Source organism: Dipodomys spectabilis, unplaced genomic scaffold, assembly GCF_019054845.1.
Source record: "Dipodomys spectabilis isolate Male_0828 unplaced genomic scaffold, ASM1905484v1 ptg000098l, whole genome shotgun sequence".
NCBI classification, from domain to species: domain Eukaryota; kingdom Metazoa; phylum Chordata; class Mammalia; order Rodentia; family Heteromyidae; genus Dipodomys; species Dipodomys spectabilis.
This window is the reverse complement of record NW_024870775.1, coordinates 12,895,107-12,965,701: the sequence shown is the minus strand read 5'-3', so window position 1 is coordinate 12,965,701 and position 70,595 is coordinate 12,895,107. Positions and strand designations below refer to the sequence as shown.

Below are 70,595 nucleotides of genomic sequence, written 5' to 3'. Positions count from 1 at the left end.
ATCACAGTTGAAAGCCAGCCCGGGCAGGAAAGTCCATGAGACTCTTATTTCCAATAAACCACTCAAAAAACCAGAGGTGTTGCTGTGGCTCAAGTGGTAGAGTGCTAGCCTTGAGCTGAAGAGCTGAGGGACAGCATCCAGGCCCAGAGTTCAAGCCCCACGACTGACAAAAATAAAAATAAATAAAAACATAGCCCTCTCACAAAACAGGACAAGAAGAAAAAATAATATAAAAAAATAAGGCAATTTGACCAAATAGGTAATCAAATTGACTTAATGGTTTATATTCTTAAAAATCAACCCAGTCTTGAGAAGCCATCAGAAAAGACAATTCCAGTAGGGAACACTGCAACCTCAGGAGCTGAGCATCTAAAATATGGAAAAGGTCTTTTCTGAGAGACGAACAGTGCAAATAGAGACTTTCCAGAAGAGGGAGGGAGGAACTAGGAATAAGCAGACAACATGATCAAGATGGTTTTTCAGGAATGTTTATTGTCTACAAATTCTTGGATGAGCCATTAAAAGGACTACCTTTGTGCTTGTCTAAGCTTAGAGATGCACCAAAGTTAAGAGTCTAAGGCACAAAGAAAATCCTTAGTGAAGTTTGGTCAAGGCCCCACAACCACTACCACCACCACCAACAAAAGACACTGAGTAATTAACCAGTGTCATCTGGAATCTCAGCTACTTAGAAGACTGAGTCAAGAGGATTACCAGGAGTTCCAGGCCAGCTAAGACTACTAATGTGGCCTAGCATGAGTGAGGCCCTTAATTAGATCTCCATTACTACAGAAATAGGGCTGGAGGCTAGGCATATAGTTAGTGGTAGAATGTGTGCTTAGCATGCACAAAACCTAGTTTCTATTGTTATTATTTTTTGGTCGGTCGTGGGGCTTGAACTCAGGGCGTGGGCTCTGTCATTGGGCTCTTCAGCTCAAGGCAAGTGCTCTACCGCTTGATCCACAGCACCACTTCCAGTTTTCTAGTGGTTTATTGGAGATAAGAGTCTCAGGGATGTGGGCTGGGAAGGTGGCTCAGTGGTAGAGTGCTTGCCTTGCATGCATGAGGCCCTGGGTTCGATTCCCCAGCACCACATAAGCAAAAAGAAAAAAGCCGGAAGTGGCGCTGTGGCTTAAGTGGTAGAGTGCTAGCCTTGAGCTGAAGAGCTGAGGGACAGTGCCCAGGCCCAGAGTTCAGGCCCCACGACAGGACCCAAAAAAAAAAAGAGTCTCAGGGACTTTCCTGCCCGGGCTGGCTTTGAACCACGATCCTCAGATCTCAGCCTCCTGAGTAGCTAGGATTACAGGTGTGAGCCACCAGCACCCAGCCTAGTTTCAGTTGTTTGCACCAAAGAAGAAAAAGAAAAAGGCTGAAAATAATCTGTGTATCTACCACAATTTTTTATTTTTATTTATTTTTTTGCCAGTTCTGGGGCTTGAACTCATGGCCTGGGCACTGCCCTTGAGCTTTTTTGGTCAAGGCTAGCACTCTACCACTTGAGCCACAGCACCATTTCTAGCTTTTTCTCTTTATGTGGTACTGAGGAGTCAAACCCAGGGCTTCATAAATGCTAGGCAAGCACTCCACCACTAAGCCACGTTCCTAGCCCAACCACAATTTTAATAAAAGCAATTATATTTAACTAAATGGAAATAAAACAATAATATGATAGAAAATTATGAAATGTAGAGCAACAAAGTTAAACATTCTTGTAAGAGTTAGATAACAAAATTTGGGTGATTGTTGATAAAGAAAGAGAAAGAGGGGCTGGAAAGAGAAAAGGACAAATTCTCAATGCCAGAAATGTCAGAGTGTGGGCTGGGAAGGTGGCTCAGTGGTAGAGCGCTTGCCTTGCATGCCTGAGGCCCTGGGTTCAATTCCTCAGCACCACATAAGAAAAAAGCTGGAAGTGGCGCTGCGGCTCAAGTGGTAGAGCGCTAGCCTTGAGCTGAAGAGCTGAGGGACAGCGCCCAGGCCCAGAGTTCAGGCCCCAGGACCGGACCCAAAAAAAAAAAAAAAAAAAGAGAAAGAGAAAAGGACAAATTCTCAATGCCAGAAATGTCAGAGTGTGGGCTGGGAAGGTGGCTCAGTGATAGAGTGCTTGCCTTGCATGCATGAGGCCCTGGGTTCAATTCCTCAGCACCACATAAGCAAAAAGAAAAAAGCCAGAAGTGGTGCTATGGCTCAAGTGGTAGAACGCTAGCCTTGAGCTGAAGAGCTGAGGGACAGCACCCAGGCCCAGAGTTCAGGCCCCACAACTGGACCCCCCTCCCCCCCCCAAAAAAAATGTCAGAGTGCAAGCCGGGCACTGGTGGCTCATGCCTGTAATCCTAGCTACTCAGTAGGCTGAGATCTGAGGATGGTAGTTCAAAGCCAGCCTGGGCAAGAAAGTCCATGAGACTCTTATCTCCAATAATAATAATAAGACACCAGAAAACCGGAAGTGGTACTGTGGCTCAAGAGGTAAAGGGCTTGTCTTAAGCTGAAGAGCAGAGGGACAGCACCCATCCCAGAGTTCCAGCCCCTATGATAGACAAAAAACCCAAAAAACAAAAACCAAAACAAAAAAGAAAATTAAGATTTCAAAATACAAGAATATAACAATGTTTATATATTTGAAATGTGAGTTAAACACTTTCACAGAAAAATGCAATTTATAATAACCAAAACCAAGGAAATTAAGCTGTCTTAAAACTGTTAAGGAGGTGCTGGGAAGGTGGCTCAGTGGTAGAGCACTTGCCTTGCATGCCTGAGGCCCTGGGTTCGATTCCTCAGCACCATATAAGCAAAAAGAAAAAAGCCAGAAGTGGTGCTGTGGCTCAAGTGGTAGAGTGCTAGCCTTGAGCTGAAGAGCTGAGGGACAGCGCCCAGGCCCAGAGTTCAGGCCCCACGACCAGACCAAAAAAAAAAAAAAAAAACTGTTAAGGAAATTGAACATTCGGATAAAATTACTTGCATAATGCATCTTTAGATCCAGATAGCTGCTGAATTAAACCAGGTACTGAGCAGAGCACCAGGATACTTGGGCATAGAAAAAGAAACATACTGAGGTTATTTTGTGATTTCAATTCTGAAATTTAATAAGGATATTATAAAAAATTACATTATGATGGTGAGGAATATAAAAGAATAAAACATCAATACTTGGTAGTGGTCATTTAAAGAAAATCCACTGAGAATTTTATCTTACAATTTTTTTTTTTTTTCTTAAGGAATGAGGTGTGGTTTTGAGTCAGGGACTCACCAAGTAACTCAGGCTGATCCCTCTCAAAGCTTACCTCAAGACTGCCAAACTTGAAATTCTCCACTTCAGCCTCCATTAGCCAAAATGGCCCTTTGCATCTTTGGATTTTCCATCTGCAGATTGACCCAATCCAGATAAAAAATATTTGAGCAGAGCATCAGTGGTGCACACCTGCAATCCTAGATACTCCAGAGACTGAGATCTGAGAATCATGGTTCAAAGCCAGCCTAGGAGCCCAGCGCCTGTGGCTCACACCTGTAATCCTAATTACTCAGGAGGTTGAGGTCTGAGGATCATAGTTCAAAGCCAGCCTGGGCATGAAAGTTCGTGGGACTCTTATCTCCAGTAAACCATCAGAAAACCGGAAGTGGCACTGTGGCTCAAGTGATAGAGAGCTAGCCTTGAGCTGAAGAGCTGAGGGACAGCGTCCAGGCCTAGAGTTCAAGCCCTACGACCAACAACAACAAAAAAGCCAGCCTAGGCAGACAAATCTTAGTAAAAGGCTGGAAGCAGATGTATGGCTCAAGTGGTAGAGCACCAGCCTTGAGTGAAAAAGTGAAGCAGGAGTATGAGGCCCTAAATTCAAGCCTCAGGACTGGCATAATTTTTTGTGTATGCCAGTTCTGGGGCTTGAACCCAGGGCCTGAGTGCTGTCTCTGAGCTCTTTTGCTCATGGGTAGGGCTCTACCATTTGAGCCACTGTTCCACTTCTACCCTCCCCTCCACCCCCCCAAAGGTTAATAATTGGAGATGAGTCTGTCATCCCAAGCAGTGTGTCCAGGTATAAGCTTGACTGAAGGTGGACATTCCCACCCTGGGTTGGGGGGGGGGGTCTCTGTGGAGGGGCTGCCACTGTGGAAGACCTAGTGCTGGTAACTATGATGGGGCTATGGGATTGAGCACCTGATGCCTGGAGCCACAGCACTTCATTCAGAGCCCTTCATTTCTTGAAATGGAAGGAATAAGAAAAATGAAAATGTACAGAAAACCAAGTGTCTGCCTCAGTCCTTCAAGCCCCTCCCAGCAAGTGTGATCAGTGGGGTAGGCCTAAAGTGATCCTTAGTGAGTGAACACTGCACATTGTGGTAGTGATCCTGCTTCATGAAGACTGAGCAGCCTCCAGGTAGGAAGTCATTGATGGATTTTGAAATTGGTTTTCCAGTGCAGCTTGAGCTGGTATCTGTTGGGCTGCAGAGAGGTGTCCAGGTGAGGGAGGTATGATGATGGAAGTCAGTGCTCCACTTTTCTTTTTTTTTTTTTTTTTTGTCGGTCATGGGGCTTGAACTCTGGGCCTGGGCGCTGTCCCTCAGCTCTTCAGCTCAAGGCGAGTGCTCTACCACTTGAGCTACAGCGCCACTTCCGGTTTTCTAGTGGTTTATTGGAGATAGGAGTCTCACGGTCTTTCCTGCCCGGGCTGGCTTTGAACCGCGATTCTCAGATCTCAGCCTCCTGAGTAGCTAGGATTACAGGCGTGAGCCACCGGCGCCCAGCAGTGCTCCACTTTTCAATGACCCTCCTCCCCACCTTGGAGAAGCAGGAAAGCCTTGAGCTCTGGAGCTATGAAATTGTGGAAGCAGTTTTTCTTGAATGATGTCCTGAGCAGTAGTTAGAAGTTGAACTTTGCCCCCATGGAGAGCCTTTAATGCTTTTATTCTCTGGAAGAAGAAACGTGTGGAAACAAGAGCTAACTATCATTCTGAGTGTCCAGAGGAAAGACAAAATGGAAAGGCAAAGCTTATTTTCTTTAGACTTATTTTCCACTAAATGTGACAAAATTCAATTAGTTTGCAATTCATGGATCACAAGATAAAAGACTTAGGAAGCCTTTTATCCTGTGCCTCAACACAAACTGCAAGGAGGACAAGAACCTGATGTGGGTTTTCTCAATATGCAAGAGACACAGCTGTCAATTTCCAAACTCAAGCCAAGAATTTCCATAGGAGGTTGGGAATGTGGCTTAGTGGTAGAGTGATTGCCTAGCATGCATTAAGCCCAGGGTTTGATTCCTCAGTACCACATACACAGAAAAAGCTGCAAGTGGCACGGTGGCTCAAGTGGTAGAGCTCTATCCTTGAGCTAAAGAGCTCAAGGACAGCGCCCAGGCCCAGAGTTCAAGCCCTACAGTCAACAACAACAACAATAAATTTCTACAGGAACCAAGGAGAAGAAAGTAAAGGACTGTGAGTAAATTGTGGACATAACTGCATTATAATTCTGTGATCAGTGTGGAGGTAACAGAAACAGCCTGATGAGATCCGCATTAAGAACCAAGGATGAAACCTGATGGAGAGAGAATCTGAATAACAAGATGCAAGTCCAATGTTTTTTGGGGCACAGATGACACTAAGTCCTCCCTCCTTGATGCCTTATTCTTTAATACAATTAATAAGAATGTGAACAGCTTCAAAGAGGTAAAAATTGATCTCAGCAAAAATTACCATGATAAAAGGGAAAATAATTATTGATGAATTAGTGAAGAAAACAGCATAGTAAATGTGATTAACTTCTTAAAGGATGAGAAGAAATAAAATCATAGAGGAGGGATATATTGGTGTTACTGTTTCTCTGACAGTCTCCAGTACCTCAGTTTGCCTGCCAGGGATCACATGAAGTGAACCACAGCAACATTCCTTCTGACTGAAGAGCAAAGCAGGTAGTTTTCCTAAAGTACCAATGTGAAGACCATAGTGACCCAGGTTCACAGGGCCATTGTGACCCCTTGAAAGCAACTCTCTTTGATGACCTGAATCTAACATTTTATTTGTCTTCTACCAAGCCAGAATACTTTAGTTTTTGGAATTATTTTTTTGGTGATATTCTTAAGGTACCGCTAATGTTGGAAACTTTCAGCTTTTCCTTACAAAGGCAATTATATGACTTCTAAATTTAAACAGTGGTTCTGTTTGCTTACTGTATCAAGTCTGCTCATTTAAATTGTAGTTTTCATATTTCTCCCTCTGTGAAAGGAGAAAAAAGTTGATATCATAATTGAGAAGCATCTTATTTGGAGCCAGTGGAATGAAATGTTGGAATATTCGAGAATATTTTCCACTTGAAAGTGACGAAATGAATTCATATGCAGTTCACATTCCTGGTTTTGGAAGAACTTTGAAGCCCTTCATTCAACACCACATGAAAAGAAACAATATAAAGGCCTGATTTCTGCATACATAACATATTTATCTGCAGGCACAGTACAGGAAAAGCAGAGAAAGCTGTTAGCATAACCATAGAGTCATGTTGATTTTCTTGAGCAATTCACACACTCTTCTCCAGTACTCAAAACAACTCTTACCTGCAGCCCTGAACTCTCTGTTAAAATGATTTTTCTAGACTTTAACACACACAAAAATGGTCTGATGCATCCTCAATAAAAAAACAAAGAACGGGCTGGGAAGGTGGCTCAGTGGTAGAGCGCTTGCCTTGCATGCCTGAGGCCCTGAGTTCGATTCCTTAGCACCACATAAGCAAAAAGAAAAAAGCCGGAAGTGGCGCTGTGGCTCAAGTGGTAGAGTGCTAGGCTTGAGCTGAAGAGCTGAGGGACAGTACCCAGGCCCAGAGTTCAGACCCCATGATCGGACCCCCCAAAAAACAAAAATCCAAACAAACAAAAAAACCAAAGAACAGTCATATTTCAGCAAAGACCATGGATCCAAACAAGGTCCCGCCAACCCAAGGAGCTTGACTCAACTGCTTTTCAGAATAAACTCAAGAAAAAAATGTCTAAAATAAAAAATAATTGGAGATAAGAGTTTCATGGACTTTCACAGTGATCCTGAGATCTCAGCCTCTTGAGTAGCTAGGATTGTAGCCATGAGCTACAAGTTAAAAAAATAATAGAACAACAACAGACAAATAATGTAATATAACAATGATTTCCATAACAATGATATTACATTCACACTTTTAAGTAATGCGCAGATGATTTCAGTTGTGCAAGAGGTTGGGCATCATATATACACACACACACACACATATATATAGATATACACACACATATATAAGCTGTTCATTTTATGTAAGAGATGTGAACAGCTGAGAATTTGGTATCTGTGGGAGACTTAGGAAAATATTCTCCACAGACAAAGAGATGGCTACAAAGGAAAAACTAAGGTGTATCCAAACATGTAAATTTGAAAGAATTCATCAGTACCTAAATGTTCCAAGAAAAATGACAGCAGGTGGAAATCTACATTTACACTAAGAATAAAGAGCATTGGGAATTCTAATTACTTGAGTAAATAATGATTTTTTTTCTTTTTTTTCTTTTTTTTTCCCAGTCCTAGAGCTTGAACTAAGGGCCTGGGCACTGAGCTTCAGTTTTTGTTCAAGGATAGCACTCTTCCACTTGAGCCACAGTGCCACTTCCAGCTTTTGCTGTTTATGTGGTACTGAGGAATGGAACCCAGGTCCTTATGCATGCAAGGCAAGCACTCTACCACTGAACCATCTTCCCAGCCCCTCTTTGATTTTTGAAGAATATTCTTGCTGTGTTGCTCAATTAGTTTGGAAGTCACCATCCTCCAGCCTCAGTCCCCTAAGTGCTGGAATTACAAGAATATACCGGTATGCCTGGCTTTTAGAATCTTCATTCTCAAAACACAAAAAATTGAACTGTACCAACAATTTTAATAAGGAAGTGAATTAACAATTTTAATAAGCAAGGATGGGGCTGGGAAGGTGGGTCAATGGTAGAGCGCTTGCCTTGCATGCATGAGGCCCTGGGTTTGATTCCTCAGCACCACATAAGCAAAAAAGAAAAAAGCTGGAAGTGGCTCTGTAGCTCAAGTGGTAGAACGCTAGCCTTGAGCTGAAGAGCTGAGGAACACCCCAGGCCCAGAGTTCAGGCCCCACAACTGGACCAAAAAAAACCAAAAAAAACCAATTTTAATAAGCAAGGAAAAGAATTAATTGGGAATAGTAATCTCATGGAGCAACCCTTAATTTGGGTCCAAAGAAATTCAAGCCAGAATTTGTATTGTAGACCCTGTGAGTTTCAGTGGGTGACCATTTTCACATGGGTTCCTATTGTGAGCCCAGACACAGGCTCCGTTGGCCTGACAAGAGATAAGGCTCTAGGATGAGCCCTCCCTCCCTGGGAGGACTAGATGTGTTCCTTCTGGCTGCTGTTTGCTCCCCACTGTTTGGTTCTGTGTGTTGGAGTGCTTAGTATGACTTGGCATGGAAGGAAGTGTGAGAGACTTCTGAGCCACAGAGGGGCAGCAGGGAAGGGAAGAGGACTGCGAAGAGTCACCAGCAGTAGATGCTTCGTAGAGAATGGATTCCTGCTGACCAGAAGTGGCCTGCCAGTCAGGAGCCGCTTCCTGTCCAAGTTATATGGGGTAATTTTGGCCTTTTCTTTGTCCAAACAGGAAAACAATCCTTTTGATTGTTTGGTGGCCAGTTTGTCCTCAGTGTGGGTGTCTTGGGACACATGCCACACATTCAACTGTTCTTAAAGCCCAAGCTTGTTTACTTATGTATTTATGAAAACAGCCATTTTATGCATATTTATTTTTCGCCACTTGTATTTATTTAAAATGGAGCAATATTTTCTAGATCCACAGATATTTTGTATTGAACAGCTTCCTCTTCTCCAGGGCCATCAATGCTTGCTCCTCCATCATTATGTTGACTACAATGTCGTATTTCAATTCTGGTCTGTAAATATCCTTTTTGAAAAAAGAAATTTGTATTAAAAAGTCTTGGGTAGTGGTGATTATCTTTGAACCTTAGGTTTTTTTAACTGCCAACAAAAAGGTAGCCTTTGTGTACTGGATAAAACAGAGTCCAAAGTGGCGCTGTAGCTCAAGTGGTAGAGCTCTCGCCTTGAGTTGAAGAGCTGAGGGACCACGCCCAGGCCCAGAGTTCAAGCCCCACGACCAACAAAAAAAAAAAACTATATAGAGCACTCAAAACAGAGTCCAATGCAGAGAGAGGAAGTAGTTCATAGTGTACAAGGTAGACTTACAAATAAGTCTGTTCAACTTCAAAGGGGTTTGACTAAAATATCTATCCTGAAAATAATGCAGCATTTAATCTGAAATTTTCATTCAGATGCTGATAAATGGGGTTGTCTTAATAAAGACATTTCATGTAAAAAAAAAAAATTCAAGCCAGATTTCTGACTTACAGAACTGTATGATAATAATTGCATGTTGACATAATCACCAAGTCTGGTAATTTGTTAAGAAAAATAAAAATATACCTACTTTTTTTTTTTTGGGTCGGGTCGTGGGGCCTGAACTCTGGGGCTGGGCGCTGTCCCTCAGCTCTTCAGGTCAAGGCTAGTGCTCTACCACTTGAGCCACAGCACCACTTCTGGCTTTTTCTTTTTGCTTATGTGGTGCTGAGGAATTGAACCCAGGGCCTCAGGCATGCAAGGCAAGCGCTCTACCACTGAGCCACCTTCCCAGCCCATATACTTACTTTTTGATTTTTTTTTTTGCTTATGTGGTGCTGAGGAATCAAACCCAGGGCCTCATACTTTGCAAGGCAAGTGCTCTAGCTCTACCACTGAGCCACCTTCCCAGCCCCTTACTTTTTGATTTTTAACTTACCCTGAATTTAAGTCTCATGCTCAACCTAATGAAATCTTCCCTGCCCTTACTTTATCCTCATTTTGATCGTGGCCCTGGCTGAACATTCAACTGTCAACCTGGAATCAACTCTGAACAATTACCTGACTGACAATGATCTTAATTCTGACTCTCATCTACTCTAGACCAGAACCTGCCCTTGGTCATGAGTTGGACTTGACCTTTTCCCTCTCACATAGCCTTACTAGGATTCTTTTTTGTTTTGCTGCTTATGTGGTGCTGAGGAATCGAACCCAGGGCCTCATGCATGCAAGGCAAGCGCTCTACCACTGAGCCACCTTCTTAGGTTCCCTCCCCCTCCCTCCCATTACTAGGATGCTTACCCTGAGCACACCACCGTTCATTTTATCTTGCCCTTAACTTGATCTTGAACTGAGCGGTTAGGACAGTGATGGAAAGAGAAATCCTGAGGCCTAGGAGCAGGACCTGACCGTCAGTATAAAGGATGGGTGAGGGTCCTCTGGGAGACAGACGAGCGGAAGGGGTGTGGGGGAGGGCGGAAGTACCCCCACCGAGCGGAAGGGGTGTGTGGGTGAGGCCGGAAGTACCCCCACCGCATTTCAGCTCGGTGGTGGGGGCACCACGCCTCGGGGGCGGGGCGGAAGTGCGGCTGCGGGGGCGGGGCCTGCGGGGGCGGCGTGCACTTGGCGCGCGGGCAGGCGGCGCGGCGGCGGCGGCGGCGGCGGCGCGCGGGCAGGCGGCGCGCGGGCAGGCGGCGCGGCGGCGGCGGCGGCGGCGGCGGCCGCCTCGGACCGTTGGCGGCATGGTTTCCCGGCTGGGCGTGGACGAGCTTCTGCACGTTTTCTCCTTCCTGGAGGCGCCGGACCTGCTGCGCGCCGCGCAGGTGAACAAGGTAAGGGCGGTCTGGGCCGGCGCCGGGGGGGGGGGGCCGCGCGGGCGCCCGGTGGGGCGGGGAGGTCGCTTTGCGCCCGCTGGCCGGGCTTTTGCCCCACCGGGGCCCGGGGCCTGGCACTTGCCGAGCACTTGCTGAGGAGTCAAGCCTGCCACTGGGCGGGAAGGCAGCGGCATCGACCGGAATACACATTAGTGACACGTTAAAAATTGCGCGGCCAGAGCCTCCTGAGCTCCAGTTTTCGACTCCTCTTCCCAGTCGTAAAGTCTTCAAACGTAGCACGGTGTCTGGTTTCTAAGGGCTCATTTGATAAGGGTTCCTTGGATGGAGAGTTTGGCAATACAGCCGAAGGTTCTGGACACTTTGGACACTTAGTAAAGACATCACCTAATTCTTCAGGCATGTAATCAGCTGTCAGACCATGGCGACTATAATCCATGCCACTGGAAACCCGGCCCTGGGGAAGAAATAGGATCTGACTGTTCCCTCCTAATTACCGACATTTATGTTCCTGGCTTTTATTGTGCCTGCGTGTGTGTGTGCACGTGTGTGCACACTCACGTTGATACTAGGGCTTGAACTTAGGGCCTGAGTATTGTCCTTGAAGTTTTTGCTCAAGGCTAGTGCTCTACACATGAGCCACAGCTCATGACTTTTTGTTTTTTGCCAGTCCTGGGGCTTGAACTCTGGGCCTGGGCACTGCCCTTGAGCTTCTTTGCTCAAGGTTAGCACTCTACCACTCGAGCCACAGCGCCACTCCTAGCTTTTTCTGTTTATGTGGTACTGAGGAATCTAACCCAGGACTTTGTGCATGCTAGGCAAGCACTCTACCAACTAAGCCCCAGCTTACTGACTTTTAAAGGTAATGCAATGCAATAAACTTTTTTTTTTTTTTTTTGGTTGTGGGGCCTGAACTCTGGGCTCAAGGCAAGTGCTCTGCCGCTTGAGCCACAGTGCCCACTTCTGGCTTTTTCTGTATATGTGGTGCTGAGGAATCGAACCAGGACCTCATGCATGTTAGGCAAGCGCTCTACCACTGAGCCACCTCCCAGCCCTCAATCAACTTTTTATTTAAGCCATTTTCATGTCTTTACTAGAAACATTTCTTGTCTTTTTTGTGTGTCAAGTTCAGTAAGTTTCAAGAACAAGATATATTTAGAAGTGTGTTTCCAGATATACAGCTTTCCCTCTTATGAAATGAGGGGGCAAAAATAGAGGATTGTGAGTACAGTAAAGATCTAATTGAACTTTGTTTATTCATCAAGAATAATATTTTTCCTTGAAAACTTACTTTAAACAGATGCTAAAGGCATGTATTTAACAAGTAAATATTCCTGTACATGGGTTATAAACAATTTTACATACAAAATTTTCATCTTCATTGAAGTATCTTATATATATTTTGAGCAACGTATTGGTGGTTCGTACCTGTAGTCCTAGCTACTTATGAGGCTAAGATCTGTGGATCACAGCCCAAAGCTAGTCTAGGCAAGAAAGTTGGAGACTCATTCTCTCTCTCTCTCTCTCTCTCTCTCTCTCTCTCTCTCTCTCACCAGGATCATATGCTTCCTGTCATGTACCCCAACACCCTTTCAGGCAGTCCAACCAAAAATGACAAGAGGAGGGCCTGTTCTGGGTGGTATAGCCCTCCAGCTAATGCTGGGAAAGGAACCTGTAGGATTAATTTGATTTCCTTTCTGGAATCAGTCATTACCAGTATCTGTGTTCTGTTTTTTAAGTTCAGTACCAGGCCAATTATAAGCACATGACCCTCTAGCAGAGGAAGAAGGGGCTCTGTCCCTCCCTTGTGCTTCTTCCTTCTCAGTGCTCACAACAGGCCTCAGTATCTAGTAAAATACTGGTTGTCACCTGTTACTAATAAGGAAACTTAATATCACACAGCTATTTGCTTGAGGTGATTCATCAGTTGTCATACACAGGTCTAGAAATGGATCCTTGATTGTTTCCACAGAAATAAGCAAGGTGTATTAGGGACATAGTTTGCAAGAGGGGTGCCTTACATCCTTGGGTAGAACCAACTTTTCTTTTTTTGTCAGTTGTAGGGCTTGAACTCTGGGGCTGAGTGCTCTCCCTGCCCTCTTCAGTTCATGGCTAATGATCTACCACTTGAGCCACAGTGCCAGTTCTGGTCTTCTGATTGTTTATTGGAGATAAGAGTCTCATGGACTTTCCTGCCCCAGCTGGCTTTGAACTGTGATCCTCAGATCTCAGCCTCCTGAGTAGCTAGGATTACAGGCATGAGCCACCAGTGCCCAGCTGCAAAGAAACTTTTAAGTGGAGTTGTGGCTCAAGTGGTAGAGCACAAGCCTTGAGCACAAAAGCTCAGGGACAGCACCCAGGCCCCAAGTTCAAGCCTTAGGACCAGCACACATAATAACAATAAGAATAGAAAAAGAAAATCTCCAGATCTTTGTTTGGCTTAATTTTGCAGATACAAACTTTACATTCATACTAACCAAAGAAACTTTTTTTTTTTGGTCAGTCATGGGGCTTGAACTCTGGGCCTGAGCTCTATCCCTCAGCTCTTCAGCTCTAGGTGAGTGCTCTACGACTTGAGCCACAGTGCCACTTCCTGTTTTTTTGTGGTTTATTGGAGGTAACAGTTTCACAGTCTTTCCTGCCTGGGCTGACTTTGAACCAAGATCCTCAGATCTCAGCCTCCTAAGTAGCTAGGATTACAGGCGTGAGCCACAGGCGACTGTCCCAAAGAAACTTTTTAAGGACCAGGAAATCTTTATCTGGTAGATGACTGAAGGCTGTTGAAGTGGGAGTGTGGGTCCAAAGAGGGTCTTGATTCGTTTTGCTAAGGCTTAGAAAAACTCATTTGTGAGAAATTTATGAGGTCTTTAGAGAAGCTTGATTGCCTAAGGCTCTATCTAGATGGTTATTCATGGAAGCTCTTCAGGCACCTAAATCTAGGGTGTCTAGATGAAGAGGCCAGAAAGATTTAGGATGCAGGCCTGGGCCTGAGGGACATTTCCTTGGTTAAAGCTTAATTTGCTTCATTGCTGCACCTTCATACAAAGTCTCCTCTGATCTCATTTCCAGTCTTCCCTCCCTGTAGCGGCCAAAGCAATCTTCCCAAAGAACACTTTGGCCCTGTTATTCCCTTATTGAGAGTTCTCAAATTTTTATTTTTTTTTCATTAAGGTTTTGGGAAGTTGGTCTAAGCCAACTTCCAGTTCCTTTCCCTATTCCTTTATAACCAGACTTTTATTTTCTAATTCAGGTCAAATACCCATCTTTTTTGGGGGGGGGTCCGGTTGTGGGGCCTGAACTCTGGGCCTGGGCGCTATCCCTCAGCTCTTCAGCTCAAGGCTAGTGCTCTACCACTTGAGCCACAGCACCACTTCCGGCTTTTTTTCTTTTTGCTTATGTGGTGCTGAGGAATCGAACCCAGGGCCTCACACATGCAAGGCAAGTACTCTACCACTGAGCCACCTTCCCAGCCCAAATACCCATCTTTTTTGACATTATATTTGCCCACCTATTTCTCCCTAGAGTGCTCCAGCCAGTCTCTTTAAACTTGATCAGTAATCACTTCTGCCCTGACTACCTACCACCCCCATTTAGTGCTTAGGTATTATTTGATTGTTTTTATGTCCGAATCTGTGTCTTAATTTCCCATGGTGAGGTTTATTGAGTGATTTGGCCTTTAGTCCCTCCACAGGGCTTGGGAAGTGAGCGGCTAACTACATGTTGGCTGACCATACTCTACTTTCCCTTCTTGTTCTAGGTCTGGAATGAAGTTTCAAGGACCAAAGAACTGTGGAGGTGAGTGAGAAGTTAACAGTGGTCCTGCAAAAGGAGATGGCTGCACTGGATAAGACTTGTGATAACTGTCTACATTTCTAGCTTTCTAGAATGCATAGAAAGGATGATTCAGATAGGAATCTCCTGTCTGGAATACAAGTAGAATGGAAGACTTGATAAAAGTAGGATTATAAAACTCAGGGGCAGAAATGTACAATAAATGAATGTAACTGGCTCAGAAGATACAGCAACTGAATTATGATTAAATTACTTTTTTGTTGTTGATACTGTAGTTTGAACTCAGTACATCGCTCTGGGTTGGGTCACTTGCTCAGTTGGTACTCTACCACTTGAGTCATACCTCCAGACATGTGCTTTGGTGATTAATTTGGAGACAGAGTCTAGTGAACTTTCCTGCCTGGACTGGCTTTGAACAGTGATCCTCCAGGTTTCAACCTCATGAGTAGCTAGGATTATCAACACCTTATTTCTTTCTTTCTTTTTTGGGGGGCGGGGGGGCCTGAACTCTGGGCCTGGGCGCTGCCTTCAGCTCAAGGCTAGTAGTGCTCTACCGCTTGAACCACAGCGCCACTTCCGGCTTTTTTCTTTTTGCTTTTGTGGTGCTGAGGAATGGAACCCAGGGCCTCATGCATGAAAGGCAAGCACTCTACCTCTGAGCTACCTTCCCAGCCCCAATTATATAACTTTTACTTTTTTTTTATTTTTTGGTCGTCATGGGGCTTAAACTCTGGGCTTGGGCGCTGTCCCTGTGCTTTTCAGCTCTTGAGCCTCAGCGCCACTTCCAGAGTACATTTCTTTTTTGGACAATATCACCCCTTTCTTTTCTTTCCCCAGTTTTCCCCTCCCATGCCTGGTGCCTGTCCATATAGTATATACTGAATAGTATTATTGTTCACTCTCTCTTCCTCCTTTTTTGCATTTGTTTTATTATTTGTTCATTTTGGTTTTTGTTGATTGTAGGGCTTAAACTCAGGGCCTGGGTTCTGTCCCTGAGCCTCTTTGTGCTCAAGGCATGAAGTGTCGCTACCATTTGAGCCACAGTGCCACCAGTTTTCTGGTGGTTAATTGGAGATAAAAGTCTCATGAACTTTCCTGCCTGGGTTGCCTTTGAACCTTGATCCTCAGATCTTAGCTTCCTGAGTAGCTAGGATTACATGAAAGAATCACTGGCCCCCAACTGGGGAAATCTGATTTTTTTTATTGTTGGCAGCTATGTCTTCATGTGGCCTCTTATAACATGGAACAAACAAAGTAATCTGGGAGTTCTTTCTTCCCACAGACTGTTAGGGTGCTAGATGTGGTAGAAAGCCAGAGAGTCAGCAAGCAGAATAAGCCTTTTTCCCATGTGGGCACTGCAGTCTTCAATGTACAGAAGCTTTCTAGTGCTTGGTACTGAGCCTGACATGTAGGTGCTCAATAATTGTACAAGTCATCACACGTTATGTTGTCCTGTTTAAACCACACTGCTGTGATCCTCTCGTTTTCTATGTGGCCTCATTCCGTTTCTCCTGAGACAGGAGTGCTGGACTAGAGTTAGAGGATGCCACATTATTGCTGTGCAATGTTAGTGCTGGGAGTCCCCATTGATCAGGCCTTCTCAGCTTTGGATAGCCAGGTGACCACTCCAGTTGCCCTTAACCTCTGCAGTACCAAGTTACTTCTTTCTGGAACTTAGACATGTAGCTTGAAGCCACATGGAGAAATCAAACCAACCAATAGGCTCACATTTGTCATACCAGCTGTACAGGAAGTAGAGACTAGAAGGATCATGGTTTGAGGTCAGCCAGGCAAAATTTTTACTAGATCTCATCTGAACACAAAAGGCTAGGCATAGTGGCATGCTCCTGTCCTCCCAGCTGTGGGGGAAACATAAATTGGATTGTGGTTCAGGCTGGCTCACATAAAAAGTGAGACCCACATCTTAAAACAAAGCTGGGCACACAGTACCTCATGCCTGTAATCCTAGCTATTCAGGAAGCTGAGATCTGAGGATCTCTGTTTCGAAGCTGGCCTGCACAGAAAAGTCAATGAGACTGTTATCTCCAAATAACCATAAAAAGCCAGAGCTGTGGCTCAAGTGGTAGAACACTAGCCTTGAACACAAAATCTCTGGGACAATACTTTAGCCCAGAGTTCAAGGTCCAGGACTAGCAAAATAAATAAAGCAAGATGGACATTGGTGACTTATTCCTATAATCTTAGCTTTTGAGGGTCATGGTTCAAAGCCAGCCTAGGTAGAAAACACCATGAAACTTCATCGCTAAAATAACCAGCCAAAAGCCAGGTTAATAGCTTGGCTTAAATGGGAGAGCACTAGCCAAGCAAACAAACTGAGAGAACATAGAATCTGAGTTTAAACCCCAGAACCATCTCTTCCCCAAAAGATATATCATGCAAATAATAACCAAAAGAGAGCTGAATTGTGCTAACATAAGACAAAACAGACATTGAGAGGGAAAAAATGGTACTACACACAAAGAAAGGTGTTTTATAATGATAAATCAATTAGTCTAGCAAGAAGATGATAGTTATAGATGCCTCTGGCCACAAAGCAAGAAAAATACATAAGGGGTTGGCAGAAATGAAGAAAGACATAGTTAATTTTACAATAATAGTGGAGGCATTGAGAATCCCATTTGAATCCCAGTTGATTAACTTCTACATCTCCCAAGTGTAGAATGGAGGTGAGATTTTTACCTCATAGGGTTGTGAAGAAACTCCATTGGATACATAAAACAGCACTTCATGCCTGATGTGTATCAGTGTTCCTTTATCCCCATTTACGGGAGAGATGGCTGAGACCTAGGTAGACAAAAAGCCAGGATTCAAAACTCAATCTATTAGCTCCAAAGTCCATGACTGCTACATCCTGCCTTCAGTTGTGGGTCTGTTTTTCAGGCAGCTGTGTCTGAGACGCTGGTCCTCCTGCAGAGCCTCTCAAATGGTCCCTGGCACACAAACATGGAAACAGTACTATCTCTCCCGGTCTGAACTGGAGTTTCGAGTGGAATCTGGGCGGCCCGAGGATTTTGTTTACAAAACTATTGCTGGGCATACAGGTATGGTGTAGGAAATGTAGTGACTATGTCCACTCCCACTCACCCTCCACTCTCCTCATGGTGAAGTCTTACGGGATTTGGAGTTTCAACCAATGACTTGGAGAGGGTTACTTGATGATTAAGTATTTTTGCTAGTTCTGTAAACATTTGTGTTATGTCATCTGATCCTCATAGTAACCCTATGAGGAAGACATAGTCACATCATTTTTAGAGTAGTCAGAAGCAGAAACCAAGAGGCTAAGGAGTAGTTTAATGTCATGTTGCTGAAGAGAGACAGTCCAGAGAACAGCTTCTTTCAGAGAGCAGCTAGTTCTTTCCTATTTTATTGTGCCCAAGTAACCAAGTGACCATTGTGTATCTAAGACAGAAGTAGAGTGACGGTTTTACTTCAGAACATTTTCCTTAAGTAGAGTGTCCAATCTCTGGCTATGTTTCTGTGTTCTCTCATAGGACAGATAAATCAGCTGGCTTATGTATCGACCAATGAGTACCTGTTTGACGGAACAGAGAAGTCTGTGGTCTGCACTGTGTCTGCGGATTGCACTGTGCGTGCCTGGGATTTGTGTGAGGTGAGCTGGCCCTGGAAGGGAAAGCAATGCCCGAGTGTCCGGAATCCTTACTGTGTCCTGGTCTCATCATGACCCTTTGTGTAATTTTATTTACTTACTTTGGAAAGCTTCTGGGATTAGGAATAGAAGCCCCATTTTGCAGATGAAAAATCTGAGCTCACAAGAGGCTCAGTTACAACACCAGGGCACAGTAGTAACAAGTAGACAGTGGATCTATGTTTGAAATCTGAGTGTGACCATTCTCAGTGACACATTCTTGGCTTTCTGTTTTGTGCCCTTGGGAAGCTGAACGGTACCAGCTGTGCTTGGTGGGGACTGTGTTGGCATTCCAGCTTTCTTTACTATTTCTCACCCCTTCCTTGCAAGCATTTCTGGACTTGAATCTGACATCTCTTAGTCATGTGATTCTCCACATGGTTTTAGCCTACTGGGCCATGTTGCCTAGATTATTAGACATTTTAGTCATCCCCATATGTAAGTCTAGATAACTTGGTTAACATTTTAAACATTGTTAACCCTTGGCAGTTAAAAGGTTTTAGTTTTTTGGTTTTTTTTTTTTGGATCCAGTTGTGGGGCCTGAACTCTGGGCCTGGGCGCTGTCCCTCAGCTCTTTAGCTCAAGGCTAGTGTTGTACCACTTGAGCCACAGCGCCACTTCCGGCTTTTTTTCTTTTTGCTTATGTGGTGCTGAGGAATCAAACCCAGGGCCTCAGGCATGCAAGGCAAGCGCTCTACCACTGAGCCACCTTCCCAGCCCAAGGTTTTAGTTTTTATATCTTGTTTTCTTATTAGCAGCAGTCCAATAAGGTATTTTTTTTTTTTTTGTCCATTGTGGGGCCTGAACTCTGGGCCTGGGTGCTGTCCCTCAGCTCTTCAGCTCAAGGCTAGCACTCTACCACTTGAGCCACAGCGCCACTTCCAGCTTTTTTTTCTTTTTGCTTATGTGGTGCTGACTCTACCACTTGAGCCACAGCGCCACTTTCAGCTTTTTTTTCTTTTTGCTTATGTGGTGCTGAGGAATCGAACCCAGGGCCTCATGCATGCAAGGCAAGCACTCTACCACTGAGCCACCTTCCCGGCCAAGGTATTCATTATTATCCTAACTTTATAGACATAAACTGGGACTAAGGGAGGAAGATGTCTCTGAAACTTGAACTATGGTTGCTTGTAAATCCAGGAGTTCTGCCTAGGGTCACACGCAAATGGAACGCAGCCTCCTGTAATGGATAGTGTCCTAGAATCTGTGGAATACTTTGTATTTTTGAATGCCTTAGACAGAGATATCTATAGTATCTTATTTGATTTTTATTTTTTGTGATGTTGGGGATTAAACCCAAGGCTTTGTAAGTATTACACAAGTGTTCTACCACTGAACTATACTCTCAACCCTAGGTAGGATGTTACTACTTTATATAAATAGTCTTTTGTTAATAACTTGTCTTTTACCATTCATTAGGTTTGCTGGCAGTGGATGTTACCTCTGACAAGAGAAGTTAGTATTGAAAAGCCATAGCAAATTAGAGGTCTCCTGGGGACTAGTCAGTATATCAAGAGACCTAGCTGAGCTCAGGTCCCTGCTTAACCTTCATTCCCTGTGAGGGTTGCTCCTCCTGAAAGAGAGACCTGCCTGTGGATTGTAGACTTGTGACCAAAGGCAGGCTTTTTACTCAGGGGCTCTTGGGAATCAAACTTTGAATTTTTTAAAAAAGAAAATCATCTGTATAGTTGGTGCTTGTTCTTGTGCCCTCCAAGATTCATGCTGAAACTTAATCCCCTATGCACCAGTATTGGGAAGTAATGAGTTATGAAGTTTCTGCCCTCATCTGGGATCTTACGTACTTAAAAGGACTTGATGGTTCATACCTATAATCCTTACTACTCGGGAGGTTGAGGTCTGGATTGAAGTTTGAAGCCAGTCTGAGCAGAAAGTCTGTGAGACTCTCATCTCTGGTTAACTGCTAAAAAGCCAAAAGTGGAGATGTGACACAAAACTGTGACTCAAGGCTAGCTGTGCTAGTCTTGTGCAAAACAAACTCAGGGACAGTGGCCAGGCCCTGAGTTTAAGCCCCAGGACTGGCACAAATGAAAGGGTGTGTGTGTGGCTTGATAGAGGGAGTTACTCTGGTCTCCCTCCTACCTTCCACTATGTATAGACAAGGGCATTTTACTCTCTTGAGGAAGCAAGAAGTCTTGATTAGCTGGGCCCCTGTGGCTCACACTGGTAATCCTGTTTACTCAGGAGGCTTCAATCAGAGATTTGAAGTTCTAAGCTAGGCTAGACAGGAAAGTCTTTGAGACTCTGTCTCCAATTAACTAACAAAAAGGTAGTCTGAAAGTGCAGATTGTACAGATTATGCAGTAAAGTGCCAGCTGTGAGCAAGCAAGTCAAGTGAATGCCAGGCTTTGCTCAGACAACTGAAGCTGTTTGTGCCTTGATTTGAGATTCTTTTTTCTTTTTTTTTTCTTTTTTTTAATTAGCATCAGTTAGTTGCACAAGGGAATTTCATTTTTGCATGTTCATTTGACCATGGTAAAGCCTCTTTCATTTTGGATTTCTTAGCTTCTGTTCTGAATAAATTAACTAATCTGTCCTTTTGTTACTACAGCTAGATGGAGCAAGGCAGTTAATTCCTATTGGAGTTTGTAGTCACTACAGTGATTGGCAATGTATTAGTTTTATGTTGCCGTAATAAATACATGAGATAAACAATTCAAAGCAGGAAAGATTTATTTGTTTCAGTTTCAGAGGTTTTAGCTGTGGTCATTTGGCTATATTGTTTTTGTGGTGAGGCAGAATATCATGGCTAAGCGGTATAATAAAACAGAGCTTCTCATTTCCTGTGGTGTGGTAGCAGAGACAGATTTTTTTTTGGCTGGGGGGAGAAAGGTGGCTAGTTTTGAGACAGTATTTCATAACCCAGGCTGGCCTGGTATACACTATTAGCACATACTTGTGATTCTTCTAGTTGTTTCTCCTGAGTACAGAATTATAGGTATGTGGTACCATACTGCTCTCCAGATTTTTTTTGTTTTCTTTTTCTTTGAGATTTTGTTTTTTTTTCTTTGTTTTCATTTTCTTGTTTTGTAGTCCAGAGTGGCCTCAAACTCACCAGTCTAATCTCAGCCTCTTGAATGCTGGGATTATAGACTTGCACCGCTGTATCTGGCATTACTACAGATTGATTTTTTTCTCTGTTAAAGATTTTTTTGTTAGCATCTATTAATTGTACAAAGTCAGGTTTCATTGTGACATTACCATATATACATACACTGTCTCCCAATCAAACTCACCTCCATCTCTTTTCATCATCCTCTCAGCCCCTACAAGCATGATTTGGTAAACAAAGATTGTAAAACAAATACTATGTTTCTTACATATAACACAGGACCAGCTTTTCAAAGACATTTATTGATTCCTGAAACATCTTTTTATTACAAATACAGGTATCAAAACAATCCTGAATACAGTGTGTGTGTGAGTTTGTGTGTGTGTATATGTGTGTATGTGTATGTGTATGCTGGTAGTAGGGCTTTTATTCAGGGCCTGGGCACTGTCCCTGAGCTTTTTTGCTCAAAGCTGTTACTGTACCACTTGAGGCGTAGCTCTTCTGCTTTTTGGTGGTTAACCCGAGGTTAGAGTCTCATGGACTTTCCTGCTTGGCCTGACTTGGAACCACAATCCTCAGATCCTCCCGAGTAGCTAGGATTTACAGGTATGAGTAGCTAGGATTTACAGGTGTGAGCCACCAGCTTCTGGCCTCTGAATACATTTTTTTTTTTTTTGGTCTGTCATGGGGCTTGAACTTTGGGCCTGGGCGCTGTCCTTCAGCTCAAGGCGAGCGGTCTACCACTTGAGCTACAGCGCCACTTCCTGAATACATTTTTGATACTACTACTAGTCAGCACCCACGCTGCTTCAAAAATTAACACAATTTGTGACAATATTCCTTGTCCTTCCTACTTAACCAGTTTAAACTGCAGCTCTTCCACTCTCTCAGATGGATTGTGACTTTCAGAAGCATTCTATTTTCATTGCCAAATGACACCTCTTGCCTTGCTTTCATTTTGTAAACCTTAATTCTATTTCAAATCCTCCAGTGTCATAACACAGAAAGAAAATTCTCTGCATTTTGCTGTAACACAGCAAACACATTTTCCTGTAACACAGGAAGACAGTTCACTGCATCTTGTCTCCGTTATATGGAAAGATGGTGTCTTAATGGCAGTGTCGTAACACAGAAAGAAAAATTTCTGCATTTTGCCTCCATTATATGGAAAGACGGTTTCCTCCTGTGTCTAGCACATAGAGCTTTTAAACAATTATTCATAATAAATTCATTCAACATAAGTTTACTCAACTTGTGTAATTCTTGTGTTGCTAAACACTCTTGTCGCCTGCAAAGATTAAATTGTTTTTGAGCCTCCTAGAATTTTTTTTTTTTTTTTTAACTAGTCCTGGAGCTTGAACTCAGAGCCTGGACAATGTCTCTGAGCTTCTTTTGCTCAAGGCTAGTGCTCTACCACTTGAGCCACAGCACCATTTCTAGCATTAGGGCTTCATATGTACTAGGTAAGCACTCTACCACTAAGCCACATTCCCATCCTGCCTCCTAGAATTTTCTCACATTCAGTATTCTCAACTTCTCATGCTAGTAACCCTCAGATTAAATATATAATCTTTTTTTATCATGATCAGATATGATGATGGCATTGGCTTATTTAAGCAACAGAAATCAACTGATAGAGTAAAAAAATTAATAAAGGAATACCAAGATAATATGATTGATTGGAGTGAAATGAGTGATTGGAATGAAAATTCTGGGGCAACAGTAAGTAGACACACCCTAATGTCCAATTCAGTGCATGATGGGTCTGGTGTTCCTAGTTTTCAAAGAGATCATGGAATGGTCCAAATCAGGCATTGTCTTCCTCTGGATTAGTGGCCCGTGTATATTGATAGGCTTTGGGGCTAGCCAGTGGTGGCACTACTGGGCACGTCCCAAATTGGGTGGAAATGTTCTAAACAGGGTAGCTACTGCCATAAACTGATTAGTTTATCATGTTGTGTGCTATGTGTATATGTTTTTAAAGATGTGCATTTAGTAATATCAAAGAGAAGATGCTTATTAATTTATAATGTATTTGAAAGGTAATGTGTTTTTTTTTTTTTTTTTGCAGATTTATTTTATTTAATTTTCATTAGTTTAAATTCTGGAGGGGTACAGCATCACACAGATTCTGTGTCCAATGGCCTTAGCAGGAAGGTTGCTTTGGAATTTGGCATGAACCATGCCACTGTTTCCATGGGCACGCATTACCTTTCCCCAGATTACTCTTGTTTTGTTAGGTTTGCCGCCAGGAGTCACTGTGTTGTTTTTTGTTTTGTATACATAAGCACATCTCTTGCCCAAGTAGAAATTGGTATCACCTCGGGCATAAACGCCTTCAATTTTAAGGAGAGCTGTGTGCTCCCTTTGGTTCCGGAGACCCTGCTTATAGCCAGCAAAAATGGCCTTGCACCATAGCCTTCTAGACATTTTGCCTGTTCCCAGCAGGCCTCCACAGGCTCCAAGATAACGGAGAGAGGAAGGCTGTGTGTTTTTTTTATACACATTCATTTGTAATAATGGGTCTGTTTAGTCTTTTGTGTCTTGTCATACAAGTTTGTTAAAGGTCTTCATTCCTTATCTGTAATTGTAATTTCAAATCCAAGAAATTCTGGACATAAGGTTATAAGCTGAATGACAGAATTCATTTGCTTCCAAATCAAATCTGAACTGATATTCACTGTACTTATTCTATTTAGTGTGACTATTCATTTGTTTTCTTGTAGAAATATTAACATGTGTGATTACTGAGCTGGAGGTGCTGCCACAAAATCTTTTGGAGGCTAATGTATTATCGTATATACACTAAATTAATTATTTTTCTAAAATCTGAAAATTTTATAATTCTGAAACATCTAGCCCCAAGGGTTTCAGATAAAGATTGTGGATCTCTATTTTCTCTTAACTAATTTAGAAGGGTTTGTTTAAAAAAATGTGAAATGCTTTTATATTCTAGTTTTTTCACTTTGTATATTAAATGATTTTTTAAATGACAAAAAAAAACCCTGGATTTCCATAAGACTTAAGTAAGATAGCTGAAAGCAATAGATGATAGTGCACAGCCTGGGTTCTGTGCGTGGGATCAATGTTGCATTGGCCTTTCAGTTCAGTCTGTAGCTTCCTTTCCTTCATTGGAGCCCTAGGTAACACTGGATATGGCATGTCATTGTGAATGCCTCTTCCTCTTCTTAGTACTCTGTGGATGCTATCCAGTCTTCGGGAGATCTTTCCAGTTGCCCTAGCTCCATTCCTGCCCTTATTCTAACTGGGACACACCCGTCTTTACTATTCTCTCTATAGTGCTATAGGGTGGGGCACATCCTTTTCACCTGTGCTATCCTGTATGCACAGTAGAGTCTGGTATAAAGCAGACACAGGTAAATATATGCCTATTGAATGCATGAAAATAGTATGTTTATAATGAATGGACTCTGTATCAATTTTGTTGTTAGGGCACAGAGATTTGGTCCAGCCCTGCGCAGCCAGCTCCTCTGGTGAATTTGGTGACCTACCCTCAGCAGCAGCTAGTCATCACTGTGGACACAGAGGGATTGATAAAAGTGTGGGGAGCAGAGACTGGATGTGAGGGGGCTTCCTTCTCCTTACTGACTCCCTGTGCTGCAGTCGAGGCCTATGACCAGCCTGAGAATCCCTTTCTGCTGGTGAGTTCCCTAGCTCTGCAAGGCCTAGCTGATTGCCAGGTCCTAGATCCTAGCCCCGTGACCATATGATACATATGCATGGAGTCTTCAGGGCAGACTCCTTCTTGCCTACCATGTTGAGTGCAGACTCCTGTCTTTCAGTTGCTGTCTGTAGCCTCTCACTTTCGCTCAGTTAGAGCCAGCTCTGTGGACTCCTGGGGTTCTGTGGTCACATGCTCTTGCTTTCTTGTCTATTGGTCTGTCTCAGTATCTTTCTTCTACCTGCAATTTCTTTTAACTTCAATTCTGTTTTATTCATTTATTTTGTGTGCGTGCGTGCGTGTGTGTGTATGTGCGTGTGCGTGTGCGTGTGTGTGTGTGTGTGTGTGTGTGTGTGTGTGTGTCAGTTCTGGGGCTTTAACTTAGGGCCTTGACACTGTCCCTGAGCTTCTTTTTCTCAAGGTGAGCACTCTGCCACTTAAGTCATACCACTTCTGGTTTTGTGGTGGCTTATTGGCAATCAGAGTCTCACGAACTTTCCTGCCTGGGTTGGCTTTGAACCTGGATCCTCACATCTCAGCCTCTTGAGTAGCTAGGATTACAGGCATAAGCTACTGGCACCTGGCTAAGGTTCAGGTTTTCTTTTTCTTTTTCTTTTTTTTTTTAACTGACAACAGCTGGACATGATGGTGCATGTCTGTAATCCTAGCCACTGAGGAGGGTGAGGCAAGAGAATAGTTAAGTCTAGACAACTTGGTGAGATGCTCTCAAATTTAAAAATGGTATAAATGGCTAGGTAATATGCCTCAAGCCTTTAATTCTGATTACTTGGAAGGCATTGCTGGGGGATCACAATATGAGACAAAATATGTTTATAAGACTCTATATAAACCAATGGCTGGGTGAAGATGCCACATGCTTATTCTCTCAGCTTTCGGGGAAAGACAATGGCTGTATGCAGTGGCATGCACCTGTCATTCCCAGTGATATGAGGAAGCATAAGCAGGAGGATCTCAGTTCAGGTAAGACAGGCGTAAGGCAAGACCCTATCTCAAAAATAAACAACACAAAAAGGGTCTGGGCAAAAGATTCAAGTAGTAGAGCCACTGCCTGGCAAGCCTGAGGCCATAAATTCAATCTCCAGCACTTAAAAAAAGTTGAGCAGTGGAAGACCATTTGTCATTTACCTAGCTAATGTGAGGTCCTGTATTCAATCTTCAGTACCACCACCACCACTTAAAAAAAAAAAAAAAGCCTGCAGTGCCAGTTAGCTTAATAATAAATAATTAAACAAGATGGGTGTGGTGGGCATACCAGTAATGCTAGGACTTGGAAGGCTGAGTTCAAGGCCAGCCTGGGTTACAGGCTGAGCTCAGGCCAGTGTGGACTTCATAGCAAGACACCCTGTCCCATAAAGGGGGGAAAAAGGAATTGGATAGGCTTGTATACAGAAGATGGCAGAAATTTAAGTCCTAAGCCTATCACTGGGGCTATTTTTGCCCTAGAGATGTATATTTCAAGGCACATGTAAGGCTAAGCATTCTTTTCACAGTCCAGACACAGAAGCTGGAGTTCAAGGGCAATAAGAATGGATCCTGTGTGGTGTAGCCTCAGGGAAAGGGCGATGAGCAGGTTGCAGCTCAGCTCCTTGATCAGTTGGTAGGAGTGAGGGAAGTCCCCATGCTTTACATATTTCTATTTCCAAATTCACATGTGAATGGATACTGGTAGGGTGAACAGCAAACAACAGACAGTGTAAAGCCAAGGGCTATAGATGCAGTAGACACGTTTTGGTGTTTAAAGCCATAACAAATGAAATAACAGGTTGAACAAAGAACCCAGTAGACATTCTAGAGTAGAAGACTTCATTAAGAAAGGTAAAGAAATAGTGGTTAGAGGCCATTGTATATGTGGGTACAGATGTTGAAGTTATACATTGATTGGAGGGAGTAAGAGGAGCTTGTATTGCTGGTAGTGTGATGTTTCTTGGATGTTGACATGAATATTGTAGTAAGTTCATTGAGGTTTTGTGTAGTTGTTCTCTGTGTGTTGTTTATCACTTTAAAAAGTTAATGAAGCTGGGCTTCGGTGGTTCATGCTTGTAATCCTAGCTACTCAGGAGGCTGAGATACGAGGATCATGGTTCAAAGCCAGCCCAGGCCGGAAAATCCATGACTCATCTCCAATTAACCACCATAAAACCAGAAGTGACACTGTGGCTCAAGTGGTAGAGCATTTACCTTGAGCTGAAGAGCTGAGGGATTTCGCCAAGGCCCAGAGTTCAAGACCCACAACTGACAAAAAAAAAAAAATTAATGATATAAAAGAATTGGAGCGTGCTATGGATGGTCCTTGTAATACCAGGATGCATGGAAGGATAGAAGAATTGCAGTCTGAGACGGGCTCAGACAAAATCATGAAACCATACAAAACTTCCCCATACCTGAAAGTTAAAAAAAAAAGTATAGGGGTGTGACTCAAGTGGTAGAGTGCCAAGTATAATCCCCGAAAAGAAAAAGTATAGAAAAGAATTAAGATTAGAAGAAAAATAAAAAACAATTCTCTATAATAACTCCAGGGATGCTCAGAGTGGTAAATGTGGTAGAGAAAGAGAACTGGACAAGGGTTTCTCAGATTTTTGTTTTATTTATTTTTTGGTGCTGGTCCTGGCATTTGAACTCAGGGCCTGGGTGCTGTCCCAAAGCTTTCTTGTTTAAAAAAAATTAGTTTATTGTTATTGTAGAAGTGATGTACAAAGGGGTTAGAATTACATGAGTCAGGTAAGTACATTTTCTTTTGTACGGTGTCATCTGTTCCTTCACTCTCTCCCATTCCCTCCCTCCCGTCTCCACCCATGAGTTGTCTAGTTCACTTTCATGAATGTCCAGTGCACTCCACTGCTGCGCTTTTTCACCCTTTTTCCATCGAGTTCTCTGCCCTCTCCTCCACCCTCTCAAAGATGTACATGTGAATACACCATATATAAGGTAAAGAAGAGAGAACCATCAAAAACTGAAAACTAAAAGAAAAAGTTTTGTGTATACATGTGAATACACCATATATAAAATAAAGAAGAGAGAATCATCAAAAACTGAAAACAAAAAAGTTTCGTTTACGTATTTTGGAGTTTGTTTCACTATGTATATTTTCTTACATAAATACGAAGAGGTGCTTAGGCATTGCACTTTTGTGATTCTCTTCTGAGTATCCTCTTTTGGTTTCACTGTATGTGAGTATCTAGATTCTTACATAATTTTAAATCTAATGCATATCAGAGAGAATATGCACCATTTGTCTCTGAGCTTGGCTTATGTCACTTAGCATGATTTGTTCCATCCATTTCCCTGAAAATGACATTTTATTCTTTCTAATGGCTGTGTATAATTCCAGTGTGTATAGGTAGCATATTTTTTGGATCCACTTATCTATTGTGGGGCATCTGGGCTGTTTCCATATCTTGGCTATTGTGAATAATGCAACAATAAACGTGGATGTGCAGGTGTCCTTATCATATCCTGGCTCATGATGTTCAGGGTAGATGCCTAGGAGTGGTATGGCTGGATCATAGGGAAGACCATGTTTAGTTTTTTGAGGAACCTCCAGACTGCTTTCCAGAGTGGTTGTACAGTTAGGGTTCCTATTTCCCTACATCCCCACCAGCATTTGTTATTGTTCAAATTCATAATCAAAAGCTTCCTTGCTTAAGGCTAGCACTCCACTACTTGAGTCACAACTCCATTTCTGGCTGTTTCGGTGGGTAGTTGGAGATAATAGTATCGGTCTTTTCTGAGCTGGCTTCAAATCATGATCCTCAGATGTCCGATGCCTGAATAGCTAGGATTACAAGCATAAGCCATTGGTGCCTGGCTTTCATTTTTCTATTGAGATAGGATCTTGCTAAGTATGAAGCTTAGACTAGCCTCAAACTTGCAAACCTCCACTTCACAAGCTCTAGGATTATAGGAGTATGCCACTACACACACTCTTCCTTGGGCTTTTACATATAGCAGGGCAGTGCTGTCCAAAAAGTCTGTGAGTGAGCTTCCTGGGTTGCTTAGATGTTCTCAGAGCCAGTAGTCCTGGATAGGGTATCCTATTCTAGGACCCTCCGTCTGGAGAAAGGCTTTGTTCTCCCAACAGAGGGGATTCCATAGGTCATCTTGGTGTGCCTTTCTCTTGAAGCCACTGTGGATGTACTTAGTAAGGAAACATCTGTGGGTACTGCTTCCAGGGCCTGAGGTAAGGAAAAACTGAGAACAGAGTTGCAGGCTTAGGAACTGTAAGCCTCCACCATCAGAAGAGCCCTATGTATGGCCAGCAGTTTTTATTCTGTGGAACCAAGGACAGGTTTCGCTCTAGGGTCTGTGGGCAGCTTGTGACCTTCAGCAGACATGAATCGGTGTGGGAGGAGGTCCCTGAAGCCAATGTGGTGCAGGGGCACTAATGAGATGCTTGTGTTGGACACTTGGGAGCCTGGTGTTATGAAATGTACACGTTGAAATGGACTTTTGTAGGGTACACTCTATATGGGTCTAAGTAAAATTTGTGAATGAGAATCTGAGGTTTCTGGTAATAATGAATAAGGCTTACCACCAAACCACACACAGAATCAAATACTGTGGCACTGGGCTTTTGCAGGAACAGCTTTATTGAAGGCCAGCTACCAAAGAGGTAACCCTATTTGTCTCAAATTCAAATTATTAAATTCAAAGGAATTTAAGTAACTTGGTAAGGCTGATGCTTTACCATTTGAGCCACAGTGCTACTTCTAGTTTTCTGGTGGTTAATTGGAGATAAGAGTTTCATGGATTTTCCTGCCCAAGCTGGCTTTGAACTGTGATCCTCAGGTCTCAGTCTCCTGAGTAGCTAATATTAAAGGCATGAGCCACTGATGCCCAACTTAAATATCAGTTATTGAAACTTAGTCATGATGGGACCCAGCAAGTACAGGACAGAGCAACACAGCACAGGTGCCTGCTGCCACCTACCAGCAGAACCACAGGACAAGCCAAAGCAAGAGAAATATGGGGCTTCACATCTACATGTTGCTAGTTTGCTGTGGTCACCCTGGAGGGGAAAAGTTGGGAATAGCACCCCTTCTTCATAGTTTAAGAGAGTCCCTGGCACCTCTTATGCCCTGGTGTTCTGTTGCTTCTTTCTGTTCCAGGTAGTCTGTGCCAGAGGAAACCTCTATACACTGTTGGTGCCTCAACTGAAAATGGTCTCCAAGGTGACCACATTACTCCATACCTCCTTGGACTTCTCAGGTTCACCTGATAGACAGTGGGTAATTGTATTCCCGAAGGATTTGGAACTAGGTCCACAGGTCAGTACCTATAGAACCCTTTTTCCCTAGGGAGCCTGGATCAGTGGAAGATAGAAGGACTGGAGTTCTGAGGCTGTTTGCAAGCGGTTTCTTGCACAGGATCAAGCTCCATAGCCTGGCAGGAGGTCCAGGCAGGAGGAGGCCCCTGGTTGCTCACTGAGAGCCACTCTCAGCTCCTCCTAGGTGTCTGTTCCTGGCATAGAGTCATTCCTGCAGGAAGCTCAGTGGTCCTGTACACCAGGGGGCTCTTGCTTCGCTGTGTGCTGTCTGTGGGCCAGTCCCCTGCAGGAGTGGGCAGAAATACGTTTTAAACACATTGGGGCCCAAAGGAAAATCCTGATGGAACTACTCAAGATTAATGAGGTGGTCTGACAATAGTGAGGCTGAGAGGAGATGCTTAAGGAGAACCTTCTCCTAGAGAAGGACCTAGTGGAACTCTCCTTGTACTCCTGTTCTGCCATCAGGAGTGGCACCCTGTTCATTCTCAGATCCAGTGAGTCCCAGAGCCCTGATCACTTGCAGGCATAGAGGCGTCTAGTTATTTGCTAGAGCCTCGGCACCTTTCAAGTACTAGGTTCTAGACTAGGAAGTCAGACCATGGTAAAAAGCAGACAGCTAGCATTGGTCTTATGGAATGGAAGGGCTAGGAAGAGAGAGGTATCACATGGGAACCTAGGGATGGTAGCCAGTAGACAAATGGTCAGAGAAGAGCAGTGGGTACAGAGAGGCCATGGGAAGCAGTCGCTGGGACTTCCATGTACCAGGGGAAGAATAGGAGACAGGAAAAGAAAGTACAGCTGAGAATAACAAATGCCATTTGAGTGATTCATCCATCATAGCAACCTCACTGGAATTGGCCTACCAGCATGTTCCCTAATGGGAGCTGGGATTAACCTCCAAAAGTCTCTGGGCCTTCATCCACAGTATAGGAGGAAGGTCCTGCAAGTGTCATGGGCTGCCCTGTAAGTCAAAAGGGCAGATATAGGCCAGACTTTGCCAGAGGTGTGAGCCGGGTTGGGGTGGAGTGTTTTCTGAGCTTGGAGAAGCCTTCCTTCACCCATGCAGTGGCCAAGCAGGGTTGTTCCACAGGTCTTCGACGTTCAATCTCTGCTGGACCCATTGGAAGAAGAGCCTCCTGTCTGCACCATCCTCCCTGTCAGTTTGACTTTCAAGGCCTGCTGGGCCCCAGTCGAGGCAGCCAGGCTGATTGTGATGCACAGAAAAAATTGTGATTGCACACAGATGATGGTCACTACCTTTGAGTTAAAGGCGGATAAGTCCAGGGGTAGAGTGAACACTCTGGGTAAGGTCCCCATGCTGGCTGCTTTCTGTGGGTCGCCATCATTGCAGTACAGTGCTTCCTGAGCAGTTTCCTCACCTTTTCTTTTTCTTTGGGCCATTTTTCTTCCCTCTCATGGAAATATATGCAGAAGTTCTTTGATTGTATACACTGGTTCAGTGATGAGCACTTGCTAAATGTTGAAGAACCTAGTGTGCTTTGGGGATTCAGGCAGTAAACAATGTCCACCTCTACTCTCTTTCCCTCCTTACTGATCTTCATGCCTCTGTTCATTCCTACTGTCCCAAATAGGTTCAAAGACCCAGTTCTCAGCACTGAATGCAAATGTGCATGTGTAAAAGCTAGAACACTTGTCTTTAAGGCATTCCTGGTCTAGTAGGAAAACAAATTCCACAACCTTCCCCACTCTACTATTTCCTAAACCTCACATTATCTGACAGGACTTCTCTTTGATCCTTATCATTTTTCCCTTTTATGTATTCATTTGTTCTCACGTCATTTGACCATAAATTTTACTCTAAGCTTCCTGACAGCTGAGAAAAAAAGGGAAATGCGATGTGTAAAATACCCCTTGTCTGATACAAGAAAACACATGAATTCTTCACAAGAGGTAATTTTTTTCCTGGTATAAATGAGTAGTGCTATACAGTATGAAGGACAATCTCTTCAATAGTAGTTTTTGGCAGATGTCATAATTTTCATTGTAGCAATTTCTTCTTCTTTTTTGGTGGTACTGGGGTTTGAATTCAGGGGCCTTGATCAATGTGGTCATTTCTTATATCATCCTTAGATGGGAAAGGGAAAAAGGCAGGCAAGAGCCTGTTGTTTGCTAGATGCTGTGCTAATCACTTCACAAGCCAGATGCTATGAATCATCACATCTGACTGTGAATGCAGTATTGTAGCCAGCATTTTGTAGCTGATGAATTGGTATGTAGTAAATGCATGGGCAGGGTTGAGTATAGAGCTGTGAAACCTTCACTCTTTGTAGTGTATCTCATCACCACGGGTGAGGTATAGACCTATTCAAGAGAAGCAATCTATGTATTTTTATCCCCAAAGTGCAACAGATTGTCAGTTTCTCTTTGCGGGACACCATGATGCCTCCTCACCTCATGCAAAGCCATGGCTCTCAGGTGATCCTGCTGGCCTGTGGCTCAAAGCTGGTGCTATTCACCATATATGGCCACCATTTGACAACCTTCCAGGACCACCAGAGATCCATCACATCCTTGTGGGTAGTAAGTACAACGCCTCCTGCTTGTAATATGCCCTCTGCCCTTTGACCTCAGTAGTCTATATGTCCTCATCTAACTTAACTTCATTTTATAAGGATGCAAACCAAGTTATCACCTCCTCCTTGGACCTCTCTTTGCGCATCTACACATGGAATAAGGAAAATAAAATCCCGGCCCTCAGGAGCTGCTATCACTTGCTTGGAGGATCCCACAGATGGGCCAAGTAATTGATTGTTTTCCTTCACTTAGCCCCAAAAATGGCAAAGCAGTATTGATTTGCTTGTTTGAAAGCCCAGGTTGGCCTTGAACTTCTTGTCTCAAGAGATTCTCTGGCCTCATTCTGGGACTATAGGTGTGTGCCACTGTATTATGTCTCTCAGCAGGTTTTTTTTTTTAAAGAAATGCTAAAAGGGTAAATTAATGATAAACCCAGCCTACTGCCTATTAACTTGGTCCTGAGACCAGCCACTGCTCATACTGTATTTCTCCTGTTTAAAAAAAATGAGGGGCTGGGAAAGTGGCTCAGTGGTAGAGTGCTTGCCCTGCATGCCTGAAGCCCTGGGTTCGATTCCTCAGCACCACATAAGCAAAAAGAAAAAAGCCGGAAGTGGCGCTGTGGCTCAAGTGGTAGAGCGCTAGCCTTGGGCTGAAATCTGAGGGACAGCGCCCAAGCCCAGAGTTCAGGCCCCACGACCGGACCAAAAAAAAAAAAAAAAAAAATGAGATTGTGCTGGGATCCAGTGGCTCACACCTGTAATCCTAAATATGCAGGAGACTCAGATAAGGATTGTGGTTTGAAGCCAGCAGGAAAGTCTGAGAGATTTCTATCTCCGATTAACCAACAAAAAGCCAGAAGTGGAGCTGTACCTCAAGGAATAGAGCATCAGCCTTGATCAAAAAAAGTTAAGGGACAGTGCCCATTCCCTGAGTTCAAGCCCCATACAAAATGATGAGATTGTTAGTTCTAGCTACATATTGTATATATTATCTCCTGTAATATACAAAGCTACCACATGTAGTTAGCATTTCCCATGTTGTACAGTTGATACTGGCTGAGAGATAGATATGTTTTATCTCTCAGAATGTATGAACAAGCTGAACTTGAATTTTAAAAGAGTCAAACTTAAGAAAAATTACTCTATTCATGAGCTCCTAAAGTTATTACATCTCTTTCATTCAAGAGAACAGTGAGATTACAGGAGTTGATAAGTAATTCTATGTGCTAGGGAAATGATTCCAACTTGGCCAGATTAAACTAGGTGCTTTTAATCAGACGTTTCTTAAAAGAGCTAGAACCACTGTGATCCAGGCAGCTGTTGTTATTATCAGTAGGCCCATGTATTGATATTCCTATGTTAGGATGCTATGATGTTTACCAGTCATAACAAATTAATTCAATTCTTTAAAACAGCTCAGAATAAACAAGGGCTATATGGAGTTGGCTAGGTGAGAAAAGGTACAGAAAACTGAACTATGTCTTCATGTAAAAGCACTTATTGCTTAAATGTTTGCCCTTTTTTCATTTGCCAGTCCTGGGGCTTGAATTCTGGGCCTTGGAGCTGTCTCTGACTTCATTTACTCAAGACTAGCACTCTACCATTTGAGCCACAGTGCCACTTCCAGTTTTTTCTAAGTAGTAGCTTATTAGAGATAAATAGTCTCAGACTTTCCTGCCTAGTCTGGCTTCAAACCACAATCCTCAGATCTCAGCCTCCTGAGTAACTTGGATTACAGGTATGAGCCTCCAGCTCCTAGCACATTTGCCCTTTTCTAAGATTAATACCTGACATGTCTTTTCTCTTTACAGTGGATTTATCCTTGTGAAAAGTGATAGCAGGAGCATTGCGGCTGTGGAAGACAGAAGCAACGGAATAAGTATTCTGAGGTCATATTGCTTTAAAGTTCGGCATAACTGAAAGTTATTTTATCAGTTGAAGAGTTTCTCATTGTTGGTAAAGAGCTTGCATGCATACAAAGACTAAGTTATGTTATCCACATTGGGAAAGTAATTAGTAGTTCTCAGAGGCCTGTTCTATACCAAATGCATTGTGCTCTGTGACTTGACTTCTCACAAGAAGCCAATGAAATATGTGCAATAAATAATGACGTTTGTTTTTCTGGAAAATGAGATTCAAAAGGGGGTGACTAGACATTCTTAGTCCCATTTTCTTGTTGCTGACTAACTTAAGATTTTTAAGTCCTAAGTGGCAAACAATTTGAATGTTTGACTATTGGGAAGCTATTATTATTGTAAAGTTATTAGAATTGCACTGTTGTTTTTGTTATCCAAATATGTAATTAACTGAGTAAAATATTTTTTATCTTTCTATTCTGTTATGCGTAGCTCCTGCTATCACATAGGTAATTTTTGTGGGACCATGCATATAACTCAAGAACTGCCATTTTTATTTTTATTTATTTATTTGCCAGTCCTGGGGTTTGAACTCAGGGCCTAGGCACTTGTCCTTAAGCTCCTTTTGCTCAAGGCTCTGCCACATGAGCCACTACTAAGCCACGTTCCCAGCCCTGTCGGTCATGGGGCTTGAACTCTGGGCCTGAGTGCTGTCCCTGAGCTCTTCAGCTCAAGGCTAGTGCTCTACCACTTGAGCCACAGTACCACTTCTGGTTTTCTGGTGGTTAATTGGAGATCAGAGTCTTATGGGCTTTTCTGCCTGGGCAGCCTCCTTAGTAGCTAGGATTACAGGCATGAGCCACTGGCACCCAGCAAGCCCTGCCACCTTTGTGTCCTTGGTGTCCCCTGAGTTAGTCAGCATGGAACCCCTGGTTGACTTAGTGGGCATGTTACACAGAGGTTTTTTTTGTTTTTGTTTTTTGTTGGTCATGGGGCTTGAACTCAGGGCTTGGGTGCTGTCCCTCAGCTCTTCAGCTCAAGGCAAATGTTCTACCACTTGAGTCACAGTGCTACTTCCAGTTTTCTGGTGGTTAATTGGAGATGAGTCTCACAGACATTCTTGTCCCGGCTGGCTTTGAACCTCCATCCTCAGATCTCAGCCTCCTGAGTAACTAGGATTACAGGCGTGAACCACTGGCGTCCAGCGTTACTCAGAAGTTCTAACTGCAAGCAATAGGGGCTGCCACTGACTGAAACCAAGAAAGCAACTTATTGGAAGACAGTGCCATACTCCATTGGCTTCATGGGAAGGCTGAAAAAAAGGACAGACTTAGGGCATCAGGCAGCAGGAGACAGTCAAGGTGCTTCCTCCAATTGGTCTTGGCTCAGTGGTGTCATCACCATTCCCTTGAGCTCTATCCATGCTACCACTATGTTGCTTATCTCATGTCATTGAACAGGGACCAGGAAACTTCCCCATTTCTCCAGGGGGAAGGGGTTCAGAATGCTTATATAAGTATGTGTGTGTACATGCATGCACATGTTTATGTTCATACACATGCACTTGTGTGTGCCCACATGCCTGCACACATTTATGATTTGCTGTATCTACTTAGCTCAGGGGCCTACAACATTGAGGCCAAGTGGGAGAAGACAGGGAAAATCTGACTCCTTCAGCTTCATTAATAGATACTCCTGACCAATGTTTGCAGAGTACAAATTTCTTCAAAAATAGGAAAATTTTCTCAGGATTAGAAATTAAGGATTAAAAAGCTGTTTACATGAGTCTACTTTGTGTATTGTCCTAGTGTGCCATTTCCTAAGTTAGCCCTGTTAATGTAGATTTCTCCTACCACAAAATAGCAGCTGGACCCTGCATATCCATGGCTGGGGTAGAGAGAGTCACTACTTAAAGTCTGTGTTTTCTCTTGAAACTATCAGAGTAGTTTTCCTGAAGGTCCGTCTTAGATGTCCTAAGATTGGCTTCATAAGTGGTGAGGATGATCAGGACTGAAGCATTCCAATAGCAGTGGAGGAGAGAATGTAGGCAAACAGAGGTACAAACTGGCACAGATAACACAGCACAGCAAGAGAGATGAGAGCTGTCATACTCAGATGAAGGGAAAATTTGGAAAAGTTGAAAGTGCTGGAGTTTTTGCTGAAGAAATAGCAGAAGGCATATTAGAGATCTAATAAAGGAATGTGGCTATCCCAGTTCCTTCTGAGAGGCTTAGACCCTGAGTCTGAGGGGCAGGGATACAGTTCTCTTAGGTGGGAGGTTCCTTGGTGAGAGGGGATGATCAGAGCCAGACCCATCCTCCCTGGGAGGGTGTGTGACCCAAGAACATGTGCAACTCTATATGAATCCCTGACCTGGGGCTTTGTGGCAGCTGAGTAAGGGCAGTCTTGTTTGGAACACAAGAAGTTAGTATGCTGTCTGACATAAACTCTTCCCAGGACAACATGGTCCCTGGGATGTGGTGCCCTTGTTCCAGGAAGAAGTACTTGGAGAATGTACCAACTACAAGTTCAAAAGGTTGCTTCCGTGGCATTCAGCAGGTATTGCTACACCTGGACAATGTAAGAAAGGGCCCACTGAAGTCTGCAGAGTCCCGTAGCAGCATGCAGAAGACTGGGGAGCCTTCCTCAGGCCCTCCCATTAACCAAGTTCGAAATAAGAATGATTACCACTGTAATTAAGTAGTGCTTTGGAAGGTAATCAGTCCTGATCATCTTCACAACCTAACACATGTAGGACTTCTATTTACCATTATTTCTATGTAGCATTTATTTCCAAATCCAAAGGAAATTTAATTACCAAATAGGAATTCACCTTAATTAGTTAATAGTTTATTTACATTTTAATATGTGTAATAAAAATTGTGGGTTGCAGCCGGGCGCCAGTGGCTCATGCCTGTAATCCTAGCTACTCAGGAGGCTGAGATCTGAGGATCATGGTTCAAAGCCAGCCCGAGCAGGAAAGAGCAGGAAAGTCCGTGAGACTCTTAACTCCAATAAACCACTTAGAAAACCGGATGTGGTACTGTGGCTCAAGTGGTAGATCTCTATCATTGAACTGAAGAGCTGAGGGACAGCGCCCAGGCCCAGAGCTCAAGCCCCATGACCGACCAAAAAAACCCCAAATTGTGGGTTGCAACACTGCCAACACTTTGCTGTGTCTCCGTGAGTCTAAAGCAAAATTTTAGGCTTGTAGCCTAATATGTGGAGAAGCAAAGGAGGGCAGCATAGATGGAGACAAAGTGAAATCCAGGAATATTGAACTTTAGCCCTAACAGAGTGCTAAGAAAAATGGTAGAAAGAAATCCTGAAGAGTCAAATAAGAGAAAATAGCTGCAAAAAAGAGAAAAGTCTAGGGAAAGCTCCATGGCTACTCATACTGACAATCTGAAAAAGCAGAGTTTTAAGAAAAATCTGCATAATATGTAGCAAGGAGATTCCAGAAAGGGGGCACCTACAGTCCCTAGTTTTCCTACTAGTGCTTTGAAGATTAATTATCATAGGAGAGGTCTTTTTTTGGGGGGTGGGGGGTCCGGTTGTGGGGCCTGAACTCTGGGCCTGGGCGCTGTCCCAGCTCTTAAGCTCAAGGCTAGTGCTCTACCACTGAGCCACAGCGCCACTTCCGGCTTTTTTCTTTTTGCTTATGTGGTGCTGAGGAATTGAACCCAGGGCCTCAGGCATGCAAGGCAAGCGCTCTACCACTGAGCCACTTTCCCAGCCCCAGTAGGAGAGGTCTTATAGTCAAACATCTTAGACAGGATAAACAGAAGATGCTACTCGTGTGTGTATGTGTACGCACCTGCATACATGCATGCTGGATCTGGGGCTTGAACTCAGGGCGTGGGTGCTGTCCCTTAGTTTTTCTCTCAAGACTGGTACTCTACTACATAGGCTAAAGCTCCACTTCTGGCTTTTGGTGGCTAATTGGAGATAAACATCTCATGGACTTTTCTGCCCAGACTGACTTTGAACTGTGATTCCTTAGGTCTTAGCCTCCTGAGTAGCTGGGCTTACAGGCATGAGTTACCAGTGGCTGGCCAAGATGTCAGATTTTTTTTTTAAATCACCAAACCACAGGCATCCCTGCTCCACAGAACCACTCTGGGAACCAATCTGGAACCAGAAAACTGACGGTGACTTAGACTTAGACATAGATCTTTGTGGGTGGGAAGTATGTGTCACAAACAACATTGCAGAAAGAAATTGAGGAAAACATTGGCAGTCTATAGTCTGAACTCTGGTAAGAGAAGAATAACCATCTGTATGTGAACACAGGCTGGGGTGCAAAGACAGAACTGTGGTGCCATGGAATTCAGGCTCTGTGAAAGACCTGTGCCTGACACACCAGCACAGACTGCAGGAATACAAGAGGGCAATAAATGGTAAGGAAAGAGGTCAAACCCCACTGGGCTTGACTGCTTTGAACACTCCCAGAAAGCTAAAGAGTTTGGTGGAAAGTAGCCATGTTTGGAAATTCGCCACATAGGAATCAACTCAGCAAAGGAATAGTACTTACTGGTATAAGTTGTTTCGACTTTGGAGAAAAAGAAAACAAAAAATGTACAATGAAAAAGACAAGGGTGTGTGTGTGTCTGTGTGTGTCTGTCTGTGTGTGTATGTATAAATCATCCTCTTAGCAAGGAAGAAGTCTTGACTGCTTTTTAAGAAACAGTTGTATGGGTAATGAAGATGTGGCTCAAGTGTAGAATGCCAGTGAAAGACAAGAGTGAAAGGCCCTACATTCAACCCCAGTACCTGCACTAAATCAATCAATCAGTAGCTATCAGTATAAAGATGTTCCTCCTTATTATTATTACTTTTTTTTTTTTTTGGTCGGTCATGGAGCTTGAACTTTAGATGTGGCACTGCCCCTGAGCTGCTTTTGGCTCAAGGTTAGCGCTCTACCACTTGAGCCACAGCAACACTTCTGGTTTTCTGGTGGTTAATTGGAGATCAGAGTCTCATGGACTTTCCTGCTCCGTCTGGCTTTGAGCCGTGACCCTTAGATCTCACCCTCCTGAGTAGCTAGGATTATAGGCGTGAACCACTGGCACCCAGCTTCATTACTATTTCTTATTCTTTTATCCTGTGTTTGTTTCCTCTTTTTTAGCTTGCCTCACTTTCTTTCCCCATTCTTTTTTATTACTTAATTATTCTTTGTGTGGTACCGGGGCTTAAACTCAGGACCTGAGTGTGTTATCCCTTAGCTTTATCATTCAAAGATGGCATTCTACCACTTGAGCCACAGCTCCACTTCCAATTATGAATAGTTCTAACTTTAATGTTTTTTCTCAATCTGTAAATGGAATCTTTTTTTTTTTTTTTTTTTTTTTTTTTTTTTGGGTCCCATCATGGGGCCTGTACTCTGGGCCTGGGCGCTGTCCCTCAGATCTTCAGCTCAAGGTTAGCGCTCTACCACTTGAGCCACAGCACCACTTCCAGCTTTTTTCTTTTTGCTTATATGGTGCTGAGGAATAGAACCCAAGGCCTCCGGCATGCAAGGCAAGCGCTCTACCACTGAGCCACCTTCCCAGCCTTGTAAATGGAATCTTAAATCTAGCAGAAGTGGTTATACTTATATTGAGCCAAACAGACTTCAGAAAAAAATATATAGCACTGAGCACAGTAGCACATACTGTAATCCTAGTTATTCACTTGTCAGAGATCAGTGAATTGGTTAGAGGCCAGCCCAGGTAAAAAAGTGAGACACTCATGTCAACAAAAGTGGCTAGTCATAATGGTGCAGTCCTATATTCCCAACTACGGGAGACACATAGGTAGTAGAATCATAGTTGGAGGCCAGCCCTTGGCAAAAAAAAAAAAAAAAAAAGACCATATCTAAAAATGTAGCTAAAATGAAAAGATGCTAAGAGTATGACTCAGGAGGTAGAATATCTGCTTAGCAAGCACAAGGACCAGCGTTTAAACCCAATTACAGCCAAAAAAGAAAAAAAAAATACTGTAGAAATAGACAAGTCACAGCCAAGCAGCCAATGCACATGCCTGCATTCCTAGCTACTCAGGAAGCTGAGGTTTGAGGATTGCAGTTCGAAGCCAGCCCAGGCTGGAAAGTCCATGAGACTCTTTATCTCCAATAAACTATTTTGAAAAAGCCAGAAGTGACATTATGGCTTAAGTGGCAGAGTGCTAGCCTTGAACAAAAGAACTCAGGGACAGAGCCCTGGCCCAGAGTTCAAGCCCTAGGACTGGGTGGGGGGGAGGGGAGGAATAGACAAGTTCACTATGTAATGATCAAGGGAAAAGTTAATTGAAAAATTTATATAGTAATTATAAATCTTTATGTACCTAATGTCATAGCACCCAGTTTGATAAACACTACTAGACATAAGATCCAGTACAGTGATTATAGGGAATTCAATACCCTACTCTTACCAATTGATAGATCACCAAAGCAAAAATATCAACAAAGAAATATCAGTTATACTATATTTCAAATAATGAATATGAAAGCATTCTACCCAACATCTGCAAAACACGTACTTTCATTAGCATTGAACTTCCTATAATAATATTGCATTGAACTTCTCCCAAAAAGTCTTAATAAATTTTTAGAAATCAAAATAGTATTCTGTGTCTTCTCTGATCACGATGGGATGAAATGAAATTGAGAAAAAAATTCAGTAAATTTACAAAGGAAGGAAGAGATGACAGGAAGAAAGAAGACAGGTTTCAAATAAATGATGCATTTAGGAAGGGGAAGAAGAAAGTCAGGCCGGGCGCCAGTGGCTCATGCCTATAATCCTAGCTATCCAGGAAGCTGAAATCTGAGGATCAAGGTTCAAAGCCAGTCCCAGCAGCAAAGTCCGTGAGACTCTTATCGCCAATAAACCACCAGAAAACTGGAAGTGTTGCTGTGGCTCAAGTGGTAGAGTGCTGAGGGACAGTGCCCAGGTCCAGAGTTCAAGCTCCATGACCGACCAAAAGAAAAAAAAAGGGGGAGGGGTGGAGCTGGGAAGGTGGCTCAGTGATAGAGTGCTTGCCTTGCATGCATGAGGCCCTGGGTTTGTTTCCTCAGCACCACATAAGCAGAAAAAGCCAGAAGTGGGGCTGTGGCTCAAGTGGTAGAGCACTAATCTTGAGCGGAAGAGCTGAGGGTCAGTGCCCAGGCCCAGAGTTCAGGCCCATGACCCACCAGAAAAAAAAAAAAAGGGCAGGCAAGACAAACTTCAAACCCTCAGCTCTTCAGCTCAAGGCTATCGCTCTGCCACTTGAGCCACAGTACCACTTCCAGCTTTTTCTGCTTATGTGTTGCTGAGGAATTGAACCCAGGGCCTCATGCATGCAAGACAAGCACTCTTCCACTGAGCTACCTTCCCAGTCCCTCAAATAAATGTTATATCTCATGGACTTAGGAAGAACAAACAACCCAAAATTAGAAAGGAAGAAATAATAAAGAACTGAGTAGAAATAAATAGAATCTAAAAATAAGGTTTGGGAATTTCGCTCTGTGGAAGAGCAAGTATAAGGTCCTGATCCTCAGCTCTTAAAAAGCTAAAAATATAAACAACCAATGAAATAAAAGCTGGTTCATCTCAGTTTTTTTGTTGTTGTTGACGGGATCCTGGCCTGGATCCTGTCCCCAGCTCTTTTGCTCACGGCTGTCACTCTATCACTTTGGAGCCTTGGCTCTACTTCTAGTTTTTTGGTGGTTAATTGGAGCTAAGAGTCTCTCAGAAGGCCGGCCTGCCTTTGAACCTTGATCCTCAGATCTCAGCTTCCTGGGTAGCTAGGATTAAGGCATGAGCTACTTGTGCCCAGCTTTCAATTTATATTTGTTTTGTGACTTGAGCTCAGGCCTTGCTTTTGCTTAGCTTGTAGGTGTGTGCCGTCCTGGGGCTTGAAGTCAAGGTCTTGGCACTGTCCTTGAGCTTTTGTGCTTAAGGCTCGTGATCTACCACTTGAGCCACAGCTCTGCTTCCAGCTTTTTTGGTATTTAATTGGAGATGAGCATCTTACAGACTTTCCTGCCCAGGCTGGCTTTGAACCTTGATCCTAAGATCTCAGCCTCTCGAGTAGCTAGGATTATAGGTGTGAGTCATTGGCCCTACTTTTTTTTTTTTTTTTTTTGCTGGTGTGGGGCCTGAACTCTGGGCCTGGGCGCTGTCCCTCAGCTCTTCAGCTCAAGATGAGCTCTCTACCACTTGAGTCACAGTGCCACTCTGGCTCTTTCTGCTTATGTGGTGCTGAGGAATTGAATCCAGGGCGTCATGCATGCAAGGCAAGCTCTCTACCACTGAGCCACCTTCCCAGCTCCTATTTTTTTTTAATTGGTCAAACAGTCATGGGACTTGAACTCTGGGCCTAGGAGTAGTCCCTCAGCTCAAGGCTAGCGCTCTACCACTTGAGCCACAGCACCACTTCGGTTTTCTGGTGGTTTATTGGAGATAAGAGTCTCACCTTGAATCACCACCTTGAATCAAAGACTAAGTCCAGAATCACTCAAATACACAATTGTTAGAGAAGCCTAGAGTGGAACTCTTCTTATAGACTCAACAATCAATGCTTTTTTTTTTTTGGTCTGATTGTGGGACCTGAACTCTGGGCCTGGGTTCTGTCCCTCAGCTCTTTAGCTTAAGGCTAGCGTTCTACCACTTAAGCCACAGTGGCATTTCTGGCTTTTTCTGCTTATGTGCTACTGCTTATGAGGAATTGAACCCAGGACCTCATGCATGCAAAGCAAGAACTCTGCCACTGAGCCACCTTCCCAGCCCAATCTATGCTTTCTTGCATAGATTAGTATATCCAACTTATTTTCATTATCAACTTTATATTTATTCATACTATTCAGACTATAGAAAAATAATTGAAATTATATCAGTGACAAAAGAACAGGGTTAAGGCAAATATAACTTTTTTGTTGTTGTTGGTGGTGGTGGTGGTAGGGCTTGAACTCTGGGCCTGAGCACTGTCCCTCAGCTCTTCAGCTCAAGGCTAGCGCTCTACCACTTGAGCCACAGCTCCACTTCCGGCTTTTTTCTTTTTGCTTATATGGTGCTGAGGAATTGAACCCAGGACCTCAGGCATGCAAGGCAAGCGCTCTACCACTGAGCCACCTTCCCAGCCCCCCCAGGCAGGCTGGCTTTGAACCACGATCCTCAGATCTCAGCCTCCTGAGTAGCTAGGATTACAGGTGTGAGCCACTGGTGCCGGGCTAAATATAACATTTTATCATCAATATTAAAAAAATCATAAAAGCAGCTAAGCTTTATTATTCTCTCAAGGAAAGCTTGTAAGAAAAGAATGTATACACCGCATATTACCACTTCCAGTTGTAAAGAAATGAGGTCGTCAGGAAAAATCAACACATAGTCTCTGTTGTAAAGAGTATCAGTAGGCATTATTTTGTAGGCATTCTATTTGTGTCTTCAGTTCGTCTTTTTTTTTTTTTCTTTTATGACATGTCCTTGTTGCTTATACTGCTTTTTGGGGGGTTATGTAGAAGTAATAGAAGACTCAGATGTTCTCTTAAGTTGAAATGTTCAGATAAACTCCTTGCCTGCAGTGGCCATGAATCAGTTACCAGAATGGTGCTGAAGGAAAATAACCACTTGTCTTGTGAAGCTTCAACAAAAACTTCTTCAAGGCTGCCTTTTCTTTATCGATCTCTCTGACTCGGAGATTTAAAGCTTTCTGGAGTTTTTTAATGTGAAGCTTGGCCCTCTTTTCCTCTGCGACGTTGTTCACGAGAGCTCTTCGCAGATACACCGGCTCTCCTGATTTCTGTGTTCTGTAACCCATTCCACCCATTTCAAACTGTGGCTGAGGAGGTCTAAGATAGAACAGTGAAGCTACCTGTAAGTTTCTCTGGAAAATGATTCGATAGTGGTTTAGAATATTAAACTCACAGCACCATGGGAACAGAGCCTCACAGAAAGAATCTCAGATCTAAGTGACATCAGTGATGTACTTAGCTCTGAAACCTTTGAATTTGACTGTTCCAAAGAAGATTTAAGTTTGGCAAGGAGCTATTCTTAGTTTAGGAATATAACATAAGTTCTCCTCAAAGATTTTAGGACTACTTTTTCTCTACTGATCTCTCTGAACCTGGAGTACAGTGATAGCCCAGGGTGGCTGCCAGATACCCAATAGTATCTTGTGCTTCTCCTTACATTGCATAGTAAGTGCATTTTAGTGCTCACAATAGGACAAGAATGATAATGGGGTTGATTTATTCATTCCCTTGGCTATTTAACTGAAGTTACTGAAGGAGATTGCCTTTGCTTAGACTTTTTTTTTTTTTTTGCTGGTCTTGGGGCTTGAACTCAGGGCCTGGGTGCTGTCCATGAGCTTCTTTTGCTCAAAGTATGCACTCTACCACTTGAGCCACAGCACCACTTCTGCCTTTTTCTGTTTATGGGTTACTGAGGAATCAAACCCAGGGCTTCATGTATACGAGGCAAGTACTCTACCACTAAGCCACATTCCCAACCAGCAAAATTGCTGGACTGGAGGTGTGGCTCAAGTGATAGAGTTATGAGTTCACACACACATACAGCCCTATAACTCTGACACTGTAGACATAGATAATTGAAAAATTCAGGACTGGGTATGTGGCTTGCCTAGCATGCATGAGGCCCTGGGATCCATCCCTCAGTATTGCATAAACAGAAAACACTGGAAGTAGTGCTGTAGCTCAAGCACTAGAGGGCTTGCCTTGAGCAAAAGAAGCTCAGGGACAGCACCCAGGCCCTGAGTTCAAGCCCCAGGATTGGCCAAAAAAAAAAAAAAAATCAGATGTAAATGATAGGCATTTTACCCTATTAGTGAGAGTCAGTGGTTGGGGTGGTTCTAACAGACAGCACTCCTGTCCCCTCTGGACAGACTCACATAACAGAGCCCTTTGGGGCTATTACCCCGACCCCTCAAACAGGCACTGTAAACAGTTCCCGTGTCCATGGAGAAGCAAGAGCAAGACCCCACGAAGGGAAATCCCACAGCTGAGCCCAGAGCCTGTAGGGTTGGGTGGGGAGGGCTGTGCTAAGTCACACATGGATGGTGCAGGGCAGGAATGAGGCCAGGGGCGGAAGTCAGGTCACTTCTGACACATATTCAACTAGGCAGAAAGAATTTTACCCAATAGCAGCTTACTGCATAGTACTGTGTGAAAATACAACAGAAAAAGGCATGCCCACCCAAATCGTCCTCTGTTGTCACCTTGGAACAGATACCATGACGGGGCTTTACAGGATTTGCTCCTGTCCCTGAGGTCTAAACACAATGGACAGCCCTCATGTCACTGTGAGACAAATGCTGGGGCTGAGGTTTAGGTATAAGAGAAGGGACCACAGGCTCTCCCTAGGTATCAGAAGACTTGTTGCTGCCCTGAGCATGGATAGGAAAGATGTCTGCATTTGGTTCACAGGCAGTTTATTTGTAAGGCTTCAGAATACTTATTACTTATGGCAACATATTATGCCAGTCACTAGCCAAAGCCCTTCACACATACTCTAATCTTCACAGCCCCAGGAATTAGCAGAGTTACTCTAGTTTCAAAGAGAAGCCCAGGATCAGATGTTAGCTTGCTCAGAGTCACAGAGCTGACACAGGTTCAGGGATTCCAACCAGCAGCCTGGCTCCTTAGTCTGCATGTTCCCCTGGCCCAGGCTGCACCTTAAGGAACCTGTCAGCCACTGAGAAGTGCTGAGGCAGGAAAACACTTAAGAATCTTCTTCTCCACATGACATTACAGTGATTCATGGACACAGGGTCCAAAGGAAAGGCTCATCCTAAGTGGACCACTACAGTATCTGCTGTCAGCTGGGCCCTGTCTCCTTGCTGGAAGCGTACCCATTGTTCACTCCATGTTCCTGAAATGGGCCTAGGATTGTTTACCTGGGCTCCCTCCAGCCATATCTACACCACAGCTGATTACATTCTGGGGTATTTTCACACAAGAGACCTTAGGCATCTTTACAAACACTAATTCTAATCCTGGAGGAGACTTGTTTCCCAGCAAGTGAATGAGTAAGGTTTAGCTGGTATGAAGAATCTAGACCACTGAGCGCCAGGCTAACACCCCTGAATTAATTCCCTGCTATTTGCATTTGCAGGAGGTGAGTTTTCACAGAGAGGAAACGAAGCTGTGTTGTGTTATACAGGACATTAGCTTTTTGTTAGTATAATAAAAATACTTGAGAGGAATAGCTTGAAAGGACACATTTATTTTAGTCCACGAATTCCCAGGTTTCAATCCATGGTCACGTCCCCATTGCTTTTGGGCTTTGTGAGGCAGTGCATCATCATGGACAAGATGTAATTGAGGATTCCTTGCACCTTATGGTGGCCAAAGAGTAGACAAAAGGGAGCTGTACCACTCTTTCAAAAAAATCCTAGCCATGCGCTGGTGGCTTATGCCTGTCATGCTAGCTACTCCAGAGGCGGCGATCTGAGGATCACGGTTCAAAGCCAACCCGGGCAGGAAAGTCTGTGAGACTCTTATCTCCAGTTAGCATCAGAAAACTAGAAGTGGAGTGTGGCTCAAAGTGGTAGAGCATTAGCCTTGAGCAAAAGAGCTCAGGGACAGTGAGTTCAGGCCTTGAGTTCAAGCCCTATGACCGTCAGATAAAAACACCAAACACCCAAACACCTAGTTGCCTTCCTTTAGACCCCACCTCTAAAAAGGTCCTACCCTGGTTCCACCAGGGAGACAAAGCCATTAACAAACATTCATCTTAAAGAGGCCCTTGTGATCAAAATCAAAACACTCCACCATAGCCCCCAAAAGCTCATGTGTCTCACATCACAAAATATATTCAGACCATTGCCAAAACTTCCCAATTTCTTAACAGTTCCATCACTGCTCAAAATTCAAGTGTTAAGGCTGAGACTCAAAGCAAATGCTTATGAAATCATGCTCTGAATTAAACTACTTTTTTCTATTCTGTCTCTTAGTTTACAACTACAGCTTTATCCTAGCATCTTGCTCTGTGCCTTAATGACTAACTTTGGATTAGTTAAAAACACTAACCTGGTGGCTCAGTGGTAGAGCACTTGCCTTGCATGCATAAGGCCCTGGGTTCGATTCCTCAGCACCACATAAGCAAAAAAAATAAAAAAGCCGGAAGTGGCGCTGTGGCTCAAGTGGTAGAGCGCTAGCCTTGAGCTGAAGAGCTGAGAGACAGTGCCTGGCCCAGAGTTCAAGCCCCACAACCGGATCCAAAAAAAAAAAAAAAAAAAAGAATATTCTAATGAGAAAACAAAAGGAACAATAAATGTTCAAAGAGAATTAACAAGACAATATTGTATCTTTAAAGAAATGGTTCTTCTTAAAGAAGTACTGCTACCTTAATTTAAGTAGGAAAGCTGATTTGTTTGATAAATGCATTTTTTATTTTTATCAATGTCAACAACTGTTAAAACCAATAAACTATAGAAAAGTGAGCTGATAGTTCCATACTAACCTTTTTCCCGTACATTTCCTTGGTATTTGTTGTATAATTCCATGAATCCGATGAAGATCTGAAAAAGGACTTGCACTGCTGGCTGATGTATATTCTGTAGAGGTGTGTTTTATGTAAGACCAACTACTGTTGTAAAATTCATAATTAAAATCATTATTTACTTTCACCTACAAAAAAAAACAAAACAAAACACTAACCTGGGGCTGGGAAGGTGGCTTAATGGTAGAGTGCTTGCCTTGCATGCATGAGACCCTGGGTTCGATTCCTCAGCACCACATAAGCAAAAAGAAAAAAAGCTGGAAGTGGCGCTGTGGCTCAAGAGGTAGAGCGCTAGCCTTGAGCTGAAGAGCTGAGGGACAGCGCCCAGGCCCAGAGTTTAGGCCCCACAACCAAATCCCCCAAAAAAACAAACACTAACCTTCCCTTGCACACTCTGTAAAATTTAGAGTAGGCCTGTCTATAAAGAAAATTGGATGTAAATTGGGCACTGGTAACTCATGTCTGTAATCCTAGTTACTCAGGAGGCTGAGATCTGAGGAATTCAGTCCAAAGCCAGCCCAGGCAGGAACGCCTGTGAGACTCTTTCCTCCAATTAAGCACCAAAAAAGTTGGAAGTGGAGCTGTGACTCCAGTAGTAGAGCATTAGCCTTGAGCAGAAAAGCTCAGGGATGCCGGGTGCCAGTGGCTCATGCCTATAATCCTAGCTACTCAGGATGCTGAGATCTGAGAATTGTGGTTCAAAGCTAGCCCAAGAGGGAACACCTGTGAGACTAATCTCCAATCAACCAAACTGGAAGTGGCGCTGTGGCTTAAGTGGTAGAGCACTAGCCTTGATCTGAAGAGCTCAGGGCCAGTGCCCAGGTCTAGAGTTCAAGCCCCACAACTGACAAGAAAGAGAGAGAAAGAGAAAGAAAAAGAGAAAGAAAGGAAAGAACAAAGGAATGAAAAGCTCAGGGACAGTCCCCAGGCCTGAATTCAAGCCCCAGGACTGGGAAAAAAAAAAAAAATCGATGTGCAGATCTTCCAATAAACTTCTGTACAGTTGCATTTTCTTAGACTTACAGGTGTGGGGTTTTTGGTGACCCCAGGACTGAGATAAGATGTTCTTAAGACCCATGTTCCAGAATTTGTCATTTCTGCAAGCAACTGAGCATCCCTAGCATCTGGTTGCTTGAGACAGAGATGGCATTCTATGAACAGATGAACCTGGGGCTGGCCTTTTATTCTCTGATGTATTGCCTTATTGCCAAAGACAACCTTTTCTTCTTCCAACACTCCCTCTCTTGAATTACTGGCTGTCTTCACTGGTAGAAAAAGGGAAGCTTTTGCAGTTACATTAGGTGTTTGACTCTGGAAAAATGAAAAAGAAAGTTATATTAGATACTTCTTTCTTACATGTATGCATCTATCAGTACTGGGGCTTGAATTCGGGACCTTGTGTTCTTCCTTAGCTTTTTTCACTCAAGGCTGGTGCTCTACCACTTGAGCTATACCTCCACTTCTGGCTTTTTGATGGTTACTTGGTAGTAAGAGTTTCCAAGATTTGTCTGCCTGGTTGGCTCCAAACTTCCTGAATTGCTAAGATTATAGGAGTGAGCCACAAGGGCCCAACTAAGCCTCAGTTTTCCATGATGATAACATTGGTTCAGAACTACTGTCATAGATGGTCTGAATGATACCACTCCCCAAGGGAGTAGATGCATGTTCTATAGGCTTTCAATAGCCAAACCACATGGAGACTGTCCTTTCTAGAAAGCTGAGCCTGAGGAGTCAGCAGTGCCTGGTGGTTCTCAGGAGTTTTGCAAAACAGAGGATCTCCCGGCAAAAAACCACAAACGGCCTCATAACTTCTACCCATCATGCAGACATCACACTCATAAAAGTTCTCTTTCCCACAGCCTCTGTCCATTAGGGCCAGCCATCCTGACATCTATTCTATATGCCAGGACCACACAGTTGTTAAGATATATCTACCTTGCACAGTACAGATGCTTCTGAATTCATCTCTGTAAAGAAGATCCAGAAGTCAACAATTATGAGGACTCATTGGTCATAGAGAATTACCCGGGGTCAACATACATACATAAGGGCATATAGCCGTGATGCTCCAATAACATTTCAGGCAGATGGTCAATACCTTTGGATAACTGACTCATGGCAGCCTCATTCTCCCTGTTCATTTTCTATTTCAAAAACCCTGGTACCACTGCACAAATCCAGATGGAACACAACTCTTTTACTGCTAATAATTATTTAATAGAATCTATTTTCACTACTCTTATGTTTGGCTCTGTTTCTAATCAATACATGAAACCTACAAAACTTGGCTAAAACCATTAAAGAAGTTGCAAATAAATAGAGACGCATGCTGAATAATAGACTAGAAGACTAAACATGGTAAAATAGTCGTTCCTCCCAGATATATGTAGTCATAATGCAACTTTTATCAAATACCAACAGAAATTATTTTTTTATCGAAGTAGACAAACATTCTAAAAATTACATCAGATGGTAAAGGAAAAGTAGTGTTAGCCAAATAGTGAGCTAGGAAGCTTGAAATTCTTGCTTTCTCACAGGAACTCTGGTAAAAACAAACAAGATTTCCAGTAACCAAGTAATTGAGCCTAATCCAGAAGCCATCTTCAAAGATTTGTAGTACACAGCTGTCTTTGAAGTAGCAGTCATCTCAAAGTTGAGATGTAGTTCTATCACTTGAGCCATACTTACAGAACTGGGTAGCATCTGACAGTGTTTAGTAGTTTGGTTTCACTGGGGGACTCAAAGGAAAAGTTTTTATGAAGTGAACGAGAAAGCAGAACAACTGACAAATTATACTGTTGCCTTACTCAGACAATTCAGAGGAAAAGTCTCTAAGTTATTAGGAGTTGGTTGACAGTTTTTCATTGGTTAGGGCATTCATTTCCCTTTAAATTGATTAGTTACAAGAAAATTTGATTTTAAGTGTGCCAAACAAATTCTGCTCCATTTGATTTTTTTCTTTAAGAATGGTATTTAAAAGATCACCAGACTTCAAGGTTTATAGACTAGTGGGTTGAAACAAACAAGCAAACATAAAAAACCCCACAAACAAATCCCAGCAGGATCCCACACTTAAATTCAGGATATTACAAAGAATGGGGTGTGCCTTTGGTATTTAGGACCTTGCTTCCCAAAATTCAATAGTGATTTTACTGAATACCCCAAGTCTGAGAGTCTGTCAGTCTCATTAAATGTTTGTAATACTATTTTCATTTTCCTGATGAACAGTATCCCTCTTGCTCTGTGTGTCTGTGTGTCTGTGTGCCTGTGTACATGCTTGGGATTAAACCTAAGTACTCGGCACTCTCCTACTGTGATGACCTTTTTCATATCCTTTCCCAGTTTGCTGGCCTTCTCATGGATTTGTGGAAGCATTGGGTCAGGTTGGGATCCAAGGCTGGGGGGCGGGGGGTGCTCAGGGCTCAGTCAGTTGGAGTCTGTTGTGGGGGGAATTAAGGGCGGGGCCAGGGAGGGAAGGCCAGTTTCAACTTGAGGTCAAGGGCTGTCTTGGCAGGGTTCAAGGCAGGGTCAGCCCCTGGTCAGGGCAGGATCAGGTCCAGGTCCGGGTAGGGTCAGGGTTTGGGATGGGCCCAGGAATTGTGATGACCCGCAGTGGGCCTCTGCTCTGGCCTCTGCCGCTTTTGCTGCTGCCCCTGACCCCAGAGACCACCCCCACTATGCTGCCTAGTGACCCAGGCTCTTCGAAGGCTCTGCAGGCTCAGCAGAGAAACCAAGGGTCACCAGAGGGCTGGGGGTCCCTGGCCCGTGGGCCCCAGGGCTCTGAGGGCTGGGCTCAAGGTCGGTTTGTGGGCAGGGCAGGGTGGTGGGGAACTGGCTGGGGCCAGTGCCAAATCTCACCCATATCTTCCCGGCCCTTACCTCTGAGCCAGGCAGCCTCAGCGTGGGCATTGACCAAGGTGGGCCAGGTTCCCCCATTGGGTGGGAATATACTCCAGGGCCTGGTATGGGGTTGGGTAAATGTCCAACATCTGCCCAGCCCTTGGGTGGGATGGAAGGGCAGAGAAACAGACTGTAGTTGGATCAGGAGAGGACAGGGAGTAGCATAAGCTGCTTCTGAACCTAGAAATTTCAGGTCTAAGGACTGAGAAGCGTAGGCCTGGGAACAAAGCACTCCTCGAGGCCTGGGCCAACTTCTCCCCTTCCAGATGTGTCTTAGAACCCAAATTGTCTCCCTTTCTTTTAGAAACAAAGTATCTTGAGGCCTTAAATTTAAACTCTAGGTGGGGAAAGACAAGGAAGGTGGGAGGTAGTGGAAAAGAAAGAAAAAGAACAAGAGAAAGAGGAAGAGACAGAGAAAGAGAATTCTGTAGCAGGAGACAATTGCCTCAAGTTACACTGAGTCCTGTTTGTCATGCTTTCTCCCTGGATATTGGGATGAAATGGAGTGGCCGTTTCCATTTAGAGGCCACTTCTTGAGCAAGTAACATTAGTGACCTGTGAGACCATCAGTTCTTTGATCTGAAAAGTAGACATAGAAGTGTGTTACATGAGAGAGTATCATCACAAGGCCTCCTTCCCAGCCCACCTGCCCTTGGCGGGCCCACCTTAGGATGGGCTACTATGGCTGCTACCCATTGACCTTTGCCCCTTGGTCCCCAGACCCTTGTGCTCTCATTCCCATATAGCTTGCTGATGTTTTTGGTCACCCAGTCCCCCTGGCAGTGGGCCGTATAGGTCAGACCACTTGTACTTTGGCTTTGGTCTACCAAACTGTGAAATGGTGTAGAAAGCCTTGATAGGGTGATAGTCTGGGACACAGAATGGTCTGTCTCTAACAAGTAGATGGGATGTCTTCACAGTGTGTGGGAAGCCCAGGGTGATGGGAAAGGTGTTTGGAGGCCAGGATGCAGTGACTGGTCAGTGGCCGTGGCAAGCCAGCCTGCTCTTCCGGAGCCAGCACTTCTGTGGCGCTGTCCTCATTGAAGCCCAGTGGCTGGTTTCTGCAGCCCACTGCTTTCTCAAGTGAGCTCTTCCCTGGGACCTTTAAAAAGGGGCTGGCAAGGGAAGAAGATGCAAAGGTAGAACAGAAAGAAAGGGATAGAGGATCATATGCCTTTTCCCCTTGAGCTTTGCCCTGGGCAGTCTTCTGTCACTAAACACATGTTGATCCTTCTTTCACTCACAGTCCCTCTACCTGAATTACTCCTATGGACCTGGTACGTCCTTTATATACCCAGATCCTCATCATCCTTCACTATCAGGGAGGCTCCTGTTCCCTGTGTTTGTTACCCACAGCACCGATGTGTTCTGTGACCATTGATAGCACTTGGCATTTGTCTTGGCTGCCTGCAGACTTAGGTTTCTCTTCACCATCCTCTGTTTTCCAGTGAATCACAATCTAACTAGTCAAGTGATTTTTTTTTGCTAGTTCTGGTGCTTGAATTCAGGGCCTGGGCACTGTCCCTGAGCTTCTTTTTCTCAAGGTTTGTACTCTACTATTTGAGCCACAGCACCACTTTGGGCTTTTTCTGAGTAGTTTATTGGAGATAAGAGTCTCACAGACTTTCCTGCCCAGCCTGTCTTCCAACCATGATCCTTAGATCTCAACCTGGTTAGTAGCTAGGATTACAGGTGTGAGCCATGAATGCCTGCTTCGAGTGATTATTTTTGGATCACTTTTATAAAATTGGATGCCTGGTAAGAGCTGTGGGAAGCATAGGGCTGCCCCACACTCAGATTGTGGTGATAATGGACTCTGTCCTGATAATGGGCTCTGTCCTGCCTCTTCCAGCAAATCTCACACTCCAGAGGACTATCGGGTTCTGCTGGGAAACACCCAACTGTATCAGCAAACCCAGCACACCCAAAATATGTCGGTGAGCCGGATTATCATCCATCCAGAATTTGAGAAGCTTCATCCCTTCGGGAATGACATTGCCATGCTGCAGCTACACCAGTCTGTGAAGTTCACATCTTATGTTGTTCCAGTCTGCCTCCCACCCACAGACTTACAGCTGCCCAGTCACATGGCCTGTTGGATAACTGGCTGGGGCAGGCTTTCGGAGGACAGTAAGGAGCATGGGAGAGATGGGAGGGGTAGGGAGAGGAGGCTGGAGAGACCGGGAGGAGAAGAAGCATATGAGAAAGAAGGAAGAAGTAGCTAAACCAGGAAGAGGTCCAGGCTGATTTCCACAGTCGTCCATGGCTTCATTTCCATGTCTGAACATGAGGACTGGGCCAGGCTTGTGCCCTTCTAGCTTTGTTCTTTTTAAAATTGTGATTATAAAAGTGATGTACCGAGGGGTTACAATTACAGAAGCCTGGTAATGAGTACATTTCTTTTGGAACCCTTTCCTTTGTACTCTCATACTTTTCCCCTCCTGTCCCCACCCACAAATTGTATACTTCATTTTCAATGTAGTGTCTAGTGGGTGCCACTGCTGTATTTGTTCATCCTTTGTCCCTCTATTTCTGTGCCCTCCTCCTTTACCCTCCCAAAGATAGGTAAACTAACAAGACAGAAAGAAAGAAAACAAAAATAGTAACAGAGGGGAAAAGACCCTCTTCTTTCCATTTCCTGCAGTTCATTTTGATAAATATTATTTTTATATGATCAGATGCACATAGCTATTGTGCCTTTGTGTTCCTCTCCTAAGAGTATCCTCTTTTGGTCTTACTGTTTGTGAATGTCTAGAGTCCTATATAATTCATCATGTGCTGGTGTATTTTAGATCTAGCTTTCACATATGAGAAAATATGTGCTATTTGTCTTTCTGAGCTTCACTTACCTCACTTCGCATGATTTATTCTAAGGCCCTTTTAGGTTTATGAAAGAATATTCTGTCTTGTCAGGTAAAACCAAATAATAGAGAAAACCTTTTGTTTCTATGCCAGTTCTGGGGCTTGAAACTCAAAGCCTGGGTTCTGTCCTCAAGCACATTTTTTCTCTTTTTTTTTTTTTTTGGGGGGGGGGGGGTGTCCGGTCGTGGGGCCTGAACTCTGGGCCTGGGTGCTGTCCCTCAGCTCTTCAGCTCAAGGCTAGAGCTCTACCACTTGAGCCACAGCGCCACTTCCAGCTTTTTTCTTTTTTGCTTATGTGGTGCTGAGGAATCAAACCCAGGGCCTCAGGCATGCAAGGCAAGCGCTCTACCACTGAGCCACCTTCCCAGCCCCCTCAAGCACATTTTTTCTTATTAAGGCTGGCACTCTGCCACTTGAGCCACAACTTCACTTCTCGACTTTTGATAGTTACTTAGAAATAAAGAATCTCATGGACTTTCTTACCTGGCCTGGCTTCTAACCATGGTCCTCAGATCTCAGCCTTCTGAGTAGCTAGGATTACAGGCATGAGCCACTGGCCTTGAGTTTTGTTTTTCAGAGTTTGGAAAGTAGAGAAATTTAGGCATACTTCTACCCAGGGATACTTATTTTAAAGAAAGGATTGTTTATGACTTGGAGAACAAACTTATAACTTAATGTTAATGGAGAAAGAAGATGGATTTGTAATTATTTGTAGGAATATAGTTTGGGACATTGTTTCTTAAAGGGGATATTATATATAATATATGCATGTGTATATATATACACACACACATTGATAGAATATGTCTTCATTGACTCAGGATCTGCTAGCATTCCTAGTCCTTATCCATTAAGTGTCATGAGCTCTTTCTAACAGTATTTCAGCTAATGTTAAGTATGTATACCAACAAACACACAAGCTGCTTCACTCTTGATGGTAGAGGTCATGTCTTTTTTTAAAAAATATCCGTTTAATTGAGCAAAAAGGGAAAACAAGATGGGCGCCCGTGGCTCGTGCCTGTAATCCTACCTTCACAGGAGGCTGAGATCCGAGGATCGGGTTCCAAGCCAGCCTGGGCAGGAAAGGGCATGAAACTCTTATCTCCAATAAATCACCAGAAAACCCGAAGTGGCATTGTAGCTCAAGTGGTAGATTGTTTGCCTTGAGCTAAAGAGCTGAGGGACAGCGCCTCGGGGGGAAGGGGGGAGAGAAAAATCTTGATTACCCTGAGATGAGCTGCACACATCACATAGCTTCCTTCATGTCTTGTTTTAACAACATAGCAACCTGTGCCACAGGGCCTAGTATGCTGCACATACAACAGTATTACTTTAAGACACAAACAACATAACTTCTCTGTTTGGTATATTCTAATTTCTTCTCACTTTGGCTTGTCATAAAATTCAAACTCCCACCATGACTATAAGGCCTTGCACGATGTGTGTACCCTACTTCCTATCTGCCTCATTTCCTGCATCCCTACTCACATATCCCATCCAAGTTACACCAGCCACCTTAAGGCCACTTGAAGATACCCAGGCCATTTCCACCCCTGCCTCACTTATTCTTTCCAGTCTTTGTATGGCTACTTTCATCTTGACATGTACAATTCATGTCCTTTTCTGAGGAGTTTTACTTAGTCATGTAAGCTAAAATAGGCAACCTCTACTACCATGTCTTTGTGTTTTATTTCCTTCATACTACCTTAGTAAATTTACTGTTTCTGCAATCAAATATGTTCTCTTGTATTGATAATGTCTAAAAGCACAAAGATAAATGAATAGCTAGTGATTTGGTGTCTGAATAGATGAATAGATGGGAGGGGGCTTTAGGAAGATGGAAGGGAAAATGGTGGATGGATGCATGTAAAGGTGGGTGATGGATTGTTGGCCAGAAAAAAGGGAAGATTGGCTGTGAAGAAGGAAGGAGAGAGGTATATGGAGAGATGGATGATGTGGGTGGCTGTATTAGATGGAGGGATGAGGGTGTGTGGGTAGGTGAATGGATCGTAGGCGTAGGTGAATGGATCTCATGAGTGAGTAGATGTGTTATCATAGCAGAGGGAGAGGGAGGAGGGATATATGGGGATATTGATGAAAAGGGTGAGTGGATAGAAGGATGAGTATGAGAAAATGGGTGGATGGATGGACGAAAGTGGAAATGACCATCTAACGGTGGGTCAGGGAATGGTTGCTGAATGCCATTGAGTGGGTCATGAAGTAGTAGTAGAAGTATAGCCTGTTGCTGTGAGCCTGAGGAAATGTGGGAAGGTTTGAGAAAAGGAGAGAAACTTTTCAGGATGAGCTAGAAGACAGAAGCAGATTATAAAGTTCAGCTATTTTGGGAAACACTCATGTTTAGAGGTAGCAGTGAATATCACAGAGTGTGGGATCAGAGTAGCCTGGGCTTCCTTGGGCTCAGCCATGGGGACATTTCACTGACCTCCTGCTTATTTTCACAGTGAAACTGTTACCACCCTTCTCACTCCAGGAGGCCAAAGTGAACCTGGTTGAGAATAAACTCTGTAATACCTTATATGGGCAAGTATCTGGCAATGACAAGGGCTATGTGCATGAAGAGATGCTGTGTGCAGGGGACTTCTCAACAGGAAGGTCCATCTGCCGAGTGAGTAAAACTGGTTTTTGTTCTTCTTGTGCCTATTCTCTGGGCCCCAGTTTACCCAGAGGACCTAGGTTCACCTTTGCTTTCCATGTGGATACCCCTGGACTTCCTGTATTCTTCACTCTCTCTGTTTTCCCTAAGTTCCATTCCACAGTAGTATCCCCCACCCCCCACCCCCTGCCAGATTAGCCTCTTCTTCAGCCATTGGAAGAACCCTCATACTGCACCCATTTGGTGCAATTGGATCAGAACATATAAGAACATACATGTGTACAGTTGATTGAACTTTCCCATATTAACACATTGCCAGTTTTCTTATGTCCTCTTCTCGTCTCAAATGCCCAAGGGTAACCATTACCTTTCCATTTAAACTTGAAATGATTCTGATTTTCTGTATGTAGGAATTACAGTTGGTACTCACATCTTAATATTTCATTGTGAGGTTCAGTTTGTTCATTCTCATTGTTCCAGAGCTAATTTCTCTGCCTACTGGCCTCAATGCTTACAGTTCCTATCCAGAAGTTGACTCCTCTGTGGAAAGGCAGAGGCTATGGAAGTTTCATGATGCAGGTGATCTGAACTTAGGACGGTCAGCCCTGCCCAGCAGTTGATATTTGCAGGGATGCAGTGTCTGGGTACAAGACTCAGTGCTTTCAGACTGAGCCTCAACAGTTCCTTCGTGTTGGGGGTGGGCTGGGGTAGAGAGGCTGTAGTTGAGAGGATTTGGGCTGAGGCCTCACAGTCAATACTTCTGGCTGGGAGACGGCCCTGGATACCGAACACTAAGCTAGCTATATAGACTAAGTTCTTTGTTACTATCTGATCCCCAAGAACAGAACTCCCTCCTCACCCTACAAGGGAAGGCCTGTGATCACAGGGCCCTTCCCTGCCAGAGCTCCTAGCTGCTTGAACTCATCTGTGGGGCTATATCTGACCTCAATCTACTAGACTCACCACTGTGGAAGTATCTCAAGACTCCCTGAGCTACTAGTGCTCCTTGTGATCAGGCTCCCGGAGTATCTCAGTTTCTTTTTTTTTGGGTTCGGTCGCCGGGCCCGAACTCAGGGCCAGGGCGCTGTCCCTCAGCTCTTCAGCTCCAGGCTAGCGCTCTACCACTTGAGCCACAGCACCACTTCCGGCTTTTTGTCTTTTTGCTTATGTGGTGCTGAGGAATCGAACCCAGGGCCTCAGGCATGCAAGGCAAGCGCTTTACCACTGAGCCAACTTCCCAGCCTGAGTATCTCAGTTTCAAAAATGTATACATTTTTCTCTCAGGTTGCACCTTGCTCTCACCCTCCAAGGTAGGTGACATGACAGAACATTTCTTCACCAAATCGATCCCTTTACACTGGAGTAGTAATTCTCACCAAATCCTGCACTGAGTTTAAGGCTTATGGGAGTTCCAGGATTATCTTGTAGCTGGAATTCTCAGTTTGTGAGCAGGACCATCCTTTTACCTTATAATGGTGTCTTCAGCTTTCCCTCCCCACTCTGGGAAATCAGAACAGAAATGATGGCTACTTTTTCCTTTTGCCTGTTTCTCTATTCTTTTCTCTGTCCCACCACCAAGTTTTGTGATTCCCAGTGCTCTTCTCTTTCTTCAGAGTATGTAGTTAGTGTCTTCTGTGTTACCTGACTCTTCTCTTTATAGAATCAAAATGGTAGACCCTTCTAATTTACACTATTGCTCTGATTCTTAGAATGTCTATTTTACTTTTTACCTGTATGTAGTTGTATGAATGGGTTTCAATTCAACCAGTTCATAAGTATAATACATCTTTTTTATACATTTTTATTGCAAAAGGGCTACAGTTACATGAGTAAAGTAATGAGTATATTTTTTATCGAGCATTGTTGCCTCCTTCTTTGTTTTTCCCCTACCATAACATCCCTCCCCACCTCTCCAGCTCCTCCTTCCCCCCCACAAAGTTGTAAAGTTTGTTTTCAACATAGTGTCTTGTACATCTCATTGTTAAATGGGTCAACCTGTATCCTTATTTCAGCATTTTGTTATTTCCCTTCTCCTCCCCAAATTAGAAAAATGTATATATAAGATGCAGGGCACCAGGATCAAATACAGCGAAAACAGGGGTTATACCATGGGGGAGGAACATACCAAAGAATTGCAGCATTATTTACCATAGCTAAGATATGGAACCAACCCAGGTGCCCCTCAGTAGATGAGATGAATGGATCAAGAAAATGTGATGTGTGCATATATATATATATATATATATATATATATATATGAATTCTATACCTCAATCAGAAAGAATGACATCCCCCCATTTATTAGGAAATGGAAAGACTTGGAAAAAATTATATTAAGTGAAGTAAGCCAGACCCAAAGAAACATAGGTCCCATGGTTTCCCTTATTTGCAATAACTAGTATAAGTTTAGGACAAGCAGAAAAGGTCAAAAGCTATGTACATATACCATATAAGATGATGTTAAGAAATGAACCCCAAGACAGGGACACAGATGTTTTTTTCTTACTTGCTATTGTTTTTAACATATTTATAAAGTATAATACATCTTGATCAATGTCATTCCTTCCATTGTGCTCTTCTAACATTCCTAATCCCACTCAAACCCTCAATTTATATGGTTCCATATTAGCACATGTAAATTGAATATAATGACTATATACACCCACTCTTCTCTCTCCATTCATTTACTCTACCTCCTCTTGACCTCCTCACCTGACAAGACATGTTTCAGCTTACTGGCATTCATTTTGTTAAACTGTTCATTAGCTATCCCTTGTTTTTACTTCCAACACAGATAAGGCCAACACACAAACCAGCAAATTTCTGCTGCCATCATGCTTTCTCCATATACATCCTTCACTCATACTTCCAGCATCCAGTCATAGCTCCCCTGGGGCTCTGGGGTTCCCACAAGTGGGGGTTTCTAGAGTCCTGTCTTAAGCAGAGCAGTACAGACACCAGCCTTGCCATGTGATGTACCTGTCTCCACTCAGATGCCACACTAACTCTTTTCTCTCTCCTCAGGGCGATTCTGGGGGACCCCTTGTCTGCTTCCACCCCAATATCTGGGTTCTGGTAGGACTGGCCAGCTGGGGCCTGGACTGCCAGCATCCTGTCTACCCCAGTGTTTTCACTAGGGTTGCCTACTTCCTTGAGTGGATCAGTGAAGTCAAGAGGCAAACTCCTCTCCTGAACCCCATTTCCACACCTCCTCACATGGACTTTTCCCCTTCAGTACCTATGAAGTCTGCTGGCTCAGCTCAGCCCTATAGCACCCTCATGTCTGCACAGACCTGGCTCCTGCTGCCATTTCTCTTCACCATCCCACAGCAGGCCTCATGGTGACCACTGGACACCTTGACATTTTCACTGCTCAGAACTTTTGTCCAAAGTTCAGTCTCTCTCCCTACAGCCCCCATCAGTCTAAATTGATCCATTCCCTTACCTTATGTATCCATCAAATGTCACTTCCCAAACCAAACCTGGAAAACATCAAGCCAAATAAAACTTATCACCTTCTTACTCTGGCTGCAGGATCTACTCTTTGGCTCTCCCTACCCCTCCGTGTTCATCCTTCCCTTGGGGTCAGCCATAGTAATCTCCCTTCCCCAAAGAGGTAGTGGTGGCTCACAGAAAGACTCAACCATGGGTCCCTGGTATAAAAGAGGGATATGGGAAGCATATCAAGGGAATGTTGAGGACCTAGCGCATCTGGAAAGAGCAGGGTCCATCTGCCTGTAAAGGTTGGCCTAATCCTAGGGAGTGCCAGAACGAGGGCAGGCTGTGTATCTGGATTTCAAGGGAAAGGGAACAAGTGCCTTCAAAAAGCAGAGAAGCATGGGCTGGGAAGGTGGCTCAGTGGTAGAGCGCTTGCCTTGCATGCCTGAGGCCCTGGGTTCGATTCCTCAGCACCACATAAGCAAAAAGAAAAAAGCCGGAAGCCGGAAGTGGTGCTGTGGCTCAAGTGGTACAGCGCTAGCCTTGAGCTGAAGAGCTGAGGGACAGCTCCCAAGCCCAGAGTTCAGGCCCCACGACCGGACCCAAAAAAAAAAAAAAAAAAAGCGAAGCAGCATCCCTGAGATTTTAAGGAGAAAGAACCAATACCCCGTGATCCTGAGGAAGTGCCTGAAGTGAATTGTTGGGGTTGAGGTGCTGGGCCCCTGCCATGAGTGCAGAATTCTGGCCTCTGGATAGTACCTTTAAGACACGAGGCTAGTATATGAATCAAAAGTAGAAGAGCCAGGCACCGGTGGATCATGTTTATAATCCTAGCTACTCAAGAGGCTGAGATCTGAGGATTGCTGTTCAAAGCCAGCCTAGGCAGGAAAGTCCATGAGATTCTTATCTCTCCGATAAGCTACTCAGAAAAAGTCGAAATCATACTCTGGCTCAAGTGGTAGAGCACTGTCCTTGAGAAAAAGAAGCTCAGGGACAGCACCCAGGCCCAGAGTTCAAGCCCCAGGATCGGTAAACAAACAAAAAAAATAGAAGAGTCTCTGATGCCAGATCAAGAGCTACAGCTTAATCTATCAAGTCTTAAGAGTTCTTCTCCTTGGTTGATGTCCAGCTTCCTCCTTACTGCTCCCATAATCCTACTGTCCATAAATTCTTTAGGGTATTGACCCACAACACACCTCCCCAACCCCAATATCCATGAACCTAAGAGAAATCCCAGCTTACCTGAAGGGAAGTTTGAGAATAGGTTCCAGACACTGAAAACAGTATTAAGGTAGAGAATCCTAAATTGTGATTGACCAAATGCTGAAATAGTGTGGTTAAAACTCTACAAAAGCTGGGCACCGGTAGCTCACACCTGTAATCCTAGCTACTCAGGAGGCTGAGATCTGAGTATCACGATCAAAGCTAGCCCAGGCAGGAAACTCCGTGAGACTCTTATCTCCAATAAACCACTAGAAAACCAGAAGTGGTGCTGTGGCTCAAGCGGTAGAGTGCTCACCTTGAGCTGAAGAGAACACGGACAGCACCCAGGCCCAGAGTTCAAGCCCCACGACCGACAAAAAACAAAAACAAAAAACTCCACAAATGTTAAGTATTACCTCTGGTGTCTCCTCAGGTTCTCAGAGTATCAATCATATAAAAATTCCCTCATGCTGGGTGCCGGTGGCTCATGCCTATGATCCTAGCTACTCCGGAGGCTGAGATATGAGGATCCCGGTTCAAAGCCAGCCCAGGCAGGAAAGTCATGAGACTTTTTTTTTTTTTTGTCGGTCGTGGGGCTTGAACTCTGGGCCTGGGCGCTGTCCCTCAGCTCTTCAGCTCAAGGCGAGCGCTCTACCACTTGAGCTACAGCGCCACTTCCAGTCATGAGACTCTTATCTCCAATAAACAACTCAGAAAACCAGAAATGGTACTGTGGCTCAAGTGGTAGAACATTAGCTTCGAGTTGAAATGCTGAGGGACAGCGCTCAGGCCCATTGTTCAAGTCCCACAAACAACAACAACAAAATTCCCTCTTGCTCTGTCAAAAGGGGGAAGAAATACTCATATGTTGAAGTTATACCTTACATACAACTGCTCATAAAACAAACTTATTTTTTGGCATTATTGGAGACTGAACTTAGAGATATTTACTTGCTAGGTAGGATTTCTATAACTACCACTTAGGGCATATCTTCAGCCTCTTTTTGCATTACTTATCACAGCCTGAGCTGTGAACCTCCTACTTGTGTTGTTGGGGATGTCAGTAGCATGATACCACACATAAACATGGCTGAGGTGCATTTTCATGAACTTTCATACTTAAACTGACTTCAAGCCTCAATCTCTTCATCTCTGTCTTCCAAATAACTAGGATTACAGGCTTGACCATTGTTTTTGGCTAAAAGAAGTTTTTTGTTTTTTGTTTTTTTTTAATCAAAACACAATCAGTTTGAGGTTTATCCAAGTCTACTGGTTTATTTTGTCGGTCATGGGGCTTGAACTCTGGACCTGGGTTCTGTCCCTCAGCTCTTCAGCTCAAGGTAAGAGCTCTACCACTTGAGCCACAGCACCACTTCTGGTTTTCTGGTCATTTATTGGAGATAAGAGTCTCACGGACTTTCCTGCCCTGGCTGGCTTTGAACCGTGATCCTCAGATCTCAGCCTCCTGAGAAGCTAGGATTACAGGCGTGATCTACCAGCACCTGGCCATCTAGTTGGTTTTGAGGAAAGGAAATACTAAACTCTAGCTCTCTCTTACCTTCTTTGTGCCACTGTGGTTTGGGATGATGTTTACTGAGAAGCACAAATGAAGGTCATATTCTAAGGACACAGCTTTACTATATGATTGACACCTAATTGTAGTTAAAAAGAAATACTGGAAATCAAGACACAGAAGGAATGTTATTAACAAGTTCATTAATGAGCTGGACATAGCCAGTGATGAATCAGCAAATGAAGGTATGTCCAGAAATTTTCAACACTATTATACAAAGAGAAAAAGATTGGCAATAACAAACACAATACTTGAACATGTGATATAGTTACAAAGATGTAGCATATGCATAATGAAATACTAAGTTGAGGGGCTGGGAAGATGGCTCAGTGGTAGAGCGCTTGCCTTGCATGCATGAGGCCCTGGGTTCAATTCCCCAGCACCACATAAGCAAAAAGAAAAAAAGTCGGAAGTGGCGCTGTGGCTCAAGTGATAGAGTGCTAACCTTGAGCTGAAGAGCTGAGGGACAGTGCCCAGGCCCAGAGTACAAGCCCCATGACCAGACCCCCCCCCCAAAAGAAAAAAAGAAATAAAAGAAATAAAGAAAAATACTAAGTGGAGAAGGAAATGGAACAGAAGAAATATTTGAAACAGTAATAACAGGATTTTTTATAATTCATGACAACTACCACACCACAAATCTCAGAAATTCAGAAAACATCAATTATGATAAATACCAAATATAACACCAAAACATGTTATATTCATATTTCAGAAAGGCAAAGTCAGGGAGAAAATCTTAGAGAAGCCAGAAGTTAGGAAAAAAAACACCTTAGCCATCTGGATCAAGGATAAAATTACATCAGACTTTTCTTAAGAAACGAGGTAAGTTGGGAGAGAATAGAATGAAACATTTGAAGTGTTGACAAAAATCTGCCAATCCTATTTTTTTTTTTTTTTGGTTGGTTATGGGTCTTGAACTCTGAGCCTGGGCACTGTCCCTTAGCTCTTCAGCTCAAGGCTAGTGCTCTACCACTTGAGCCACAGCGCCCACTTTCGGTTTTCTGAGTGGTTTATTTGAGATAAGAGTCTCACGCACTTTCGTGACCAGGCTGGTTTGGAACCATGATCAACAGATCTCAGCCTCCTGAGCAGCTAGGATTATAGGCATGAACCACCGGCGCCCAGCTTCAATCCTAATTTTTTTTTTTTTTTTTTGGTCCGGTTGTGGGGCCTTAACTCTGGGCCTGGACGCTGTCCCTCAGCTCTTCAGCTCAAGGCTAGCGCTCTACCACTTGGGCCACAGCACCACTTCCGGCTTTTTCTTTTTGCTTATGTGGTGCTGAGGACTCGAACCCAGGGCCTCATGCATGCAAGGCAAGCGCTCTACCACTGAGCCACCTTCCCAGCCCTTCAATCCTAATTTTTATATCCAGGGAAATTATTCTTCAAAAGTGAAAAAATTGTTGGGTACCAGTAGCTCATACCTATAATCCTAGCTACACAGGAGGCTGAGATCTGATGATCACAGTTCCAAACCAGCCTGGGCATGAAAGTCCATGAGACTCTTATCACCAATTAGCCACCAAAAAAGCCAAAAGTGGATCTGTGGCTCAAGTGACAGAGTGCTAGCCACTTTTGCAATAACTTAGGGACAATGCCCAAGCTCTGAGGAAGCATTGGTTCAATGCTAATGAATCTATAAGAATTAGGATTTGAGAAACGTGGAAAAGATTACCTACACGCTTTAAAAACTGGAGATTGCAACGGAAATAGTCGGATAAAATATTAACACATAATAAAGAGTCTTAATAAGACTCTTGCAATTTTTATTAAACTGGAGAGCTTCATCAGGTTGCTCAAGGGTTCCTCATATGCAAGACAGAACAAAGGGATTCCCCTGACTGGTCCCCATGTTGGGTGAGCATTGCCCTTCCACCAGCCCCAGATTAAGAAGCAGGCCTGGCAGCCTCATTACCAGAAAGGCTACCAGTCACCCCACAGGCTTCTGTCTCCCAGCATCCCTCTCAGAGTCTCTCTGTGGGCCAGTCTTCAGCTGGCTTCTAGGAATACCACACTACTGACTAGCAAATCCATGCGAAGCATGTAAAACAATGGCTGACAGGAAAAATAAAATTATGTATGAAGTCAATTTGGTGTATTTCACAAGGTATAATACTTTCCTTCATTTATGAGTAAGAGAAGTTAGAAATTACTCCCCCCTCCAAAAAAAAGGCACATGGAAAATGAATTTCCTTGAAAGTCACAGTCACATACAGAGTGCATCTTAGCAAAGAGGAGAGCAAGATGGCTTCCACCCACTTTCATGAGTTTCATAAAAAACTGAGTCTACTCAAGGGTGGAGAAAAAAGGCAACTTTCAAGGAATATGTTATTCAATGAGGCATTCACTATACTCCTTCCTAAGGAACACATGGGCAACACATTTTCTAAACTAGATGTAGCAAGTGGAATGTGGAATTAATCTGTCCTCCTCCCTTAAGCGCTGTCCACTGACTAATTTTTTTAAATACTAAAAAATGAACTCCCCCCCTGAAAAAAAAAACCTTTAAAATGTCCTAGATTACCCTTTAAAATAGAACTAGGGAGCAGCTTCGATACTTCAAAAATAGTCCATTACAGTCATCACAAGCATGCTTTGTTTTTAAACAAAGGTTTTTTGTTTTTTTGTCGGTCATGGGGCTTGAACTCTGGGCCTCAGCACTGTCCCTCAGCTCTTCAGCTCAAGGCTAGTGCTCTACCACTTGAGCCACAGTGCCACTTCCAGTTTTCTGAGTGGTTTATTGGAGATAAGAGTCTCACAGACTCCTACCTGGGCTGGCTTTGAACCGTGATCCTCAGATCTCAGCCTCCTGAGTAGCTAGGATTATAGGCGTGAACCACTGGCACCCCGGCTAAAGTTTTTTTTTTTTTCTTTTTTTAAATAAACAACTGAAACTGGTACTGATCACTTTTCTGACAGTATGCACTTATCAAAATGAGTGCTTGGGGGGGTGAAGGGAGACATACCTATGGGCCTTTCCTCACATGAGTGCATGTGGGCAGGTGCAGGCCATTGGTCATTATTGCAGAGAGGAATGTTAATTTTGAATTTTAGTTTGATGCAAAGCATTGCTTTTAGTATGATCTCCACACCAGCTGTGCAGAAAGGGCTCTGGAAGATTGTTCTTAGCAGCACACCTCTACAGCTCTTCTTAGGTTCTGGAGGCTCCAGAGAGGCCAATATTGCTTTGTCAAACACATTTCTTTAGGCTTTTCTGTGTAAATGCAGAACACTCTACAAATTTGACAGCCTTCAGATCATGTGCCAACTTTTCAGCAGTCTCTGGAGTGATAGGCTTTTGTTTATTCTTGGCAAGTTTCTCAATAGTGGAGGCATCATCTCTGAGATCAATTTGAGTCCCAACAAATAGGAGTCTTTGGATATTGATAAATAACCTTAGGTAGCCTCTTTGCTTTCACATTTTCAAATGAAGATGGAGAGACATTGAAAAACAGATGAGAAATACATCTGTTTGTGGATAACTCAGTGGTTATAATCTGTCATAATCTTCTTGCCTATAACAGTGACTGCATAGTTGTCAAAAACAGTTATATTCAGATGGAAATTTATTTGCTGTGTAAGGTATCAGGAGACATGGTTTACCAACAGCACCATCACCCACAATAACACAATTGTTTGAATGGCAGAAATAATTTTGTATCTATTTTAAAGACTCCAAATTTGATGATGACTTCAACTTCTCTGCCAGGGCATTTTTGTTTGTTTGTTTTTTTGGGGGGAGGGTCCAGTCGTGGAGCCTGAACTCTGGGCCTGGGCACTGTTCCTCAGCTCTTCAGCTCAAGGCTAGAGCTCTACCACATGAGCCACAGAGCCACTTCTGGCTTTTTTCTTTTTTCTTATGTGGTGCTGAGGAATCGAACCCAGGGCCTCATGCATGCAAGGCAAGCGCTCTACCACTGAGCCACCTTCCCAGCCCCTGTTTGTTTTTAATGTTGCTTCTGGAACTTGAACTCAGGAATTGGGCACTGTCTCTGACCTTTTTTTTTGATCAAGGCTAGATCTCTACCACATGAGCCACTGCTCTACTTCTGCTTTTTTTTTTTTTTGTAGTTTATTGGAGATATAATTCTCAGGTTTTCCTGTCTGGAATTGGCTTTGAACCTCTATACTGTACTCAGATCTTAGCCTTCTGAGTAGCTAAGATTACAGGCCGGGAAAAATGCTATACCTTGTGCAATAGAAAGCTGGAGGCAGTGATGGATGAGGGGTGGGGAGGATCAATGCTGTCATATGGAGCAAGAAATAATAGTAATTCTGGGGCTGGGAAGGTGGCTCAGTGGTAGAGCGCTTGCCTTGCATGCCTGAGGCCCTGGGTTCGATTCCTCAGCACCACATAAGCAAAAAGAAAAAAGCTGGAAGTGGCGCTGTGGCTCAAGTGGTACAGCGCTAGCCTTGAGCTGAAGAGCTGAGGGACAGCTCCTGGATTCGCACACCCAAAAAGAATGAAACAAAAGCAATCAAAGCACTTGGGCAAGGGTCAGACTTTGCTTTAGGGCAGATTATTCAGAGTGGGTGTTGTCTAAGTGCAAGCAGCGTGGCAGGCTGGTTACTCTGGAAATCTGAGCGATCGTGTCTGACAGGCTGGTTTTAAGGAAGAATATAACCACTAAGGTTCTTTGAGGGGGCGTGGCCTGAAGCGTGACCCGTGGCCCCAACCGGGGCAGTCAGCGCATGCGCAGCACAGGGGAGTCCCTCCTGCACTAATGGCAGTTACAACTGTTCCAGGAGTCGGTTGCTGACCTGTTGGGGAACTAGGTGGGAGCATGGCAGATGTGATTCCAACGGTCGGTGGTGACTCACATGGTGTCCAGAGTCAATTATCCAGAAAAAAGGTAATGGGAATTCAGGCACGGACTCCTAAGCACCAGCGTGCTGCTCGCGTCCCTGCCCTGGGCTAGGCAGCCGGTGTCGGTGGGTGGGTGCCCTGCGGGGTCAGCTCTGGTGTTTGGCACATGGGTATTCCTGGGCTGCCCTCATTGTTCCCGGAAGGCTCTGGCCTTGAACTGAGAGGTGGAGGGTAATCACGAACCTGCAACCTTTTCGTTGTAGGATATCTTTAGTATCCCTTACACCCTGAATAATGCAGGAGCTCGAGGGAAACCTGTGTGTGTGCGTGTGTGTGTGTGTGTGTGTGTATACACACGTGTGGTCCCTGCGCGTGCGCACATGGGGATTGAACTCAGGACCCCAGATCATTTCCACTTGGCTTTCACTCAAGGCCGGTGCTCTCGCACTTGAGGGGCATTTCCAAGGCTTTTGGCTGGCTGCAAACAGCAAGCCTCAGATCTCGGCCTTCTGGGTAGCTAGGATTACAGGCATGAGCCATCAGCACTTAAATGATCGGGTTCAGCGACACATAAATAAATAAATCAAGGAGCTCATATCATTGCAAAATGGTCGAAGTTCTGACGGGCCTTCTTGTTTCACTTATGAAAATTGTGAAAGTTAGCAAACAGGATTCATATTCTGACTTTATTAGTTAATGTGACTTTAACACCTTTGCAGAACTTAATAATAGAGTTAAACTCAGATTGACTCTATATTGTGCTCTGGAAAGAAGTCTGGAAAAGCCTGAAGCATCATACAAATAATGAATGTAAAAGAATATGCAGTAAAAATGATTATGTATTTTATTCTATTGTATTTTATTTTTGTCAGTCATGAGGCTTCAACTCAGAGACTGAGCGCTGTTCCCAAGCTCTTTTGCTGAAGGTTAGCCACTTCTGGCTTTTTCCTGAATAGTTTATTGGAGATAAGAGTCTCAAGGACTTTGCTGCCAGACAGGCTTTGAACAATGATCCTCAGATTTCAGCCTCCTGAGTAGCTAGGATTACAGGCGTGAGCTATCATTTCCCAGCTTGACTGCGTATTCCACTGTATACAACTCATCTCTTAGAGAAAAATGCATTACATTTTCATATGTGTACATATTTATAGCACATATTAGTTCTGTGGCTCAAGTGGTAGAGTGTTAGCCTTGAGCAAAAGAAGCTCAAGGACAGTGCCCAGGCCCTGAGTTCAAGCCCCAGGACTGGCAAAAAAAAAAAAAAAAGTGATATAACTCATTACCTGACTTACGTAACTGTCCCTCCTCTGTACATCACCTTTGCAATAAAAATTTTAAAACATATGATGCATGTTGTACTTGGCCTCTGAGGACTGTAATAATGAGAGGGCATGGATGGCTTGCTGTATGTATTTTGAGGCATTAGCTGAGAAATTATATAAATTTGTATTTTAAGTTATTTATTTTCATTTTATTTTTTGAATAATAATATGTGAGTTTGCCTGTGTGGGTGATTGCTATCTGTGAAGATATTGGGTTTAGAGGAGTTTGTGACTGTGTTTGCAGCGTGAGGATCAAGGGTATTTGCAGTTGGCAGTTGGGGCTGTATTCCCATTTTGGGTTTTCCCTTATCAGTTTTGGGTTTGTGAGACTGTCAAGGTGAAAATGCTGAGGTTATGTGTTATTTAAGGATGTGTGGGTTTGAAATTTTGTTGTCATTGTGGGGAAATGCTGGAGGATGGTGCATTCAGGACTTGCTAGATAGTTGTTTCTGTGTTTTTCACAATTTATTTCTGTGTTTTTCAGCATAGACATAAGGAACATTGTTAAGAACAGCAGGCCTATGACTAATTGGTGACTTACAAAATGAAACTATGCAATTTTGTGTGGAGTTTATATGATTCCACATATGGAAGACAGAGGGTTATTTTCTTGGGGTATGGGATCTTGTGTATACAAGTACAATGAGATTGAAGTTATTAATGTGAATATATTATCATAAAATATTATCATGCACTGTATGTTTGCATAGTATTTGTTGTTTGTTGAAGGTTACATGTCTATTGAGCTTTTGTTTACTAGTACACCCTGTACATAAGCATATTATATTCCTTTTTCCTTTTATTCTTTTCATTC

At 43.7% G+C, this 70,595-nt stretch overlaps 3 protein-coding genes across 5 annotated transcripts; 2 read left to right on the top strand and 1 right to left on the bottom strand.

The window, feature by feature from the left end:
- Positions 1-10,563: 10,563 nt before the first annotated feature.
- On the top strand, positions 10,564-35,058 carry LOC122113830 (F-box/WD repeat-containing protein 12-like). 2 transcript variants are annotated; one of them, XM_042686949.1, is made up of 10 exons: positions 10,564-10,696; positions 14,454-14,491; positions 17,390-17,550; positions 18,001-18,119; positions 24,678-24,887; positions 30,034-30,192; positions 31,282-31,495; positions 32,554-32,732; positions 32,825-32,952; positions 34,537-35,058. In XM_042686949.1, the coding sequence occupies exons 1-10, from the start codon at positions 10,607-10,609 to the stop codon at positions 34,643-34,645; spliced, it is 1,407 nt and encodes a 468-aa protein (XP_042542883.1). In that variant the 5' UTR covers positions 10,564-10,606; the 3' UTR covers positions 34,646-35,058. The 2 variants fall into 2 exon arrangements, with proteins under 2 accessions (XP_042542883.1, XP_042542884.1); XM_042686950.1 differs by lacking the exon at positions 24,678-24,887.
- On the bottom strand, positions 23,323-23,674 carry LOC122113831 (60S ribosomal protein L35a-like). Its single transcript, XM_042686951.1, has one exon. The coding sequence runs from the start codon at positions 23,653-23,655 to the stop codon at positions 23,323-23,325; it is 333 nt and encodes a 110-aa protein (XP_042542885.1). The 5' UTR covers positions 23,656-23,674.
- A 693-nt stretch (positions 35,059-35,751) lies between the features above and the next one.
- Positions 35,752-60,923, top strand: LOC122113906 (putative serine protease 47). Of its 2 annotated transcripts, none has more exons than XM_042687065.1 (5): positions 35,752-37,140; positions 38,875-38,981; positions 53,812-54,089; positions 57,284-57,447; positions 60,460-60,923. In XM_042687065.1, the coding sequence occupies exons 1-5, from the start codon at positions 37,012-37,014 to the stop codon at positions 60,778-60,780; spliced, it is 999 nt and encodes a 332-aa protein (XP_042542999.1). In that variant the 5' UTR covers positions 35,752-37,011; the 3' UTR covers positions 60,781-60,923. The 2 variants fall into 2 exon arrangements, with proteins under 2 accessions (XP_042542999.1, XP_042543000.1); XM_042687066.1 differs by lacking the exon at positions 35,752-37,140 and adding an exon at positions 48,077-48,122 and having other exon boundaries at positions 38,936-38,981.
- Positions 60,924-70,595: the final 9,672 nt, after the last annotated feature.

Bases quoted from the DNA above. Each gene is read 5' to 3' on its own strand.
- LOC122113830 (XM_042686949.1), top strand. From the start codon at position 10,607: ATGGTTTCCCGGCTGGGCGTGGACGAGCTTCTGCACGTTTTCTCCTTC. The intron at 14,492-17,389 runs GTGAGTGAGAAG...TCTGTTTTTCAG, and splicing joins AGGACCAAAGAACTGTGGAG to GCAGCTGTGTCTGAGACGCT. The intron at 31,496-32,553 runs GTAAGGTCCCCA...TTATCCCCAAAG, and splicing joins GGGTAGAGTGAACACTCTGG to TGCAACAGATTGTCAGTTTC.
- LOC122113831 (XM_042686951.1), bottom strand. From the start codon at position 23,655: ATGTCTAGAAGGCTATGGTGCAAGGCCATTTTTGCTGGCTATAAGCAG.
- LOC122113906 (XM_042687065.1), top strand. From the start codon at position 37,012: ATGCTGTCTGACATAAACTCTTCCCAGGACAACATGGTCCCTGGGATG. The intron at 54,090-57,283 runs GTAAGGAGCATG...TTATTTTCACAG, and splicing joins GGGCAGGCTTTCGGAGGACA to TGAAACTGTTACCACCCTTC. The intron at 57,448-60,459 runs GTGAGTAAAACT...CTCTCTCCTCAG, and splicing joins CAGGAAGGTCCATCTGCCGA to GGCGATTCTGGGGGACCCCT.